Source organism: Heptranchias perlo, chromosome 11 (genome assembly GCF_035084215.1).
Source record: "Heptranchias perlo isolate sHepPer1 chromosome 11, sHepPer1.hap1, whole genome shotgun sequence".
In the NCBI taxonomy this organism is placed as follows: Eukaryota; Metazoa; Chordata; class Chondrichthyes; order Hexanchiformes; family Hexanchidae; genus Heptranchias; species Heptranchias perlo.
In genome coordinates, this window is record NC_090335.1 from 61,185,385 (window position 1) to 61,257,315 (window position 71,931).

At 47.5% G+C, this 71,931-nt stretch overlaps 1 protein-coding gene across 2 annotated transcripts; it reads right to left on the minus strand.

Annotated features, from left to right (window-relative positions):
* Positions 1-1,828: 1,828 nt before the first annotated feature.
* paxbp1 (PAX3 and PAX7 binding protein 1) lies at positions 1,829-51,699 on the minus strand. Of its 2 annotated transcripts, XM_067993190.1 has the most exons (19): positions 51,019-51,699; positions 42,531-42,656; positions 38,718-38,894; positions 37,858-38,073; positions 37,278-37,381; positions 36,028-36,248; positions 33,756-33,942; positions 26,455-26,578; positions 25,242-25,344; positions 24,121-24,236; positions 23,092-23,291; positions 21,760-21,907; positions 15,882-16,003; positions 15,022-15,098; positions 6,504-6,570; positions 5,547-5,693; positions 4,330-4,484; positions 2,281-2,434; positions 1,829-2,179 (listed from the first exon to the last, which is right to left on the minus strand). In XM_067993190.1, the coding sequence occupies exons 1-18, from the start codon at positions 51,608-51,610 to the stop codon at positions 2,317-2,319; spliced, it is 3,000 nt and encodes a 999-aa protein (XP_067849291.1). In that variant the 5' UTR covers positions 51,611-51,699; the 3' UTR covers positions 1,829-2,179; positions 2,281-2,316. The 2 variants fall into 2 exon arrangements, with proteins under 2 accessions (XP_067849291.1, XP_067849290.1); XM_067993189.1 differs by having other exon boundaries at positions 1,829-2,434.
* Positions 51,700-71,931: the final 20,232 nt, after the last annotated feature.

Sequence of the window (71,931 nt, forward strand, 5' to 3'; positions counted from 1 at the left end):
TACAATATTGCTGGTGTTTCCATGGTGCAGATGTCTGGCATTTTCACGTGTTACATACCATTTTAGCAAATAACCAATACCAAGGAAGTAAAGCACATACGATTAAAAAATGTACACGCTCTGCTTTTCATCTTACCAACAAACGTATAAAATTGTTACGTACACATGCATACGCCACGGAAAGTAGTAAAATCACATGCTTAATGACTATTGATTTTCATTTACAAATCAAAAATGCAATTATTTACATCAGGGTTCCCAATTAGCCATATGTAGTTAATGGCTAATGTGTGACAACCCTGTTACAATCTTTAAATGATCTCACCATTGTGCTTTTCATATGCTTCCTGTGAATAATTTATAGAAATGCTTAATATTCTGTATAATATACCTATCTTAAGATCAGTTTTTATTTTAGTCCTCTTGACCAATTTCCTAACCTTTATCTTATTTTTATATTCATGAAAGATACAAGTTGAGTAAAGAAATATGTGAGAGAAGCATAGTGTTGCAACCTTCATATATTACGGCAGCCACTATCAACGCTTAGTTTTTTTTTAGTACAAATGAGAAACAGGTTTCTATGACTTGTTAATAAGTCAAAGAGCTCCAAGAATGTTTTTAAATTTACTATTAATTTGTTGCAGATTACCAGTTTGTAAAATTTTGGATTTTTTTAAAAACAGAAGGAAGTTTTTGCCCATATGTCTGCCTGTTATAATAGTGTACTAGAAAGAATACATAATTTAAATTTGTTCTATCAGTTACCCAAGGTCAGAAAAAAAAATACTTAAAGCATTGAAATTCATCTAAAAACAGGACAATTTTTTTTCCCTTCAATATAGCATTTTCTTTGAGAAATATAGGCCAAGGCCCATTATGCAGTACATTATCATGATTGAAAAGGAGAGACCAGACAAATCAAGTAGTAGGGGTTAGGTAACAAGCTGGGGCTTTAAACATCTATAAATTATAGGAGGAAGGGAAGACCAAGCAGTTCCAGTTTTGTCATCATGGAAAAGGATAAGTTAGAATGAAGGATAAGTGAGTGTGAAGATTCTTTATCAACATAATGAGGATGCAGTGTGTAGGAAGAATGTGTAAGATGCCATATTTAGAGCAATGTGGAAAGTTCAGAGCAATGACCATAGTTGTCGTGATAAAACAGACTAGAAAGATAGTGACAGAGAAGTTTGTAGATTAGAAGTGATAGAAATGAAGTCCATCAGAGCCAGTAAAGTCCAGGTATAAACCTGATGGACAAAAAAATGGATATTAAAATCCTTTCTAGTTCATTTTATCTTTTCTTCATTTTCCAATGCTCAACTACAATGGGAGTCTGATGATACATATAGTTACTACCTTTAATCACTTTGAATTATGAGTTGTAACTTGCATTTTAGCCCTTTTTAAAATCAAGATACTGTACATCTAAAGACATAAAAAACTACTGACAATGGCATTTCTGGGTTTATACTATTTTCTGGGTATACATGGAGGTGAGCTCCCCTAATGTGTGTTCATCTTCTAGGCTTTGGAAATAATGCAGAACTTTCCCTTAAATCAGTGGGTTTAAGTACATGACATGATAAGATTGTATATGGCTGTGGAACAAGTGAGTTGAATGGCCTTTTCTCATTCCATGCTTTAGGTTTTTAATCTCAAAGATGATGTAGTAAAATGAATGTAATGGAAGGAATATTACTTGGTGGGGGGGGGGGGGTTTAGGAGAGAGTACTTTCTATGTAAAGCATTCCCTCAATAAACCTAGAAATTCAGCTTGTGCCAAAGCTGTATCTGCAGACAAAACATCACAATTTCAAAACACTGAATAGCCAGTTTATTTTATTATGTTCTTAAAACCATAAAACAAGTGTCATTCATCTTCTACTAAATTAAACAAACACAACCCAATGAACTTAAATGTTATCAGCAGGTTGGACTTGTATTTTCACAGTTTGTTCCCAGTACTTGCTTTGATGTAATCTTCTCTGGTCATAGTCCACAAATATTTGGACAGCAACAACCAAAATCATGTAAATTCAGTTGCTTCCGATAAGAGAAACCAGTGGATATTCAAAGGTAGAAATCCAGCCAAGATCAATTTTTAAAATTACATTCCCAGTTTGTGTAAAGGATGCTGGCTGAAGGGGGGTGTTGTTCAGGAGTTTAGCTGTACCTTTGAGCACAAGAGATGGAAAATATTAAATAACAAAAGTTATTTGACAACGCCATCAATTTTCTTTTACGAAACATCTGTACATATGTACAAAATCATACAAATGGCAGGAATGTTCATGTTTCTGTCCCACAATCTCACTTCCCATCAAGTAATGCCTTGATGTCCTTCACACCATATTCGTTTGCTACTGTTGTTGCATGGTCCAAAGCATGGATGATGGCCAGAAATTTAATCACTTGCTTGATATTCTCCCTACAAAGTTAAACAGTTTGAAAAAGATAAATTACATTCACAGAATAAAAATAAAACTATACACAATTGCACACCACCCTCAGAACATTCCACTGAGATTATGGGACAAACAAGTAGATGGGATGCTCATTCTATCTCATAAAACCTTTCTTCTGTTGACAATTCAAAATTTGTATTCCAAAACAGACCGCAGTTATTGCAATTATAAATTTAACAAAAAGACAAATTAATTTCATATTAATTTTCTATTTTTCTATTATTTTATACTTCAGCACTTTCCTAAATCCAAACTGTACTGCAATCTGACTTTAGACCTCAGCTTCAGCAGACAGTTAAACATGATTAAGTGAGTGGGCAAAACTGTGGCGGATGGACTTCAATATGGGGAAATGTGAGGTCATCCACTTTCGACCCAAGAAAGATAGATCATAATATTTTCTAAATGGCGAGAAGCCAGGAACTGTGAAGGAGCAGAGAGATACAGGTGTTCAAGCGCAAAAATTACTAAAAGCTGGTGGACAGGTACAAAAAATAATTAAAAAGGCTAATGGAATGCTGGCCTTTATCTCAAGGGGGCTGGAATACAAAGGGGTGGAAGTTAACTTTACAGTTATACAAGGCTCTGGTTAGGCCCCATTTAAAGTACTGCGTTCAGTTCCGGGCATCTCACGTCAGGAAGGATATATTGGCCTTGGAGGGGTTGCAATGCAGATTCACCAGAATGATACCGGGGCTAAAAGGGTTAAATTGTGACAGGTTGCATAGACTAGGCTTGTATTCTCTTGAGTATAGAAGATTAAGGGGTGATCTATTTGAGGTGTTTGAGATGATTAAAGGATTTGATCAGGTAGACAGAAACTATTTCCTCCGGTGGGGGAGTCGAGAATGAGGGGGCATAACCTTAAAATTCGAGCTAGGCCATTCAGAGGTGATGTCAGGCAGTACTTCTTCACACTAAGGGTAGCAGAAATCTGGAACTTTTCCCAAAAAGATGCTGAAGCTAAGTCAATTGAAAATTTCAAAACTGAGATTGATAGATTCTTGTTAGGCAAGGATATTAAGGGTTACGGGAACCCAAGTGGGTAGATGGAGTTAAGACACATCAGCCATGATCTAATTGAATTGCAGAACAGGCTCAAGGGGCTGAATAGCCTATTCCTGTTCCTAAACAAAAGGAGACCTGCAGTCAGTCTGAAAACACACCAGACATACTACATTCATTTTGGGAAGCAGACCACCTAATTCTTAGTTAATGTCAAAATACATTTCTTGCTTTCAATTTCACGCACTACATGAAGTACTTTGTGGTGCAAAGAGGAAATCTTTAAAGCAGAGTTTAAGTCATCAGATTTGAAGAAAAAAAGTACTTGGAACATGAGGCTACAGGGCAAGGTACCAGAGAGCAACAGAACGTGAATCCACATGCAACTGTGCCACATGCTTAATTTGTGAACCCAGCTGTGCTCTGTGGGGAGGTGCTGAGTAGGTTAGATCCTTTCTTGTATAAAAGGGATTAGCTAGAGGGACAGACACCCCCCAACAGAGGCCTTGGATCAGATCATCCACCTTATTGGTGGTGGATGGTACATGGAAAAGGAAGAAAATCAAAATGGGGGAAGGAAGCGTATAAATATCTTTTAAAAAAAGGGCTAATTTATTCCTAGTTACTTTTCCCTTATTCGGGCTTTAATGAGGTCACACTGCACATCACCACTGTCCTAAAGGCAGGGAAGCTGATTTACAGCATCATATAACACAAGTTATCAAATTAAAAACTGGTACCACACCTAGATATAGAACAGACTATCCTTCACAGTAACTGCTTTAGATCCAGCTATTGATGTGGATGGTAAATTAAAACACAGGTTTACCAGGCCCTATGCCATTGTATTTACCTTGCTGTGCGTTTTTCTACATCAGAGCAGCCAAGACTTAGCCTGTAGATAGTATTGGCCAAGTGAACAAGGTAACAGCAGAAATTTTCCATTTGTGGGATACTCTTATCTCCTTTTAGGTTGACAAACCAGTGCTTTGGTAAACAGGTGATCAGCTAAAAGATAAAAGTAGTACCATAAAATTCTGTCTGGTGTCCATCTTTTGTTTTACTTTAAAAGCAATACAATTTTTACAGACTGTTCTGTCCCTAGAACATAATGAGAAATATGTTTTGCATTTTACATTGTATGTTAAGTCATGATGCAAGCTTTAGAATTAAAAGTATAGAGATTGTCATGTTAGGATTTTAATTCCATAAAACAGTATGGTTTAGTTTGATCTGGACAAATATAACACTAAAAATAAAGCACTGCAGGCACAGAAGAGGTTTGCAGTATTACTAGCTTCCCAACATTGAGCAAACTGTCGGCCTTTAGTTAGCGATAGCATTCTTGAATCCGAGTTAGTAGGTTGTGGGTTCAAGTTCCACTCCATAGACTTGAGCACATAAGCTAGGCTGACACTTCAATGCAGTACTTGGAGTGCTGCACTGTTAGAGGTGTCATCTTTCGGACGAGACATTAAACTAAGGCCCCACTTGCCCTCTCAGCTGGATGCAGAAGATCCCATGGCACTATTTGAATAGGAGCAGGGGAGGTTCTACTATTGTACTGGCCAACATTTATCCCTCAATCAAAAAACAGATTATCTGATCATTATCTGTGGGACTTTGCTGTCTGCAAATTGGCTGTTGTACATTACAAGAGTGACTAAACTTTACAGCCAGTGAAGTACTTTTAAAGTGCTTTGGGACGTTCTGATGACGTGTAGGCGCTATTTAAATACAAGTTCTTTCTTTAGCAAACATAAATCAGAAAGGTTATTGTAATACAGTATTTTACACATACTGATGTCAGGAAAAAGAGAAACCAAAACCAGGTATAAAGTTGGAACATCGAACCAACTTTGTAACTGTGACCTCCGACACTTTATAAGGGTCCGTCTGTTGGTGTAAAGCTTATAGTATCACTAGTAACTCTCAGTGAAATAAACCGGCAGAGAAATGCAATACTACACAATGTTTCAATTTACTGTGGGGTTCCAATATTTCATAGTGCCTAGGTCTTAATGGCTTGGGATCCTGGAAACTTTTCACCCTGTTGCTCAGTTTACTTACACTCTGACATTTCTTCAGGCTGTCATCACCAGGGTCCGAGTTCTGCAGAGCCAGAAGGATGTAGCGATTTAACAGACTATCCACAGTTAGCTCCTGCAATGCTCGATTTGAGATTATGCCAGTCCATTGCAAGATGTTATCCAATAACTGAAAAAGTAGTGTAGGATTGAAGCAAACAGTAGCTTTCAGCTGAACTTATTAAGAGGTAGTCAGGATTCTATTTGGTTACCTGCATCTATTGTTAGCCAATATTTTCTATTTAAACATATTATACAAGACAGCATTATTTTCTGCAGCTAATGGAATCTGTTGCCATCACATGGACACATTTTTCTAAATGTCCAAATTCTGCTGCACCAAATGGAATTCAAACTAATCACCTTTAACAATAACAATGAATAAACAGCTATCTAATCCCCTTCACTAACACAATTCTACGTACGGCTGCACTCAGACCATATTAATCTACTGCTCAGTTTATCCTAAAATAATCTTTTGATGTGAAGTAAATTTATTTGTGTGGTATTCCGTGAAAACCTTGCAGGACATAGACTTTTTGCAGAATCACAACAGCGATAGGATTAATGCACTAAATTGTGCAGGTTAGATTGTCAGTCTTCACTTGAAGCAAAGAATTAATACACTTACTCCTTTTAATGTGCAGCACTTTGGTTTCTCACCCTTTTTACACAAAAAAAGTTTAATATAAATCTCAAACATTCCAACTGGTTTAAACAAAAACCTCATCTGAACCCCCACGGATCTACGGTAATCTATCAGTAGATTCATATTAATGTAACTCCTGCTGTACACCTTAGAACCAACCCAAAGAGAAATGCATGCTCTTCTTCCCAAACTGGAGAAGGCCCCCAAAAGTAATAAATTACAAAAAGGGTAACCAGGCATAGTTAAATGAAAGAAAAGTAATATTAAAACTGTCCACTTTTAAGCTCTCACCTTAAGTGCTGACCAAAACTGTCGCTGAAAAAACAGGTAGGGTCCAGAGTTCTTGTTTTCCAGCACACTAGATTAATACATTAAAAAAATTACTGACATCTAAAATATGAAGGGCAAGACATGAAATATGCAATTTTAAATAAATTTAATCTAAGTTTCTTTTGGGGGGCTTGGTGGGGAGGGTGGAACACTTGGGGATGAATTCTATGCTAATCAAGGTGAAGGATAGGAGCACAAGCAAATGGGCTATTTCTTCCACTTTCTGCAACTAGTGCCAACAATCATTGCCAGAAGAGATGTAACAGGCTAAAATCAGGACGAAATTTCTTGACTGATCTAATTCCCTACATTAGAAGGACACCCCTACTGCACTAAGACATTTTCATTTCCCACACCAGTCATCTCTGGAACCATTACACGTTAGCAGAAGATAAGCCATTTGATTCCCCCACAGTTTTCTATCCAGAAAGACCCGCATTAGTTCCTCACAGCCTCCAACTGTTTTTTAAATGATTACTGGGCTTTCACTTCCACTAACCTACTGGAGAAATTTGGGCTTTTCATGAAGTTCATTTCACTGATTCATCAGTCTGTGTCTGAAGAACTCCCTAAAATCAGTGCTAAATTTGCCGTTTACTCGCTTGAACCCATTTTCCTGCTGTAACAGCTTATTATCTCTGAAGTAACATTGCAGATCCAGTTTTTCCATACAGTTACTGCCTTTTATGGCTGAAAAGCCCAAATTTCGCTGGTCTTTTCTCATAGCTCAATACTCAAACTTATCAGTCTGCGGCTACATCGAAACTACAGCACAGAAACAGGCCATTCCGTCTAACTGGTCTATGTCTGCGTTTATGCTCCACACAAGCCTCCTCCCTCCCTACTTCATCTAACCCCATCAGGATACCCTTCTATTCCTTTTTCCTTCATGTGCTTATCTAGTTTCCCCTTAAATGCATCTATGCTATTTGCCTCAACTACTCCTTGTGGTAGCATGTTCCACATTCTTACCACCCTTTGGGCGAAGAAGTTTTTACTGAATTCCCTACTGGATTTATTAGCGACTATTTTATATGTATGACCTCTAGTTTTGGACTCCCCCACAAGTGAAAACATTTTCTCTACGTCTACCCTATCAAATGCTTTCATTATCTTAAAGATCTCTATCAGGTCACCCCCCAGCCGTCTCTTTTTCTAGAGTGAAAAGCCCCAGCCTGATCAGCCTTTCCTGAGAAGGATATCCTCAGAGCTCTGGTATCATCCTAGTGAATCTTTTTTGCACCCTCTCCAATGCATCTATATTCTTTCTATAATATGGAGAGCAGAACTGTGTACAGTGTGGTCTAACCAAGGTTCAATACAAGTTTAACATAACTTCTCTGCTTTTCAATTCTATCCCTCTAGAAATGAACCCCAGTGCTCGATTTGCCTTTTTTATGGCCTTAATAACTTGTGTCGCTATTTTTGGTGATGTGTATTTGTACCCCAAAATCCCTTTGCACCTCTATCCCATTTAGACTTTTATTATCCAAGTAGTATGTGGCCCCTTATTCTTCCTACCAAAATGCACTACCTCACACTTATCCAAATTGAAATTTATTTGCCAATTACACGCCCATTCTGCAAGTTTAATGTCCTCTTGCATTTTGATGCATTCTTCCTTTGTATTAACTACACCCCCCAATTTGGTGGCGTTTGCGTATTTTGAAATTTTTGTATTTGATTCCCGAATCCAAATCCTTAACGTAAATGGTGAATAACAGTGGTCCCAGCACAGATCCCTGTGGAACACCACTTCCCACCTTTCGCCAGTCTGAGTAACTACCTTCAACCCCTATTCTCTGTTTTCTGTTTTGTAGCCAACTTGCTATCCATTCTGCTACTCGTCCCCTGACTCTACATGCTCTGACCTTAGGCTTGAGTCTACAATGTGGTACCTTATCAAAGGCCTTTTGAAAATCCAAATATTGCATCTACTGCATTACCCTGGTCTACTTTCTGTTACTTCTTCAAATAATTCAATAAGGTTGGTCACGCATCACTTTCCCTTCTGAAATCTGTGCTGACTATTCTTCATTATATTTTCATTCTCTAGATGTTTTTCTATTACATCTTTGAGTAAAGATTCCATTATCTTTCCTACCACCGACATTAAGCTAACTGGTCTATAATTCCCTGGACTTGTTCTATCTTCCTTTTTAAATATAGGAATAACATTAGCTGTCCGCCAGTCCTCTAGCACTATTATCTTTTTTAATGAATTTTTATATATATATATATATAATATATATATATATATATGTGATAGAGGCATCATTTCCTCCCTAACTTCTTCTAGTATTTGCGATGCAATCCATCTGGACCTGGGGTTTTATCCTCAAGTTTGATTAGTTTATCAATTATCTCCCCCCTTTCTATCTTAAATGTTTATATGTCTCTTTTGATCTCTTCTTCAAATGTCATGCCCACCTTGTTAGTCTCCCTGATAAATACAGAAGCAAAGTAACTATTCAATATTTCTGCCATTTTGCTATCATTACCTGTGAGTTTATCTTGTGCATCCCTTAGTGGCCCTATCCCTATTCTGATTTTTCTTTTGTTATTTGTGTCTGTGGAATGCTTTACTATTTCTTTTTATAATCCTTGATAATTTAATCTTGTAGTTCCTCTTTGCTTGCCTAATTGTTTATTTTGTCATTTTGTCATCCTCTCTTTTATTGTCTATGTACTTAGAATATGTCTTTTTCTTTAGTTTCAATTTTACCCGTATCTCTTTATTCATCCATGAGGTTTCATTACTGGCTAGTTTGTTCTTGCTTTTTTAGAGGAATATATTTCTCCTGAACTCTCTATCACCGTTTTAAATATTTCCCACTGCAGTTCTAAGTTTTTATTTCCAGTTTACCTTCCCTAGTTCCATTCACATCCCCTCAAAAATAGCATTTTTCCATCTGTTACTTTGGTCTATGTCTTATTTATGTCTTTCTCAATCATTACTTTAAACATCATATTATGATCGCTATTGCCTGGATATTCCCCTAAGCTTACCTCTCTTATCTGCTTTGGCTCATTTCCCATTACTTCCCAGCAGTGATTCCTCTCTTGTTGGGCTTCTTACATACTGGGTGAGTGGCTCTAAATTGCTATTAGGGCTTGAATGTTTCCCTTGTGTTCAGTGACAAGAACTGGACACAGTACTCGAGATGTGGTGTGACCAGAGCACTACACAGTTCCAGCAGGACTTCGTCTGATTTGTATGCTACTGTTTTAGCTATATAGTTCAGCATTTGCTTTGTTTTTTTGATTGCTGCTCTGTAGTGGTTGGACACATTGAGCACTGAGTCTACTAGAACCCTATAGATCCTACCTCCTTGATGTTATGAAGAAAAAGTCTACAGTGTGGTACATCTAGACAGCATTCGACACATTTCTGAATAAAAGGCTAATATTTAAGCTTAAAAAAGTGGGGATTCAGAGTAAAACCTGAGAATTGGTTGAAGGGTTCGAAGCAAGTATTTATTTGAGGAGTTACGTCATCTGTAACTATTTTTAACACCACTCATTGAGTATTTATGTTACCTGTTCTTTTTCCTACATGCAGTACTTTGCACTTGCCATATCAAATTTCATCTGCCACTGATCCTGCATCTTCTGTTCCACTTTTTTTTTTAGTTCTCAAGCTGTCTCCTCAGATTCAACTGCCATTCCAAGTTTGGCATCATGTGAATTTGAGTTTTTGAACTCAAGTTGTTAATGTCAATTAGAAACAGCAGGGTTTCAACACCAAATCCCAGGGTTTCAACAAATCCTAGGTTTTACTCTGAATCCCCACTGCGTTAAGCTTAAATACTAGCCTTTTATGCAGAAATTTGTCAAATGCTGTCAAAATACACCACACTGTAGAGTTTTTCTCCAAAAAGTTAAGATTAGTTCAGTAGGATCTGCTACCTCTGAATCCACATTGGTTACTGTTTACTAGGTTATCACACAGGTAGACCCTCAAGTTAACTCCAATAAAACAAATGTCATTATTTTAGACATAAAAATAATGAGTATGTAGTTGCCAGGGTGCGTTTTGTTGCATGATCAAACTATCAATTTAGAGTAAAATAATGTAGCTTAATGTAAGGCAGCTTATTTCTTTTTAACTCTGCATGAGGTACTTCCAAAACTAATTTTATTTAAGACTCCGCATAACAAGTGACAGAAGATGTTCATCCTATCAGACTGCGCTGGATTTTATCCCAAATCTGAGGTGAAAGGGCAGCGTGAAAATTCATTCATCCAGGAACAAGAGAAACAGCAGATTTGTAGATATCATGTTCCATTTAAGATTATGTGCTAATTTAGATTAATAGAGTTTATTTTAATACATTAGAATCTTACCCATAGATAAGAGTTACATTATCTGGGATATATCACTACAAATAAAATACAGCAAAGTCAGTATGGCTGTATTTTGCTGTCCAGCATGTGTTAATCCTTCATGCATGGAAAAAAATGATTAAATTAGTCCTTTCCAGAAAACTTTGCAAATACATTTTCAAGAAAAGTTCAGCCAGTTCCTGAAGTATTTGGACATGTCAACATTTGTGTAACCTTGGCCACAACCTTCAGTTACTTGATCATGAACCAATATCAGATGGGCAGTGTTATTGTGCAATGCCTCAGTGATCTTCTGCAAACATTTGCCAAGGACTTCAAGTGATGCCTTAGGGGTACTTAGACAACTGTTAGGAAACCTGGCAGGTCATCCCATCTTTAGGAAGCCATTCACAACCAGCAAAATACATTTTGGGTCATTGTTCCCACCAGTGTGGCTGGAAGTGGGATTATGTTGTCCTGCAGAAGGTTGACAATTTTTTCCACAGTACCATTAAGCAAGGTACCTTACGTTTTACATTGACAAAATAACACAAATCACACAAAATAAGGATCATTTCCTTGAATTCATGTACATCAGCAGCTTGCTCTTGGTCATTCTATCCTAGGGTGCTTTAGAAGTTCATGGTCATTAGTCTAGGAACCAATTGTGTAAGTGGTTAAATAAATGAAATCAGTGGCTAAATAAATGAAATCATTCATCTGAAAATGGACATATCACCTAAATATCAAGATCTAACCTTTTATTGATCCATATTTTAGCAATACAACACACTGACTTTTTTAATTCACAGTGGATTTCTTCAAAGTAAGCTTGGAGGTCATTTGTCATTCCTTAGTAAAGCACTTTAAGTACAAATTTATTCTGAAATCATGAAATTCCTTTTATCTTCAAAGTATTAACACCGACACGGGCCACTGAATGGATCGTTGGTACTTTGCTTGTTTCTATTAGGAATGCTAGAATATCTTACCAGTGTGTGAATTACTTTTGTAATGTTAAATAGTAAAATCAAACTGTGTTTCCAAACTCTGCACATTATATCACTAATGCTGTACAGAGAATTGGGAATACAAAAAGGCTAATGCAGAAAACAGGAACCTCACATAGAACATAGACTTTTTTTGGGACAGCATGACTCACATTCTTAAACTTTTTTTTAAAACATGATTGATGAAATGGGCAGACATGTGGCAGATGAAATTTAACGCAGAGAAGTGTGAAGTGATACGTTTTGGTAGGAAGAATAAAGAGACAATATAAACTAAATGGTACAATTTTAAAGGGGGTGCAGGAACAGAGACACCTGAGGGTGCACATACACAAATCTTTGAAGGTGGCAGGACTAGTTGAGAAGGCTGTTAAAGAAGCATGTGGGATTCTTGGCTTTATCAATAGAGGCATAGAGTACAAAAGCACGGAATTTATGCTAAACCTTTATAAAACTCTGGTTAGGCCTCAGTTGGAGTATTGTATTCAATTTTGGGCAACACACTTTAAGAAGGATAGCGAGGCATTAGAGAGGGTGCAGAAGAAATTCATTCATTCAGGAAGAGAAACAGCAGATTTGTAGATATCATGTTCCATTTAAGATTATGTGCTAATTTAGATTAATACAGTTTATTTTAATACATTAGAATTTTACCCATGGATAAGAGTTACATTATCTGGGATATATCACTACAAATAAAATAGAATGGTATCGGGGATGGGGGACTTCAGTTAAGTGGAGTGTGTGGAGAAGCTGGAGTTGTTCTCCTTAGAGCAGAAAAGGTTAAGAAGAGATTTGATAGGCATTCAAAATCATGAATGGTTTTGATAGAGTAAATAAGGAGAAACTGTTTCCAGTGGCAGAAGGGTCGGTAACCAGAGGACACAGATTTAAGGTGATCGGCAAAAGAACCAGAGACATGAGGGGAAAAAAATTTACACAGCAAGTTGTGATCTGGAATGCACTGCCTGAAAGGGTTGTGGAAGCAGATTCAGTGGTAACCTTCAAAAGGGAACTGGATAAATACTTGAAGGGAAAAATGTACAGGGCTATAGAGAAAGAGCAGGGGGTGGGACTAATTGACCCAGCTCTACCAAAGAGCTGGCACAAGCATGATGGGCTGAATGGCCTCCTTCCCTGCCGTATCATTTTATGATTCCATATTCTGGTCTGTTCAATCTACACATTATCTGTAGCTAAACTCCCAAGGTCTCTTTCAATGTTCCTCAGCAGTATGTAATAATGGCCTGGGTATAACTTCTGATTTCCCTCCCTATGGTGAAGTGCCTGCCTTCTATTTGGTGCTTCCTCGTTACTAAGTGGGTGACACCAGCAACTGAGTCATATATGGATTAATCTTATTTATTTTTACAGGAGAGTTTATCCAGCTCACTGCTTAAATTACTTCTGGTGACTGCCTGAACTGTCGGTCGGCAAAACTGGTTTCCAGCTAAGAACTTCATGTGTGGTTTTCCATTACTAACAAGGGAAGTAAAAGTTTGACAGTGATAGCTGAACTCAAACCGCAAATTGAATATATAGTAAAACCATTGATTTTCAAGGATTGTGTGTATAAAAGGTTGATAGAGACAATGGGTCAGACTTTGTATCACAAGGGTTTAACGAGGAGGTGCAAATTACATAAAAAATTGGATGACTATTTTAAACTATATCCATGCAATACAATAATATTTTCATATACACACAAAGCAGAGCATAGCAAATCCCCACACAAAGACAAAAAGGTTCAATGGCAGGGAATCCATATATAGACAGTGTATGGAGAGCAATTAATCCAAAAGTATTGGATTTCACACATTCTACTCCAGCTCACAAAGGGTATACTCCCACACAAATAACTGAGCCAAAAAGGAAAGAAGTGTATAATTAGATTTTGTGTTTTATCAGAACATGTTCCAGTGAACACAGCTTTCATATTATCAAGCTCTCAAACTCCAGAAGGAAGTGGCAACTGAACACCAATCAATGCTAGAACACACCAAGTTCCTGTCTTGCATGTGGTTTCAGTGGAAAGACATTTGAGCTCATAAGTTCTTAAGTTTTTCTTATTGTCTTATGGGAATGTCCCAAGGAAAATGCCATGAGCAAATCATACTAGTGTGGACAAGTCATCGATCTGAAATGTTAACTCTGTTTCTCTCTCCACAGATGCTGCCTGACCTGCTGATTATTTCCAGCATTTTCTGTTTTTATTCACACTAATGTGGAAGTGGACAAGTATAATGAAGAACAGAAAACTACACCCAGACCAAGCAAATACCCCAAGAACTAAGTATTCTTGAATTGGAGAAGTGTAAAAAAGGTAGATTCCTAGATCATCACTGAAGACACTGTCATGCCCCTCACAGCAAATACTGAAGTTGATGAGGTTTATTAACACACAATGTAATGGGCTTGGAAACAAACATGAAACAGGTAAGATTACTCACTGAAGCAACAACCAACAGGGCAAGCAATTTCCTCAGTCAAGCTGCCAGATAACTTGGTGTCACCTAACTGAGTTTGTTCACTGCTATCAATGATGGTATCAATCCAAGTTCAGGGAGAACCCTACGGTAGCAGAGACTTATTGGAAATCCACAGTGCTGTGTACCTCACTAGCTGCACCTTCCAGAGATTTCAAACTTGTTGAAATAAGGTACTGAAAGCAGGAAAATTATGCAGGGAGAATCAAAATTTCAGATTCAAATCATTACACTGTTGGTTCTTTCATCAGAAATTCTGTTACATCCTTGTCTGGGTAAATTAGCAGGGTTTCTATCATTTATACATCACTGCGGTGACATTAAGAAAGCAGCCATGTTGAAGAATTCAGTCCAATTGCTGCAAAACTGAGCCTGGAACAATGTTGGTATTCCCTAAAGTAAATTCAATGTGGGAAATTAGAAGTTCTAAAGGTAGAACTGTATGGGAAATACCCCCATCCCCAAAATCTGATTGGCCTTACTGTAAGAAAGCAGGTCCTGAAATTCTGTATAGCTTAACATAAACAAACACACTAGAAAGACATAACCATGTAATGTTTGTGATTTTGGAATCCAAGAAATAAAAGTTAGAAAAACATAATTAAACAACAAAATTAAATTTTAATAATAATTACATAATTAAATAACAAAACATACCTTTTTGGATAAAGTGGTACAAACACATCTTCGTCCACTGTTTTCCTGATTCTCAAGACGATGGTCTTTAGTAAAGTCTGAGGGAAAATTTAAAGTGTTTTATTCATTTAACAGTTGAAAACCACAGATACTTGTACATGACAGTGTTGTACAGTTTTGAAGACATTTACAAAACAGAAGTAAAAACTAATAATTTTAACAATGTACAAAGGTTTAATATACATTAAATATATATTAAAATTGCCAGCTAGTGGTAGCAATCTAATCTCGCGTCAGAAGGTTGTGGGTTCACGCCCACCCTAGAGATTTGAGCATATAATCCAGGCTTGACACTCCAGTGCAGTACTGAGGGAGTGCTGCACTGTCGGAGGTGCCATCTTTCGGATGAGCCATTAAACAGAGGCCCATTTGGCCTCTTGGGGTGGGCGTAAAAGAGCCCAAAGCACTTTTCAAAGGGGAGTTTTCCTGGTGTCCTGGCCAAAATTTTTCCACAATACACAATAACTGATGTTCACATTGTAATACATTATTAGTTACTAGTCTCAAATGCTAATTAAGCTGTTGCAGACTCCACTCCCCTTCCTATACAAAAACATAATTTCAAATGTTCAGGTGTTTTCTTTTAATGGCTGCTATTGAGTGTAGTGGAGTGATCTTAGGAGGGAGGCACTGCACTGGCAAACACAGGATAAACAAAGGCAAGCTGGGTAACCAGCTTGGGTGTGGTTCTTTGGGATCATTTCTGAAACCCCATTAAAAATGTCTGCTTTTGTTCCTGCCCATATCTAAATTTAAATAGGAATGGAAAGAGAAGGATGAACACAACCAAAATGGAAAAAAAGTTACCAACAAAGGCATACCTGTGTGTATTTATTTTCTCCATTTACAACTGAAGGATATCCTTCAACTAACTTCAGTATTAATTTGACTAGTCGTGATGTCTGAGATGATGACAGAGGATCCCAAACTTTTTCTGCTAGACCTAGGGTAAGGATTAAAAAAAAGTTTTTTCCTGCTTGAGATTTTCTAATTACTCAATTATTTAGTCTTTCAATGGAAATTCTTGAAGATACACATTTAATTTTGTAAAACCTCTCCCCTCACAAAAGACACCTATTTCTGGCACAGGCACGATGGGTCGAATGGTCTCCTCCTGTGCCGTATCATTCTATGATTTCAAACAACCACCTTTGTTGTACAAAATGGAAGCTCAATAATGGCAAAAGATTGAAATAGAAAGAGCTCTTACAGCCTTGAACAGTGCATATTTATAACTCACATGTGCAGATATAACAGTACTCATAAGGGGAACTTACTTGAGTAAGTCAGAATAGTCAGTGTCACAACATTTTTTTTTAATAAGAGAATGAGTAACTGAGGAACAATTTTACTTTACTGTCACCATTCCACTGAGTTAGTTTTGTAGTAGGTTTCTGCACTTGTACAGTGCACCTGTGTATGGCAGTTACTAGTAATGTCAAATCCTGCTTGAGGTATTTACAGTAGAAAAAGAGGATAGCATGCCGGAAATCCCAAGAAAACTAATATTGAATCGAGGACAGGGACTCAATAAAATTAACATAAGTAAAGCAACAGTAATGAAGAAAATAATAGCACTAAAGAGTGACAAATCCCCAGGACCAGATGGTTTCCATCCCAGGGTTTTAAAGGAAGTAGGTGAGCACATTGCAGATGCCCTAACTGCAATATTTCAAAGTTCTCTAGATTCAGTTCTCTAGATTCAGTAACTGTCCCTCTAGATTCGAAAATGGCACATGTCACTCCGCTTTTTAAGAAAGGAGAGGGAAACCAGGGAATTATAGACCAGTTAGCCTAACATCTGTTGTGGGGAAATTGCTGGAGTCTATAATTTAGGATAGGGTGACTGAACATCGAGAATTTTCAGTTAATCAGAGAGAGCCAGCATGGATTTGTGAAAGGTAGGTCGTGCCTGACAAATCTGATTGAATTTTTTGAAGAGGTGACTAAAGTAGTGGACAGGGGAATGTCAATGGATGTTATTTATATGGACTTCCAGAAGGCATTTGATAAGGTCCCACATAAGAGACTGTTAGCTAAGATAGAAGCCCGTGGAATCGAGGGAAAAGTACGGACTTGGTTAGGAAATTGGCTGAGCGAAAGGCGAGAGAGTAGGGATAATGGGTAAGTACACACATTGGCAGGATGTAACTAGTGGAGTCCCGCAGGGATCTGTTTTGGGGCCTCAATTATTCACAATATTTATTAACGACTTAGATGAAGGCATAGAAAGTCTCATATCTAAGTTTGCCGATGACACAAAGATTGGTGGCATTGTAAGCAGTGGAGATGAAAACATAAAATTACAAAGGGATATTGATAGATTAGGTGAATGGGCAAAACTGTGGCAAATGGAATTCAATGTAGACAAATGTGAGGTCATCCACTTTGGATCAAAAAAGGATAGAACAGGGTACTTTCTAAATGATAAAAAATTAAAAACAGTGGATGTCCAAAGGGACTTAGGGGTTCAGGTATATAGATCATTGAAGTGTCATGAACAGGTGCAGAAAATAATCAAGAAGGCCAATGGAATGCTGGCCTTTATATCTAAGAGGACTAGAGTACAAGGGGGCAGAAGTTATGCTGCAGCTATACAAAACCCTGGTTAGACCGCACCTGGAGTACTGTGAGCAGTTCTGAGCACCGCACCTTCGGAAGGACATATTGGCCTTGGAGGGAGTGCAGCGTAGGTTTACTAGAATGATACTCAGACTTCAAGGGTTAAGTTAAGAGGAGAGATTACACAAATTGGGGTTGTATTCTCTAGAGTTTAGAAGGTTATGGGGTGATCTGATCAAAGTTTATAAGATATTAAGGGGAACAGATAGGGTGGATAGAGAGAAACTATTTCCACTGGTTGGGGATTTTGGGAGTAGGGGGCACAGTCTAAAAATTAGAGCCAGACCTTTCAGGAGTGAGATTAGAAAACATTTATACACACAAAGGATGGCAGAAGTTTGGAACTTTTTTCCACAAACGGCAATTGATACTAGCTCAATTGCTAAATTTAAATCTGAGATAGATAGCTTTTTGGCAAAGGTATTAAGGGATGTGGGCCAAAGGCAGGTATATGGAGCTAGATCACATATCAGCCATGATCTTATCACATGTCAGAGCAGGCACGAGGGGCTGAATGGCCTACTCCTGTTCCTATGTTCCTAGAGGGAGTCTTGCAATTAGTACCCCCTCTAAAATCAACCAGTTAAAATTAGGATCAACTTTTATATTCCTTTGCTTACTCCCCCTGTCATTTCTTGATTTTTTTAAAAAAAGGTTACATCCCTGCCACCCAAAATAGTTTGCATTTCCTGGACTCAGCCTAAAAATCAGAAATTTGACCTGCTGCTCTGCTAATACAATATGAAATCTCAATAACATTCTCTGACTGTTTGAAAATTTAGGACCCAAGAGCAGTTTTCAACAAATTAGAAAATTGATTTTACGTGGCCCTATTTTAAATAGAAACTTTACCAGCACAGGCAAAGAGAACATAATAAGAACAAAGAAATAGCAGGAGTAGGCCATATGGCCCCTCGGGCCTGCTTTGCCATTCAATAAGATCATGGCTGATCTTCGACCTCACCGCCACTTTTCTGCGCGATCCCCATATCCCTTGATTCCCTTAGTGTCCAAAAATCTATCGATCTCAGCCTTGAATATACTCAATAACTGAGCATCCACAGCTCTCTGGGGTAGAGAATTCCAAAGATTCACAAACCTCCGGGTTAAGAAATTTCTCATTTCAGTCCTAAATGGCTGACCCCTTATCCTGAGACTATGCCCCCAGTTCTAGACTCTCCAACCAGGAGAAACATCCTCTCAGCATTTACCCAGTCAAGCCCTCTAAGAATCTTATGTTTCAATGAGATCACCTCTCATTCTAAACTCCAGACAGTATAGGCCCATTCTACTCAATCTCTCCTCGTAGGACAACCCTCTCATCCCAGGAATCAATCTAGTAAACCTTTGTTGCACGGCCTCCAGGGCAAGCATATCCTTCCTTAGATAAGGAGGCCAAAACTACACAGTACTCCAGGTGTGGTCTCACCAAAGCATTGTACAATTGTAGCAAGATTTCCTTACTCTTGTACACCAACCTCACATTACTCTTGTATGCCAACCCCCTTCCAATAAAGGCCAATGTACCATTTGCCTGCCTAATTGCTTGCATGTTAACTTTGTGCTTTGTGCAAAAGGACACCCAAAACCCTCTGAACACCAACATTTAATAATCTCACCATTTAAAAAAGTTTCTGTTTTTCTATTCTTCTTACCAAATTGAATAACCTCACATTTCCCCACATTATACTCCATCTGCCACCTTCTTGCTCACTCACTTAACCTGTCCATATTCCTTTGCAGACTCTTTGTGTCCTCCTCACTGTTTACTTTCCCACCTAGCTTTGTATCGTCAACAAACTTGGATGCATTACACTCCCTTCATCTAAGTCATTAATATAGATTGTAAATAGCTAAAGCCCAAGCACTGATTCTTGTGGCATCCCAGTAGTTACTGCCTGCCAATCTGAAAATGACCCATTTATTCCTACACTCTGTTTTCTGTTGGTTAACCAATCCTCTACCCATGCTAATATATTATCCCCAACCCCATGAACCCTTGTCTTATGTAACAAGCTTTTGTGGGGCACCTTATCGAATGCCTTTCGAAAATCCAAACATACTATATCCACTGGTTCCCCTTTATCTACCCTGCTAGTTATATCCTCAAAAAACTCCTGTAGATTGTCAAACACGATTTCCCTTTCATAAAACCATGTTGTCTCTGTCCAATCATACTATGATTTTTAAGTGCCCCATTACCACGTCCTTAATAATGGATTCCAGCATTTTCCCAACTACTGATGTCAGGCTAACTGGCCTGTAGTTCCCTGTTTTCTCTCTCCTTCCTTTCTTGAATAGCGGTATTACATTTGCTACCTTCCAATCCACTGGAACTGTTCTAAAATCTAGGGAATTTTGAAAGATCATAACCAGATCACTATCTCTGCAGCCACCTCTTTTAGAACCCTAGGATGTAGGCCATCAGGTCCAGGGGATTTGACAGCTTTTAGTCCCATTAAGTTTGACTAACACAAAATAGCGCTCTCAATGGTTCAGAAAGCAAATGCACCACATGAGCCTTATGATCTAGGAAGGCTCCCGATTCAATGCTGAATTGGTTGATTTCAGCTTGGGTGGTGGTAGGAGGTGCAATAAATTGGCTTCAATGTTCGCAGGCTAAGGAGGCAGTGGGGAAATTAACCAGCAGTACTGCTCCTGGAGGGGGGTGGGGGGGGCTCTCCACTGGCCAGAAATTCAACTGGACCAGCCACATAAATGCTATGACTACTAGAGCAAGTCAGAGGCTGGGTATTCTGTGGCAAGTGACTCACCTCCTATCCCCCCCCAAAGCCACTCCACCACCGACAAGGCTCAAGTCAGGAGTGTGACAGAATACTTTCCACTTGCCTGGGCGGGTGCAGCTGCAACACTAAGATGATCAACATTATCCAGGACAAAGCAGTCCGTTTGATCGGTACACCATCCACCAGCTGATACATCCATGCTTAGAGCGTGCTGTAAATCCATGGCAGTATCTATTTATTATCCTATTTACACTATTGTAAATAGCTAAGGCCCAAGCACTGATTCTTGTGGCATCCCAGTAGTTACTGCCTGCCAATCTGAAAATGACCCATTTATTCCTATACTGTTTTCTGTTGGTTAACCAACCTAAAGATGCTCTGGAATAAACAGCTTTTAATTGCACACTACCAGACCTGTTTATATACTATAAGAATTTCAGGAAAGCCCAGAATGAAAGTAGTTCATGATTGAATATATCAATGTAAAATCATGACAACACTGCGATTTAGGTTACACTGAAGGCAAACTAACTTGATGCTTTGAACTTTGCCTTATAGAAGTGTTACATTTTTAAGCTACTTTGGATATTGCTCTAGACGTTGATGCTCATATTAAGGAGCACAGCATTATGAAACAGTATGTGTTCATGCTGATATAGCACAAATATAAATTGGTAACAAGTAAACAAGCAACATCTAGATGACAAAGAATTATGCTTCTGCATTTCCCTCCCAACTTTTATTAGTCAAAATTCCAATATAGATACTTAAAGCTCAAATCCCAGTTAAGGTGAATTTTCCAAAATAGCTTGCTAGCCTTGTAAATATTTATCCTGGTTTACTGGAGTGAGGCAGGCAAGATATATTCTACTTATCTAATACAAAATACATTCGCTGTGTTTGTTTAAATGGTACTCTGTAAATGGATTTACACCCATAAAATCAAAAATGATCAGAGAAATTACATTTAAAATATGCATTTTCTAAGGTACATGAAAGCATTCTGCTGAAATAGTTTAAATTGACTAATCCAGATATAGTGAATTATAATAAAATGGTATAATTTCTACACTTGTACACAGCAACATTTTGGTGCAGCCATTCCAAAATACAAATGCATTTCAGTATATTTGTTATTGTATAACACATGTTGTCTATACAAATTCCATTTCATTGTTTTTTTTGTAATTTGACCATAGCAGCTACTTCAGTAACTAATTGGATTTTTATATTACACACACACACACACAGCACTGAACTGAGGAATGTTGGGCTTAAGTGTTAATTGGATGTATTCTGACACAGGTCTGAGGTATTAAACATTAATTACCCGTCAATTTTGGTAAAACCACTTTTTCTACAATTGCAGGTAACAGGTAAGTGTCAACATCATCCATCTGTGGATCTTGCCCCTCTTCACATCCGTAAAACAGCAGAGACTCGAACCAGAGCATACTTTCAAAGTCACGACAATTTGGCTGTTATAAAGACACACAAAATGATTTCTGCAATGTGTATTTTGCTACTACAGTTAATACACAAACTAACAATTTGTAAAATATTGCATTAATGATCTTTTCCCTGTCCAAGAACATTAATGTTGAAATTTGCACCTTAGAGTAAACAAATTTTACCCAGGCCCTGCCTGAAGTAAATATTTTCTATTTTTCACTTTATACCAGAAAACATTACATGAATTTTCAGGATTGCTATAAGATTTGATGGTTAAATGGACTAAAGTTGGTTTTACAAATACAGTGATGCACAAACTTTGCTCCCAAAGTGCATAGTTTAAAAAAAGTTCAGAGGCCAATCAAACTGGATTGAAATGTCACGAGTTATGTCATTGAAAGGACACATTCAGATTCATGTACAGATAGCTAACACAACTACGATAACTTAAAACAACATTACCCAATAATTAGTCATAAAAGAGAGAGAAAAGGTGGGGGAAGCATGTTCTGCTGGTACTCTACCTTTGCTCAAGGCAGGGGGAGGGGTTGAAATCACTCTTGTATCATCTCTTAGCTTTTAGGAAATATTGAAGTCGATTTCTGACCTCATGGGGACCTTTCATTTTGGATTTTCACTCCCTTGTGTAGACAAGACAATCAGCATGTCTTTCAGAACAGCTTTACTGAGTTTAATGGCAATCACTGTTTCAGACTAGTTTTGGAGTAGGGGACATGATCTGAAGCTACCCAAGCCAAAAAGACATTAAGCTTGGTGCTGCTGCAGATTCAATCCCCATAACTTACATCATTAGAAGTACTCACCCCTCATCTTTCCTTCTCCTTTAATGAACAGTACATTTATTTACAAAATATAGAATATTTTTCCAAATTAATAAAATTATCTGTAGCATTTATATTCATTTCCACTCCATTCCCTCCCAGCCACACACTATTTCCTATGTGCAGGCCAACTGTTCTCTGCTAGTGCTACGCTCTAACCATCCACTAGAGGATGCTGAAGAACAGCCCTGGTGACTCACCAAGCAACTTTTTATCCCTCTGGCAGGAAAGTCAAGATTGTGGGGTTGTCATTTGGGGAATTGCATTTACAAAACCTAGACTTACTGCTCCACTGCACAATTTTTTGATAAACCCTGAACACTTTATAGCCACAAGCATATTTTTTTCAAGCAACCTCCAGTTCTCACCTCAAAAGGATTCCATTTGATGAGTTGTAATCGAATAAGTGGATTAAGCAGTTTTGGGAGGCATAGACCAATATATGCATCTTTATAATGAGTGTAATACATTTGTCGCCAAACTTCAAATCGGGTCTTGATGCAATCAAGTGTACAGAAATCATCTAAGACATCTTCAAACACTTTCCTGGATTCATTAACAATTCGATCTACAAAAGATTTTAGCATTTTATGTATTCATACAAAAATTGTTTTTGCATTATTCTCTCACACACAGTCTGCACCGTTTATAGTGGGCGCATGGGTGGTAACGCGATTAGCCCACAAAGTGTTGGACGGTGTGTAGTGTTTTAGAGACACCGAGAAAGAACGGGAACAGAGAAAGAAACAAATGGCTGACTGGATTCTAATTCCATTCCCTGCGGTTATTGTTCACAAAATAAACATGTAAAGGGATCAATAAATGCTTTGTCTGGGATTTAAAACAAGGGTTTTCCAGTGTTCAAAATGGACAGAATGATCCATGGAGGTATTTAAATACAAATATGATAACGAGGTGCAAATAACTTAAAATGAGCTGCCCAAAATAGCCGGCGCACTTAACATGTTATAAATATGCCTTTATAATTGGCTCCTATAGTACTGGCAAATGGTTAGTGCTATTTGCAGCTGCACGTGGTAACGTGGATGGTATATGTGGTGGGCACTGTTTACACGTACATAAACAGCTTGAGTTATCAGTGTCACCATTTTTAGAACAATTTAAGTAACTAATACAAGATAATTACCTTTAATTAGCTGCAAATATTTTGGAGGATGCGTCACATACAAAAGTAGGCTTTCTACATGAATTTATTTAAGATCTACAATCCACACGTCTCTTTCAAGGGTAAATTTCCCCACAATAAAGCTGAATGATGCCAACAGGACTGGATACATTTTGTCAGCATTGTACTAAAGTTTACAGGTTTCAAAGTATCTCCTTCCTTGATTTTGCAACTGAAATAGTCATTTTAGTATATTTTGCAATAGGCATACCGTTTTCTATATTAAAGCTAGTGATGTCTGTGGAAGTTTCTTCGTCATCACTTGAGAGTCCTTCATGGTGTTCAGCCATCTTTCCAGCTTGTTCTCTGGCCAGTCTTCGACGTGCTCTAAATAATAAGAATCCAGAGTTAATGCCTGGCATTTTCATCAGGACTGTTTTTTTCATCAATATCCATTTTTCTTGTCAAACTGTAGAACTGCAGCAAATCTCAATTATATATCCTTCACTTTTATGTTTATTAATTTCCTAAATATTCCCTATTTCTTTGATATGCTCTCAATTACAATAGATTGGACGCAGAATCTTACTGTCATTTTGTAGGTACTTGAAAAATGCCCATGTATTTTCTGCAATATATTATAGCCTTCTGGGAATCTCATTCCATTACTTTCAGCGATCAGTTTAGCTCACAAACACCAAGTATGATTATTAATGGTCTCATTATTCTAAACAGCTGATTCCAGACAGAAAAGCACATCGACATCTGGTAAATAACTTCTAACTCAGTGCAACTCTACTAAAAAAAAATCCAAGGAAAAATAATTCCCCACTTATATTGTTTTTAATACTAACTATACAAGACAATGGATTAGAGGTAACAGCACATCAGTAGATGCAATTAGTTACCTAAATTTATTTTTTTGGCCAATAAGTTTTATAAGTGTATGACAGATGTGTCAAAATATGTTATATGCTTAACAGAAATGCAGTATTTGGACTAAAAAAATTGCTGAAGTAAAGATTTGTACAAGAGTTGGCTGCCTAAATCAAACACCATTATGTATGAGCATTTTTAGATGGGAAAGGCTTAGATAAAGTAAGTATTACAGGGAAAAAAGCAACTCATAAGTTTGTAGATATTTTGGTGCCGGAGAGCATAAAGCTAAAGTACTCCATTACTGAAAAGTACAACTAAAGTCCTCCGTCTTTTAAAAACTGGTGTTCCAAAACTTGCTTCCAAAAAAAAAAGCTGAAATTGCAATTGAGATTGGAACAGCATGATACACGGCACAAAATGATTGGCAGGATCTAGGGATGAATAATGCAGCTGCCTCCATTTAAAGGTCACTTTTAAAATGTAAAAGGGTTGATTTTAAACGTGCAATCATACCTACGAGCCTCTCTCTCTGCAATCCTTCGCTGTTTGGCATTTTCTTGATACAAAGCACGGTCACGACCAAATGAATCCAGACTTGGTGCCATAACTGTTTTGCCTGCAAATATAAAGTTGACAAAATTACCAAAAGCTTTCTTAAAAAAGTATAAATTAACACTAATTAAGTTTAAGTTCAATTTTCATTGACCACAAAATTTAAGCCTATTGGGACCCACACCATTAGGAGTTTGTAAATTGAGTCAGGTTGAGTAAGAAACTAATGCTACTAGCATTGAAGGTAAACTGGTTAAAGGTCAGTGAGGACAAAGAAAGAGTAAAACTATTTTTAAAAAATGCATTGGCTGTTAAATTAAAACAAGAGTTTATTTCCTAGTAGCACACGATTTCACAGGCAATGATGCAATACTTTACCAATTAATGTATACATCGCTTGAGTATTCAAAATTATAAAATGCTATGAAATAAGCATGTAGCTCTTACAAAAGATTTTGTTGAAAGATCAGCTTTGAGACACATGGAAAACTTGAAATATAGAAGAATTTTTTTCCCCAGCTGAACCGCCAACTGGTAGATTTTAATATTTCACACTGAAGTGTGACACAGTACACAAAAAGCTGTATTAAAATCAACACAGGGAAGGATTCTTTGTATCGCAGTGCTTCTGTGCTGAAGGAGAACAGCTGGTAAAAGCAGCTGTTCATGCAAGCCCTAGAAAGCCGTTACGCTCCTCTATGAGTTTCTTTTTGTTCAAATCATAACCTGATAAAACAGGGAATAATTGAAGGGTGAAATGAACCCTCATGGTGCAAAAAATATCAAGCAATACAAATCTTACTCAAAACTATTCTTCTCCAGCTGAATGATTTTTTTAAAGTATACTTAAGAGTTTCTGTTATAAGTACTAGTTATATCTAATCCAAAACTGGAACAAAAGTTATCTATCTTTACGTAATAGATAGAATAGTAACACAAGTATCCAATCAACATTTCCCCATATAATGTGAACACTTTACATCCTCTGAATAAGCTATTTTGCTGCACTTACCCTATCTGTACTAAATAATTTTTAAAAAAACATATCAAACTATCCCCTTGGTAACCTCAAACCAGACTTGTCTGCTGGATTAATATGCATTTTTATTCATCTAATGTATTACAATGAACAAGGCTGTTCAATGAAAAATAAAAACCTTCAAGATGGACTGACTTGAATGGCTTGAATATTCCGATGATTCATCTTTAATATCATCTTGCCGTCTCTGGACAAACCGGGTAGCCCGCTGTTTCAGCAGCTGGTGCATGGCAGATTCAAGGTCATTAACCAGGGGTACCTGAAAAATATAACACACTACGTAATACCTAGGCCCTTCATATTAGGCCCTGGTCTGTGCTTGTTATACCATGGGTACAGTTTTAAATTCCAACTAGTCCCTGCAAATCTTCAACTAAAAGTAGCCAAAGTGATGAAAATCAGCTGCTTTTAATGAAAAAAAATGAAACAAGGTTAAAAAGGATAGTTTCATGTATTTTCTTACTGCATTAATTTCCTCTCTTTCATTCAGTCTGCTACACAATATTTAGTCAAATGTATCTGGAAAGTTAATGGCACAGTGATATATTTTTATGGTACAAACTGGAAACCACACTTTTACAGTAAGTGGGCAAAAATGGTATTTAATGCATTCATTTTTGTCACCAAGATACTTTTCACAAATAACAGCCAGTGTGTATATATATGTATAAAAAAAGTGCAAGTTAAAACAAAAAAAATGTACAAAATAAAGCAAACCTTCCCATCTTGAATTTCTGGCCGCCACGTAATACTCCAGAAGGACCTGTACACAACTCCAGCAGTCATGTACATAATGTAATAGTTAAAACCAACAATGTATTTTCTGTATCATTGTAAAGTATAGCGTTACTAAACAAAAATCATTTAAGCAGTGTTAGCGCTGGTCTGCAATGTACAGGCTGACAACTGAGTGCCATAATGGAAATTTCTTTTTAAAGGTAGAAAGCACTTTAAGAAAAGTGTCTTCCATGTTTGGTCATTAAATGAAATTTTAATATTTTGTTACAAATGATAATTTGGAAAATTAAATAGTTCAGGAGTCAATGTATCCTTCAGAAAATACAAAATGGAACATTAGTCCAAGTGGGTTACGAAAGCCTTTTACATGGAGAAAACATTTTTTTCCTGATTATTTGAAAGTAGACCTCCAAACTTCACTGCAACAATGAAAAGTGATACGCAAGAAACAAGCTTATAAGCTTTTAGTTTCCCTATTTTATAGATTTAAATTGCACAGGGAAGCAATTGTTGCAGTGTAGATTATTCTCCCCATTCAAGGCAACAAGTGCCTCCCATGCATATCCTCTGCAGAGAAAATGCCATGGTTTTCCTTTAATACAAGCATAATCTATTGATAATTTGGTCTTCTCTTCAGAAGGTTTGTTGCCTCTGCTTTTTTTCCATTTTCAATCACTAGTCTTATCCTTATGAATGTTACCAATATAGGTGAAATTTACACAAAACTTAAACCACAGTCTGCCCTAACTTGGGTCAAATGGTTAGTGCGGGGCTAGGTTTATGCTCACAACTGTTCTGACCTAATAAAGCTCTTACCCAAAATGTTAACCCATTTTTTTCTCCTTTCAAATGCTGACAGACCTTCTGTGTATTTCTAGCATTTTCTCTTTATTTCAGATTTCTGCCATTTCCAGTTTTTAAAAAATCTACAAGCTCAAAACTGTTGTCTTCTGCATTCTCAAAGCTGACAGCACAATCTCACAACGCATAAAGATGAACAATTGAAAAATGTTAAAACTGTCATGAATTTTCATCACCCTTTCCATTCCAACACAATATGTAAACGTACTACACCTGTTAAGAGTTCCTGATAACTCTGACCCTTATTTACCTTGTCAATTAGAAAGCGTATTTCCCTTGCAAACTGATTTCCAATTGACAATGAATGCACTACCCAGCTGTTTTAGAGCAAATAGAGCAGATTGTTACAGACCACTGTCAGTAGGTAGTCTACTGGCAGAATGTGGAACAATTGATTGCAGTGAACCTTTTCCTCCACACTGTTCGCCTCATGGTATGATGTCCCATGCTGGATTTTGAGACGCTGCTTTCTCAGTGACAAAAGGAATTATTCCACTCAACTAAGAATCTTTTGATAATCCAACGTTACAATCCTTATTTGATATTACACACCCAAAAGGAAAGTGCAGTATTTCCAAATATATCAATTAGAAGCGAATTTCAAATGTATCGGTATGAACATTTCATATTTTCGAATACTGAGTACACAAAAGACAGTCACGCATTTGAAACGAAGATATCACTGTGTGGCTTCACTACAACATTAAGAATCATGCCATTGCTGACTGCTGCAAAACCACTCCAAATTCATGGCCAGTTATACAACGTGATTTGAGATATGCAGGACACAAGCAATTCATCCTGTATCATATGATCTTAAAGATAATATAAACAGGACATGACAACACACTGATCTGATTGTTACAATTGAAAAAAAACATGTTCCCCAAGGTTCCTTGCTAATATCATATAACAAAATATGTTGTCAGCACTATGAAGCATGGCTCCCTGCCCCTCAGTTGAAGCATGGGCTAATAATAAATAAATCCCATGATTACAGAAAAGTAGTACTGCATTGCTTGTGAACCTCTAGAAAAAATGTAGTATTTTCATCTTTCCAAATAAGACAGCTTTTAAAGCTGACATCGCTACAATATTGCATGTTTGCTAGTTCATAATTTATTTTAGTTTACACAGCAAAAGGACTATATAAACAAAGAAAAATATGGAAAACTAAGTGCACTATTTAGCAGCAAGATGGAGGACTGCAGCATTGTGACGTACACTGCCAGTGAAGGCCTCCAAGAGGAAAAAATGTTACATCTTAGTAATTTTAAAATTTGTTTTACAAAAAAAACAATTGGGGGGGGGGGGGGGGGGATTTTAAAATTTTAAAAACACAGTAACTTTCCTGGAGTCAAGAAAGCAGATAAATTAAGGCCATGTGTAGTTTTGGGGTTGATGAGATATTGGAAATGAAGGCCCTGAGAGCCCCCCAAAATTAATTTTACAAGGATTCATTTTTCTGCCCCCCCCAACCCCAAAGGGGAAATAATTTTGTTGAGGAAGGCAAAAGGTGGCAAGTGAGATGTATTTTATTATCTCATAAAATACAATGAGAATGTAAGCGCACATGCAAAGGTTATCTCACTACATTCAGGATATATTCTTTCTAGTCTCTCAGCAGTCAATGGGTGCACACTACAAATATCCTTCAATCTCTCCAACATGGATGATGGGAAATAACTGAAGTTTTGTCTCACCCATGGAAGATACAGAGTGATTTGTGCAGCGACAAAATGGTGTTGATGACCAAATGATAAACTTTACTGAACTTGAGCAAAAGTGAACTTTTAAAAAAAAAATCACAAAACCTTTAATTTCTTTTCTCTCACCCTCCCTCCCAACCCCTTGATGGGATGATAGCAAATTCCATTTGAACATGCTGTTGAATGAATAAGAATGTTTTGTCAAATTCTATTTTGCAATACTTTTTCAATTTACTGGGTATTCTAACAGGAGTAATTATCTTTGATTTTTGTTATTCCCATAACTTATAACCTGAACATGCCCTGGAAACAACAAACTTGCATTTATTTAGCACGTTCCACAGATGTCCCAAAGCATTTCTCAGCCAATTAATTGCTTTTAAAGTCTAGGCACTTATGTCAGTTGTGAACTGTGAAAATGTGATCAATTACTTTAAACCTGCAGCTATAGTTTATTATACAAACATGAGTACAGTTATAAGTCTTATCTTAAGTAAATGCCTCTTAACTTGTCAGCTAATGCTATAACTATTTTTTCATATAATCTTGTAAGATTGCCTTTTTAGTCTAGCAATGCAGAGCTGCACAGCAGTAGTCAGTGGCCATTATGGAAACAGAAGTCCAAACTTACACACCAAAAACCTGAGCCAACAGGAAATCTCAATTTTTTTACTTTAAATAAATGAGAACACCTCTGAAACCCTGAATTATTTTCCAACCTTGCAACAAATTGCCATTTACGTCACTAGCCCATATTAATGGTTTAACAAGTTTGCTTCCTCCTCCCATAATGAAGAATGGGGTAAACCATGAGCAGTAATTGTTCTATCTTCTAAAACACTTCACATGGATTCAATTTAGTTATTGCACTTCGGTCATAAGTGTCCACTCTTTAGAGTAAACATTAAAGTTAATTGTTGGTTATTTCTTCCAATAGTGCGTCATTTATTTTGACTCGTCACTCAGCATTTATGGCGTAAGTCTTGTCCAGTGGTAAAATAAATCACATCACAGAATGTTTATGCGCAGTAAGCTGAATGTTTCATTTTGTTAATATTCTGGGTTCTCAGAATGGGCACCTGCATTTCTTAGGTTTCAGGGAAAAATTAAGAAAAGGTGGCTAGACTATTATGTGCATTCTCAAAACGTCATCTCAAGGAGATGTGATTTAAAAACACGGGCACCATTTTGAGAACATGAGGAATGTAATAAAATGTGATAAGTATTAGGGACAAACTGGGCAGTGGCTGGTGGGGGGGGGGGTGGAGGGAGGGAGAATAATGGCTGTAATAAGTAGGCATGCTCCAAAGGATCCCCTTCAGCAAATTCACCTCAACGCATCCATTTCAGAATAGCAACTAAAATGAGAAAGCTTAATGGGATTTTAAACAGTTAACTGCACTCCATTAAAGAAAGAACTTATATATATAGCAACTTTCACGTCCTCAGGACCGCCCGGAAGTGCTTCACAGCAAATTAAATATTTTTGAGGTGTAGTAGAATGCTGCAGTCAATTTCTGCACAGCAAGGTCCCACAAACAGCAATGACATAAATGACCAGATAATGTTTTAATGGTGCTGGCTGAGGTTTAAATATTAGCCAATACACTGGAAGAACTCCCTTGCTCTTCTTCAAACAGTGCCATGGCAACTTTTGCATTTACCTGAGGGAGCAGATGGGGCTTTGATTTAACATCGCTGAAAGAAGGTACTTCTGATTAGTGCAATACTGAGGGAGTGCTGCACTAAGGGTCAGCCTAGATTATGAGCTCAAATCTCTGGATTGAAAAAAGATGTGAATTCATCCAGTGAGGTACTTACCCCTACACTAAAGCTTCCATTTAAAATGTACTTTGGGCACAATTCTTAACGTTTTGGATAGACAAATATGAATACAGATTTGAACAATGGCATGCTCTTTCTAATGACATGAAAAGAGCACTGAAAGTGAAATAGAACACCGAGTAACCAGCAAAGAGAGATGCAGGAGGAAATTCTCCAATTGCTGGCTTCTACCAAAACACTAAATTTTCAAACTGTTTTTCTGCATTAGGCAGTTTTGCTTCATGGCATTTTCAGAGAAATTCAAAGGTAAACACACTGTATTCATTTTATTAGTCAATTATTTAAGGTATTTGAAAAGGTTAAGAAAATTGGGCTTGTCCTCTTTCAAAGGGAGACTCCAAGACGACCTAAGTGAGATTCAAGATTGTAAAGAGGATTGACAATGTACATTAGGACAAATGGTACACTCATTTGAACAGGTTACAAAACTTGGGAAATAAAGAGGGAGGAAGGGTGGAACATTACGCAAGGGTGAAAGACTCATAGAATAATTAACCTCTGAACACTACTGAAGGTGGAGTGAATAAGTAGAGATATATGCCTGGGACAGATGGGATTAAGGGATTAAGGGGTACAATGAGAAACTAGTGGGGAGGGATTGACATCAAACACTGATAGGTTTGTTGGCCTAAATGGTCATTTCCTGTTCCTAAACATTGTATTTTATGCACATCTCTAAACATAATGATGGATAATTAGCTGCTTCCAGTTTAAATTTAAGAATTTAGTGGATAGTTTTTAAAGTTACCAGACTTCAGGTTTGAAAACTGACATACAATCTAAAATTGATAAAAGGCCATTTATTTCAAGGAACACCTTCAACAGAAATGCTTGACTAGCGATCTAGAAAGTTCCAGACAAAACTCAAACCATGGAAGTTACAAACAGGATATGCTTTGAGTCTGAAGTTAAAACAAAGCTTAACCTGTCACCCTGACCTCAGTTTTTACCTCATAGTGTGCATATAGCTTAACAGTGCCAGGTACGATAGAAACTTTTTAGAGTGGGTAAGAAGGAGAGGTGATAATTAAACTCTGGTTGTTTTATTGCTAATCCATTTGCATGACACCATCACAGTTCTTTTCCTCCAACAAATGTATTGAGAGTTCTCACCACACTACTGACAATAAAGATTTTATATTAGCTTATCTAACAAGTGGCAAATTTTCCACCTCAGAAGGTATTTTTGCCATCTCATGATCTGGAACTCTAACTGGCTAAGAATTCAAAGATAAGTAATGACTTGATTTAATACAAAAAAAGTCCCACTCATGCAAAGTTCATGAAGGTTTCTGTTTTCAAGCAAATTGACAATAAATTCATTGCATTAACAGAATCCTGTACATTAGACAAGCCACTTTATAGAAGGTGACCTATAACCCAAGACATCCAACAAACTAATTTAGTAAAACTGACAGCTTGCAAGTAAGAGTTAAGTTTCAGTTTAATTCATCTAAATTCCTTTCAAGGTTTGATGTGGAAGATTCTCAACTTACCCTGAAAGCACAGGAACTCTAGAATGCCAAACAACATTGTGACTAGCACTGAGTGCTAGATAAAGGTTATTAAAAAAGTAAAATATGAGATGGCCTACAGCTCTACAAAATGTGTTGAAGCAGAAGAGTTAAGAATGGCTAGAGACAAAAGGTGACTGTAATGATAAGTATGCCATAAAGGAGGTGACAGACGTATTAAACAGGAACCTCTTTGATGGCATCATTGGTCTAAGCCATTTCACTTCACCAATTATGTGGAATATGAAGTCTACAGAGGAACCCTTCAACCACTATTTTCTCAGGAAGTAGAAAATAATTTTTAAAAAAACAAATAAAAGGATAAGTACTTACATTCTAAGTAATCACCTGGATGTTACATTAGGCTTTAACAAATGCAAAATTTTGTCTGCTTTTCCAGAATTAGGTATACATCTATGGTGGTTGCCCACTTCCACAAAACACAGGATAACTAGTTAAATGGGGATTTCAACAGTTTTTTCTCATGTAGGGAATTACTCTTGCTTTAAAATATTCAACTACAGAAAACAGCTTCCTAGCCATTTTTCTATGACACGTTTATATTGAATGGTACAGTAGTCATAATATTTGAAAGGAATTTGGTGGACGGTGGCTGGAACGTCAATTACCCAAAGCAAGAGGTTGCCGATCACTTTACTACATCACTAGAGTGGCATCTGTGGTGAGGACCCTCAATACATAGCACGTAAATGTTTCTTTTTTTGTTTACTTACAAGCAGGAAGTCCATAAACAATTACTTCAACTTACCTTTTCGTTGAAACACTCAAGCAAGTCTCGGACATACCCTCGCATTTCTTGAAAGAATCTATACCGTCCACTATCATCTGTGATGCCTTCGAGTCTTTCTATTGTTTTAGAGGAGTTTTCCAGATCTTGGTGAAGTTTATCAAGCCGTTGCTGATTTGTTTTGTGCACTTCTTTCATTGAATCCAACCTAACAACAACAGCAATCCATGAAAGTTATTTTGAACATTGACTTTAAAGACTAAATAGGAATATTGCAATTACCAGTCAAAATTAAAATATCAAATCTACTATCTACCCAAATTTTATTACATATCTTCTGTGATATAGCATTATTGTGAATTATCTAATGTCTAGATTTAGAAAGAAACAATCCCAAACATCTGTATATTGTTGAACTTTGACTCAGTAGTGTCAAAGTACAAATATACTCCACCTTCAAAACACTCCTCAGGGGCCAAGTGCTTTGCGCATTATACCAAGGTGCTACACAATAAGCAAAATCTAAGGCTGCAGTATAACTGTGCTACTAATTTGAGACTTCTAGCTGCAAAATCCAATTTGTAGCCAGCAAAACCAGAGCTATAATGCAGACTGCCTCCTGTTGTGAACTGTACTCGGAGCATCAGGACAGAACTCTGCGCATGTATGCTTACATACGTGGAGAGCTCCAACCTCAGTTGGTAAATTTTGAATGTTTGAGAGTGAAGGCGAGTATATCAGCACTCTTAACATAAAAAGAAACCTCTAGTTTAGTTTATAAAGAGCACAGGAGGTCCAATGGATCACCTAAGCACTTTTAAAATCTGGCTCAATACCATACTCTATGTGGTGCCAAGCCCAAGGAGAGCTAGAGACAGCTTCCATGAAGAAATCACATTGTAGCAATGCAGAAGTCACTTTGCAGTGATGCAAAAGTAGCAGTATAACTCACCCTAAGATGACAATCATACTTTTCCGTTGATTTTTAAATGAAAACTAATCATAGATCTAAACACATTTTAGGCATGATCTATCTCCCCCTTGCTTTCTATACCATTCTATTCTTTTTGATTCAGTAGCAGAAACCAACCCAAAACAAGTTCAGGATCAACCTGATAGCAAAGAAATAAAACAAAGCCAAGAGTAGTAGTCTTAAGCAAGTGGAAGAGAATTATCAAACTACAGCAAAGACTGAAATGATTGCAGAGTGGAACAAAGTCTGCTGTTAGGCTGGACAGGCGAGCAACCACCCTAGTATTAATTTGTTTTACTGATGTCAATCATGAAAACAGTTACATGGCAATAGATCAGATTGGTCCTTTCGAAAACTCTCAGAAACTAGATGACCCTATAGTGTTTTTCAAGAATACACATTTCATTGCTCATTTAACACAAAATTTAGAGAGTTTTTGAAACAAAATTAAGCCGGACAACCCGCTGGGTCAATATGGCCATCTAAAACAAAGCTACATCTATTTTTAATGGTTCTAAGTTGCTCAGACAAGTAGTTTCTATTTTTAGATTGCATCCACCTCTTTCTGTGTACCCCTCCCCCAATGCTGATCCCACCTTCCTCGAACATTTCAGATTAGAGTCTGATCTTAAGAGTTCCATTATACTTGTACTGTCTCTTTTACAGATTTCAGCCTCGTGACATTCTGCACTAGTACCTATACACAAATCCTCTATCCTCATACCCAGCAACATTGATTGTAAGATGTGCAGCTGCATTGAGTTAAGATGTTTACATACAAGTTACCTCTTTATTTTAGAAAGCTTAAGATATCCCCTTTCTTGGAACTTATGGATAGATGTGAATAGACTTTTTGATTCAAGTCAACGGAATAAAATAGCAGCTGCAGTCTTTGAAATGAACTTAAACTCACTGTACTAAAAGTTTCAATTGATTCAACACAATTAGTCAGGTAAACTTTCAATTCACAATAGAAACGTATAAAATATTTTCAGTCAATTAAATCTTGCCTTATGTCACACTTGCACAAGACTCTCTAAGATCCAACTCTTTAAAAGTTATTGGGAACAGTTTCAGAAGTGCAAATATGATATTGCATTCTTAAAACACAAAGACTGTAGTCATACAGTCATAACCGATGTCGTGTTCCAAGACGACATCGAGTACTGGCTGATGTCTTCTTATGTAGAATGTGTGCTGCTTAGTGAATGTCCCACGACACAATTCTGTCACTTCTTCAGCAGGCTGCTTTGTGCCTGAAGGATAGAAAGCTACAGCACAGGTCTCAGAAGCCTGTTTGAGAGAGCTGGTCTGCCCTACCTGTCTTTAAGGCGTTTCTTTACCAAATCAATAGTAACAGGAGGCATCTCATTAATGGAAGGTTTGAAAGCAATAGCATTATCTGTCTTGATAGGTTTGGACTCTGTTGCTCCATAGGCGCTATATGTATAAGGAAGGCTGTAGGAAGAACCATATGGTATAGCCTGGTAGCTGTTCTGGTAGTAAATGCTAGCTGGGTCTGTAAGATGGCTGCTTTGCACCTATATATAAAAAAAGATACAGGTATGAGCACATTTTCTGAATTCTAAAATGTTTTTTCTTAGCTTACAGTAAGTGGCTAATCTCCTGAAGAGACAAGACAAATAATTAGAACCTTGCTCTAAATGCATACACACAAATTAAAAACACACAGTTGAGCAAATACCCAAATTAGAATCGAACGTCACAATACTTTTAACCCAAGCTCTTTATAGTAGTAACAAAAGGATATTAATTGTTGCAACTTCTACCTCTTCAACATACTTCATATACATATAATTTAAAACAAATCTATATATAGAGCACATCCCCTTTACCAAGAGCTTTGTAATTTTTTTGCACATAAAACCTATATGTCTGAATTTGCATTGATAACATAACTTGTGCAAAAAAATCTATAGTATGTCTTTGGGAACTACGAAAGTTTCAGGATTTAAAAAAATATTTTGCACTAAGTGCATCTCCCACAGCATTTACAGCTCCCCTTGACCCATCTTTTGTTTCTTTACTTAACCCATTCCTTGCCTAGTACCATCATTCCTTTTGTTATTTAATCACTCCTGCCCTCTATCCTATCAGAGACCTTCCCTTTTGTTCTTTCCTTTCCCCCATCTCCTTTCCCTAGCTCTGTACTTGCTTAAAAACGGCTTAATCTTCAACTTCTTTCATTTCTGACGAAAGGTCATTGACCTGAAACGTTAACTCTGTTTCTTTCTCCACAGATGCTGCCTGACTTGTTGAGTATTTCCAGCATTTTCTGTTTTTATTTCAGATTTCCAGCATCTGCAGTATTATGATTTAAAGATTATTGTAGGATGCAGGGCTATCAGATTGTCAACACTGTTGCAATATTTTGGTGGTGACTGGAGCAATGACAAAAATGTCATTAATGTTCATACAGTTCTATAAAGATTTTCACAAAACTATTTAAAAAACAAAAAGTGAACTTAAATCAAAATTTCACATTTGAATTATTAATAGCATACTTGTCAGCATAAATAAACAATGGACTAAATATATCAAAGACTTACCTGAGGGACACTAATTCCTTTTCTGATCTGCTCCTGTTCCCACATCTTTAACTCTTCATCCTGATCTGTTGTGTCCAGTGCATCGTCATCACTTCCTTCAATCCCTGTTCACGTACAGAAACAAGAGTAAAATATTACAAGTTGGAAAAACTCTCTCTGAATTCCTACCGTTTGAGTTGATAACTCTACCCATATTAAAAGTTTAGTGTTTGTACTACTGTAATATATGCAATACTGTAGTGAGCCTGCAGTATTGCTAATTGGTAAATGTTAATAATGACATCACAAACCAATTAGATCTGCTCAAAAAACACAAAGTAGCCATATTGGATACCTTGTGTTATTTGCTGAAGTAAAGTAAATTTGGAAGTTCACTTAAAAAAAGAATTAAAGTATGGAAGCACATTGTGGCTCCTGTTGAATTCCTGACACTTTTTAAAAACCCATGGTGAGGAAAGTAAAACAGGATATGAAACAGATGAAAAGAATTCTTTTAATTCCAAAAAAAGTGTTTTTTATATTAATAATCAAAATATAATGGTCCTTTAGCGTACTATAGTTACCCAGAGCAAGTACTGACCTATTTCTTCTGCAATCTTTTGTCTTTGCGTTTTTTCCTTTACCGAGAAAACAATCCTTCGTTTCTCATCGTCATCATCACTAGCGTCATTCTCATCCTCACGTACAAGTCGGTTTGTACATGTCTCAATTTCTACAGCTGGACAATCCCCAAGCTCACGAGCCATCTGCCTCCTCTTGCGAGCAGCATGGATAAAAGCAGCATCTGGAATTTCTCCTATAAAATCACATCAGTCAGCTGCATTAATGCAAGTTTAAAATTGCATATTTCCTCCAAATTAACACATCTGGCTTCTAGTTGCATCCCTGAAAAGAAATACACTGCACATATTCAGACAAAAACAGACTGACTTAAATTCAGTACCATAAATGTCTTCATAACAAGCTTCTCTGAAAACTTTTTAACATTCTTTAATAAGAATACAATTTCAGCTACAATAAATGTATGAAGCTTTTGATTTTACTCAGAAAATACTGTTAATATAGAAATGGTATCTGGTTTCCAATATCCTTTTAATCTTAACTTATAATATTCTATATATGGTAGAAAGTTACAAAAGTAATTTAAAGGACTAATTATAGAACAATAAAAGACTGTTTCAATTTTAATTCTGATAAAGGCTAGCAATCACAGGTTTCGTGGTGCAATATAGTAAGGACTGGAATGAAGTGATTTTTTTATTGCTTAGTTGCTTTCGGAAACTGACTTTTTACTGTCGCCAGGACATTTTATTGTAAATTTCAGTACAATGGCAACAAAACGCATTACATGCGGTGTGTAGAAACTTGTGAAATTTGTCATTGGATGTCAAAGTGAAACTCTTCCACAGAAATTTTACATGCTTTGTATGTATTTCACACCTGGTCGAAGTGTATTCAATGTAGATAGTGTGTTAGCAAAGGCTCCCACAGCTTTTGCTTTGCCTTCTTCATCATGCTCCTCATCACTGTCTACCTCCATCTCCTCCTCTCCTTTCTCACTTTGGCCATCATCTTGGACAGGTTCTTTCACCAAAGTAGGTTTCTCTGCTGTGACATCTGCCAAAAAAGATAATACAGCTGCAGCAAGCCACATAATTGAAAAAGCATTTAAAGAAAACGTGTCAATTTAAAGAGAAACTTATATTTCCAGAAATAGGAAATTAACCAAAGTCAAACAGTAACATTTAGCATATTTTGACATGGCTAACAGGATTTCTACTGCTCATAATATAACTTAAAACAAGATGATGCTATCAAGTTGCTAGGATGTTGCAAGTCACAAGGATCAACTTTATATTTGTTTTAACGAGCTGAATGGTTGTTTTTACTGCAGCTCCTGGTTGAGACTAATGAGTTCAGCTGGGGGTTGCCTCCTAGTTTCAGTAGTCAGAGCAAAACCAAACTTTAAAAGCTTTCAAGTACAATTAGGAAATAATATTGCCTCGTCCTATATTAAGAAAAACTTAGCTGCATCAGTGGCCACAATCTACAAACAGCGTACAGATGAAGAGGTTAATCCAGGTTTGTTTTGTTATTACAACACATATTCAAATTTATTTTATGTATTGTGAAGATAAAATTATATACATTCAATCTTCACTGCAAATATATGCAAAAACTATATTAGAAGCTGAATTATTCTTCACACCAACATTTCTAAGAGATGGAATGTAGCAATTGCTTGTTAAATGATCTTATCTCTGAAGCAATAACTCCTTTAACATTCAATTTTGTGTTATATTATGTATTATTTGAGCTCAGCATCAATGACCAATCCCGTAAATGGCCCCTGCGTCCCCTATAAGGTAAATGTAGTGATTGAACAGAACTTTTGCCACTATATTCAGGTTTACTAGAATATATCATATTCTGTCACATGATTTCCACATCTTTGGTAGATGATAAATATACACTTTTCAGGCTACAAACCAACAAATTTATTTAACATTAAACGGGTAAACGAACAATACTCAGTACAAACAGCATAATTACAGTAATTTACAAACTACACTATCCTCCTCGAAATGCCAAAACAACAAAGGTGCTTCCCCTGTACTCTCTCAACTTAAAATCAATCCTCAAAACACGGCCACTCCCTTCTTATATAGCGATACGTCATCAAGGATCACTGATCTAGCTCTGCCTTGCTTCAGATTGACTGCTGACTAACAAAGTCAGACATTTACAGTACATAGCACATTGAAAATAGGAGCAGGAGTAGGCCATTCGGCCCTTCAATCCTGCTCCGCCATTCAATATGATCCTCTATCTCAATACCATATTCCCACTCTCTCCTCTTACCCCTTGATGCCTTTTGTGTCTAGAAATCTACCTAGCTCCTTCTTAAATATATTCAGTGACTTGGCATCCACAGCCTTCTGTGGTGGAGAATTCCACAGGTTCAGCACCCTCTGAGTAAAGAAATTTCTCATCTAAGTCCTAAATGTCCTACCCCATATCCTGAGACCGTGACCCCTCGTTCTGGATCCCCCAGCCAGGGGAAACATCCTCCCTGCATCCAGTCTGTCTAGCCCTGTCAGAATTTTATATGTTTAAATGAGATCCCCTCTCATTCTTCTAAACTCGAATGAATACAGGCCGAGTCGACCCAATCTCTCCTCATAAGACAGTCCTGCCATCCCAGGAATCAGTCTGGTGAACCTTTGCTGCACTCCCTCTATGGCAAGTAGGTAAGGAGACCAAAACTGCACACAATACTCTAGGTGTGGTCTCACCAAAGCCCTGTATAACTGCAGTAAGACATCCTTGCAAAGATTCAACCATCTTTGAAGACATACTGAAACAAAAAACATTGACAACTGTATCTCTCATAATTACATCAGGTAAACTACCTGTTAACAGTTGTCAATTAACTACGGTGCTTGTCCAGACAAGTACATCTGCCACATACAGTAAAGTTTAAAGACATTCTCTCAGTGTCTCGGTCTGTATCTGATCAAAAATGTCAAAACTGACTAAACTGAATGGCTTGATTCATTGATCCATTTCAAATACTTTGAATGATTTTCTTAGGATGCCATCAAAGTATAACGGCAACAATGAAACTATACAAACCAAGGTTATCTGAACTATATAGATCTCTGCCTTGTGCTGATGTGTGAAAATTACCCAGAATGTAATGTGTATTGCATTCAACTTTCAGGAACAGCAAGCAGTGAATGGATCTCAACCGTACATGTGCAATGTTCAGGCTAGAAAGAATCTGAAAATCTAATAGACTTCATTTTTGTCATACACTTATCTAGTTCTCACTCAAACTGGGATCTGAAACTACTGCGATATACTAACTCTTTAAAATATTACAGTGCTGCTCCTATTCTCAACCCCATTCCATAGTTCCCAGCTAAGGAATCAATAACAGAAAAGTAGATGCATTTCTTTTTGGCAGATTGGACCCATTTCTTTTTGGAGAGAATCTTTTTGTTCACCAAGGTGAAGGATGCCACCCATGCAACAAAATATCCTTTTTCTTTTGCACTTACCTTGAGCATCAAGCACTCCTTGATCAAGTATAGGGTAAAGCTCCCTCCACAATGTCCGAAGTATATGCATACTTCTGAGTCTGAGCGAGACTAACAATTTTGTGCAAAATTATGGGAAGTTTTGTAATGCGGATTCATACAACAACAACAACTTGCATTTACATAGCACCTTTAACGTAGTAAAATGGCCCAAGGCGCTTCATAAAAGCGTTATCAGACAGAGTTTGACACCGAGACACATATGGAGATATTAGAACAGGTGACCAAAAGCTTGGTCAAAGAGGTAGGTTTTAAGGAGTATCTTAAAAGGAGGGGAGAGTGTTAGATATGTGGAGAGGTTTAGGGAGGAACTTCCAGAGCTTAGGGCTTAGACAACTGAAGGCACAGCTGCTAGTGGGCAAAGGAAATCAGGAATACACAACAGGCCAGAATTGGAGGAACGCAGATTTCTCGGAGGGTCGTAGGGCTGGAGCAGGTTAGAGATAGGGAGGGGCGAGGCCTTGCAGGGATTTGAACACAAGGATGAGAATTCTAAATTCAAGGCATTGCTGGACCAGGAACTAATTAGGGGTTATGGGGAGCAGGCAGGAAATTGGACATGAAGCTGAGTTCGGATCGGTCAATGCCCTGTGGGTGGCGGAGAGGGCCCAGGGGCTATGTGGCCGGGTCCTGCTCCGACTTCTTGTGTTCTTTAGATTTGTGGTTGGGATCAGATCAGCCATGATCTTATTGAATGGCGGAGCAGGCTCGAGGGGCCGATTGGCCTACTCCTGCTCCAATTTCTTATGTTCTTATGTTCTAATGTAGGTCAGCGAGCACAGCAGTGAAGGTTGAACGAAACTTGGTGCGAGTTAGGATACAGGCAGCATTGTTTTGGATGAACTGAAGTTTACGGAGGGTGGACGATGGGAGGCTGGCCACAAGAGCATTGGAATAGTCATTAGAAACTATGGGCTGAAAGTGCACAAACTTATTCCACTCAGAACTCTTTTTTTTCCAACTGGCAGACACTGGATTTAATCTCAGATCCTAGAAGTAAAATTCTATAATTCAAGGCCTGCAGCAGCAATGAAAGTAGTATATACGAAATATGAAGTTAGTTCGCTGGCAACAATACAGTCACACTATTCTTTTTCAGCAGTAGCAAGAGAAATATTAAGCTGTGAACCTCTGCAATGTTAATACTTACTTGAAATCTGAGGATTCCCATCACTTTTTGCCATGGATTTTTCAAGATCCTCCTTGTACTCTTTCTTGAGTTTATTGACAATCTTTTTGCTGTAATTTGATTTCTTCACTTTAAAAACCTCTTCTTCTGTAGAAGGGAAAAAATAGGTAAGCCTGGACTTAAACAGCAGGCAGTGTGGAATTTACAGACATGAATTCTCCAACCAATAGAAAACATTTTATTTGAAAGTCCAACTTAATGGCTCTCTTTTTAAAAAAAAGAGCAGCATCATTTCAGTCATCTGGTCAACTGAATGGAAAATAAATTCTGTTCAGCATGAAACAACCCATTTATTTCAATAGATATAAAACCAGGATTTTTATATATGCTGTCTTGGTCACAATAATGTTATTATATTCAAAAATATTTGACCACATTATATATTTCAAACATAGGTCTATATTTTAGAGATCTATTAGCCGTCCTCCCATGGCACTGCTCCTGGTAAGTCAGGCAATATGCTATTTTAAAGGACTATATGTACCATGTAATGCAGAATGCAGTTTTCTGCTGCAAACGTGAAGTCCTGTCCCTTTAAAGCCAGAAAGTCTAACTTTTGTTAAGTAAACACAGTGAGATCAGAGTTTAATTGCTATTCACAATGCTGACTTTTCTCCCCTTTTAAAATAAAAAGTGTGATTGGTAAGCTTACTCAGACATTACACACAATCTGCTTCCTGTGTCAAATGTTTGCTGTTATTATACTTTTTTTTTTGAAGTGTGGCAATTATCCTGCTGCTGAAGTGTGTGTGTATCTCTAAGGATACAAGGCCTAATAGATTTAAACACTAGGTATGTTGAGATTAGTTGCTATCCAGGCTCACTTTGTTTGAGAGAAAGTCAATTAATAGCCTCCAGATATTATAGCTTCAATACTATTCAACTCACTGTATTCGTTATAGCCACAATCCTACATTTTCCTGCAACTCAATTATTTGTCTGCGGTTAACGTGAATGACTATTTGAATAAAATAAGCCAATCAGAATTATCTGTAATAATTTTCCTACCCTTCTATCTTGAAACAGCACTAATCTCACACACTTCTTTTTGACCAGATAGTTACCCTCCCTTCTACTGTTAGCGATTCCTTTATCATAAAAGCTGCTGTTTTGTGACATCTGTCTCCAGCCAAGTATCTGTGAGGTCAGTCGTGCCTATAATATCAAGAACTTGCAAAAGTTCCTGGACCCAACATGTCTTTATGCTCCTCATCTAAAAATGTTATAATTATAATAAAAACATTACATTAAGTATGCTTTTTTGTCACACTTCTACTGCCATCCCTTTTATATACCAATGTCTAGCAACGGATTGGTTTAAACCTCATATTTGTAAGTTTCATATTTATAAAACAGCAACATCAGTAACTATAAGCAATTCGGGAAATCTACCCAAAAAAGCAGAAACTGAACAAGAACATTAAAAAAAGTGCTTTTGCTGCCATTATTTCCTCAATAAATTTTTTAATGTCAAAACTAAGGTTTGTAAAGACAAAAATTGCGTATTTCACAACACAGCAATAAAAATATTTTGTGTGTCGGAGTACCTTCATTAATGTTTTTAATCTTTCGAAAGCATCGGTTGCAATTGATCTCCTATCCAGAGCTATTAACCTGTCAGTTGGAGGTAACAGCTACACTTATGCCTGCAATTCCCAGGATGACAACTCTTTTATATAGTCAGTTCTCAATACTTCTGCCATAATTTCTCCCTTTTCACCTGTTCATACAGATATGGCCTAATTCCTTCTTTAATTCTTATTACCTCAAAAAATACCCAAACTATCAAATCAATCCCTTTTCCCTTGCAAATGAAACCTTACAGATTGATAAACATTATGTGGATATGGGAACTGCCTAGGTTTCTCCTTAAAATGATGCTACAAAATGCAAAAGGAATCCCCAAGAGACTGATAATTCATCTCATATATTGACCTCAAATACATAACATGTCGCCAAGAATACTGAATGGCAGCTGTGCGGGATACGAGTGGGATTGATTCAGTAAACAACTAGAAAGCAAACTGTTTCAGCTACTGTGAAGCCATTGAGCTAAAGGCTTAAACTAGGTCAGTAACAAACTGCAAAAATTCAGTAATTTGGTGTGTAATGGGCCAAATATCCTAAATTGAAAATGGCAGCAACCATCCAGTGGGAAGGGATGGGGTTGCATGAAAATTTATTTTACAACACATGGTGTGATGGATAAAGAAATAAATTGTCCTCCTTTCCATCACACAATTAAATGGTTATATATGATTACAAGAGATATCACTAACAGCAAAGCTCTGTAAAGGTGCAAGAGGACCCAAATGATCATGTTTGATAAAAAATATGTTGAGTTTTAATGACTGTGAGAACCGTTTAAGCTTCATTCGTTATTAGCGTTCGAACCCCTCAAGTGAGTTACAGATCAAATTATTTTGCAACAATGTGCATTGCGAAACTGACATATGCACAATGTTAATATCAAAAGGAACTACAACTTACATAGTTGAATTGCTATTGCACTAATCCACCTCTGCATATCAAAATTTTCAGAGCACTAACAGCACAAAAGTGTGTACAAGTACCCAGAATGGTGCAAACCTCTTGCCAGAACTCAAAAGATCATTTTTTCCAGCAATGGTCATTTTTAACTGGCTAGTTAAAAAGGCTTGTTTTTCTGCAAGCGAAAGTCCAAAATAAAGAGATCGACATGGTCTTGTTAAAGCCAACCTTTGAATGTAAAAAGAGCTCAGTTATTTTCTAACCTTGGCAACTGAATACATTGGAAAATGTAACAGTCGTGCTCTCTATTGTCTGAAAATGCTTCACAGGCTATTTTAATGCCTCCAGGCTGACCTTTAGTACATTGAAAGTTTCAAAGTTGGAGTTTCTTCAAAAAAAAATGGGTATGCATTAAATATCACTTTTTAAAAACTATAACTGATTTGGACACTTGCACCATTTTACATTGGAACATGGTTGCAAAGCTCAGCTGCTGTACATGCTATGTGTAAACACATTCTTCAAGAGGGAATGTGCATGACACATAAGTTACATAAAGCTTCTCCTGAACATGTGGTGAGTGGCCAGTTGTGGGAGTGTATTACAAGACTACGGAATACTCAAGACATTTTGAGCTTTGATAGTTTGTTGTAGCATTGAACAAACTCAGCAATCTTTTATAGCAACATTACACAATTTTCAAGCTTTCTGATTCTCATTTGTATCTTTTGTTCCCAATTTTTCTGTACCTTTGCCAACAACTACTTATGGCTGTTGAGTTTTGCTGGGTAGCTTCATATCATTACTAGACATTAGTGGGGAGCAAAGGGAGGATTTACTAGAAATAAAATGGTTTTCTGTCACGAAATGGAAAGAGCATTCTATTGAGCTAAGTATTGACTAGATTCTAATAATCCTATGCAAATTTTAAGAAACACTAGGAATGTGCATGATACCCTAAATTACAACAGTGAGACTCAAGCAATTTACAAATGCCATTTGAACTCGGAGAGTGTTATGGTATTGAACATGCTCTCAGGCAACAGTTCTTAAGTATACAGAGGTTTCTATTTCTAAGCTTTCCCATTCAAATTCATTGTAACAGTGGGAAGAATAAGCATGCCACATATTACTTGGATAATAAGAGTCTAAATGGGGTAGAGGAGCAAAGGGATCTCGGGATACAGATACACAAATCACTAAAAGTAGCAATGCAGGTTAATAAGGCCATAAAAAAAAGCAAACCAAGCACTGGGGTTCATTTCCAGGGGGATAGAATTGAAAAGCAGAGAAGTTATGTTAAACTTGTATAGAACTTTGGTTTGACCACACTTGGGGTACAGTGCACAGTTCTGGTCTCCATATTATAAAAACGATATAGAGGCATTGGAGAGGGTGCAAAAAAAGATTCACAAGGATGATACCAGAACTGAGAGGATATACTTATCAGGAAAGACTAAACAGGCTGAGGCTCTTTTCTCTAGAAGAGCAGGCTGAGGGGGTGTCCCGATAGAGGTCTTTATGATAATGAAAGGGTTTGGTAGGGTAGTTGTAGAGAAAATGTTTCCACTTGTGGGGGAGTCCAAAACTAGAGGTCATCAATAGAAGATAGTCAGTAATAAATCTAAGAGAATTCAGGAGAAACTTCTTTACCCAAAGAATGGTAAGAATGTGGAACACGGTGAAACAAGGAGTAGTTGAGGCAAATAGCATAGGGGCATTTAACGGGAAGTTAGATAAGCACACAAAGGGGAAAGGAATAGAAGGGTACACTGATAGGGGTAGATGAAGTAGGCTCGTGTGGAGCATAAACGCTGGTATAGACCAGTTGGGCCGAATGGCCTATTTCTGTGCTGTAGACTCAATGTAACAGCAATTTTCTTCCTTATCTCAGGTTAATTGAGTAACTAAACTATACTAGGTCTGGAGCAAGATTACAATAACTGCCAGAAAATGTTTAACTAAAATAATACACTTTTAAACTTGTTTATAATAGAATATATAACAGTAGGGAGTGCATCAATAGGCTATAACCCACTTGAAAGGTTTGAAGGCCATTATAAATAGTGAGAAAAACACTTCAGTGGCTCAGTCATTCAAACTTTGGGAATGCATTTTAGCTTGATCACTTAGGTCAGAGGCATACGCTGTTTTAGAAGGAAAGGTGTATCTTAGCTTTATCTACTTCAATGAAAATTGTCCCAAGTATCTCAAGTCTCTCCTCATAACTGCAGTTTCCCATCCCTGGTATCATCCTGGTGAATCTACCTCGTATGCTCTCTATGGCTTTAATGTCCTTTCTATAATGAGGTATCCAAACTCCAGTACTCCAACGGTGGCCTAACCAGTGCTTTGCATAATTTCAATACTTATTTACTCTTGCACTCTATGGCCATATTTATACAGACAAAATTCTACTGGCATTTTTTATGGCTTTAAGTACCTGCACACTCACTTTAAGGGAATTACATAGAATTTACAACACAGAAACGTTCAGCCTTTTGTCTTCATTGCATGTACGGTAATCTGATGGAGCAGATAGCCCAACCATTATAGAACATACCCGATTTTTATTCCATTGATTTCAAAGGCATGAAAATTGGACTGGTTCGCTAAAGCGATCTTTACATAGAATTTATAGCACAGAAACTGGCCATTCAGCCTAACTGGTCTGTGCTAGTGTTTATGCTCCTCCCACAATACTTCATCTAACCCTATCTGCATATCCTTCTATTCCTTTCTCCTTCATATACTTATCTAGCTTCCCCTTAAAGGCATCAATACTATTCGCCTCAACTACTCCATGTGGTAGCAAGTTCCACATTCTAACCACTCTTTGGGTAAAGAAGTTTCTTCTGAATTCTTTTTTGGATTTATTAGTGACTATCTTATATGTGTGGCCCTTAGTTTTGGACTCCCCCACAAGCAGAAACATCTCTACATCTACCCTATCAAACCCCTTCATAATTTTAAAGGCTATTAGGTCACCCCACAACTTTCTCTTTTCTACAGAAAAGAGTCCCAGCCTATAAATTTAACCTCCCCCCACTCCAGGTTTCTGTTTATCTACTGTCTTTTGGATAAAACATTAAACTGAAGCCCCGTCTGCCCTCTCACGTGAACGTAAAAGATCCCATGGTACTATTTTGAAGAAGAGCAGCGGTGTTCTCCATTGCCAATATTTATCCCTTAACCAACATCACTAAAACAGATTGTCTAGTCATTATCACATTGCTGTTGGTGGGACCTTGATGTGTGCAAATTGGCTGCCGCATTTCCTACGTTTCAGCAATGACTACACTTCAAAAGTAATTCATTGGCTGTAAAGGGCTTTGGAACATCCTGAGGATGTGAAAGGCACTATACAAATGCAAGTCTTTCTTTTTTTTTGTCTTTTAATTGAGTGTATACTCTCATTCTTTGTTTTTCCCCCCCAAAATATATTACCTCACACTATCCACATGATCACTTGTCCACTCATTCCATTAACTTATCCACATAGAATCATAGAATGGATGCAGCCCAGGAGGTCATTTGACCCATCGAGCCCATGCCAGCTCTTTGTAAGAGCAATCCAGTTAATCCCATTCCCCCACAGCTCTGCAAATGTTTTCCCTTCAAGTATTTATCCAGTTCCTTCTTGAAAGCCATGATTGAATCTGCTTCCTCCACCTTCTCAGGTGGCGCATTCCAGATCATAACTACTCGCTGCGTAAAAAAGTTTTTCCTCACGTCGCCTTTGGTTCTTTTGCCAATCACCTTAAATCTGTGTCCTCTGGTTCTCGACCTTTCCACCAATGGGAACAGTTTCTCTTTATTTACTTTATCTAAACCTTTCATGATTTTGAACACTTCTAACATAAGAATTAGGAGCACGAGTAGGCCATATGGCCCCTCGAGCCTGCTCCGCCATTCAATGAGATCATGGCTGATCTTCGACCTCAACTCTACTTTCCAGCCTGATCCCCAGATCCTTTGATTCCACTACTGTACAAAAATCTATCTATCTCAACCTTGAATATACTCAAGAACTCAGCATCCACAGCCCTCTGGAGTAGAGAATTCCAAAGATTCACAAACCTCAGTGAAGAAATTCCTCCTCATCTCAATCTTAAATGGCCGACCCTTTATCCTGCGACTATGGCCTGACTCTCATTTTAAGGTTATGTCCCCTTCTCCTAGACTCCTCCACCAGCAGAAAAAGTTTCTCTCTATCTATCCTATCAATTCCTTTCAAAATCCATAAACCTCAATCAAATCACCGCTTAACCTTCTAAATTCCAGGGAATTCTAGTCTAGTTTATGTAATCTCTCCTCATAATCTAACCCTTGGAGCCCTGGTAACATTCTGCTGAATCTGCACTGCACTCTTTCCATAGCCAATACATCCTTTCTAAGGTACGCTGCCCAGAACTATACACAGTACTTCACATGGTCTAACCAGGGCTTTGTATAGCTGTAGCAAAACATCCTCTCCTTTATATTCTTGCCCTCTAGTTATAAAGGCTAACATTCCATTAGACTTTTTTGATTATTTTTTGTACCTGACCACTACAATTTACTGATCTGTGTACATGAACCCCTTAAACTCTTTGGACCTCCAATGTTCCTAGCTTTTCACCATTTCAAAAATACTCAGATCCTTTTTGGTCCAAAATGGATGATCTCTCAGTTAACTGCATTGAAATCCACCTGCCACAGTTTTGCCCACTCACTTAATCTATCAACGTCTCTTTGTAATTTTATGCTCCCATCTATACTACTTACTATGTCACCAATCTTTGTGCCATCGCCAAACTTGGATACATGGCTCTCTATTCTGTTACCTACGTCATTAATACGGATAGTTGAGGCCCCAGCACAGATCCTTGGGACACCATTGGTCACTTCCTTCCAATTTGAATACATACCCATTATCGTTACTCAGTGTCTTCTATCACCTAACCAATCTCCTCACTGTTTGCCAAATCTCATACTTTTGTGCCATCAGCAAATTTTGTGATTTACATATATAAAAAACTAAAATGGATACAATAACGATCCCTGGGATACACCATTTTCAACCATTCTCTATTCCCAGCAACACTCATTTACCTAACTCATTGTTTCCTGTCCGTCAACCGACTTTCTATCCATGTTGTTACATTTCTTCATATACCGTATGTTTGAATTTTTCTAACAAGCCTCTTCTGAGACAGCTTATCCAGCACCATCTGAAAACCCATATACCTTAACTACTGCATTTCCTTTATCTTTCTAATCAGTCATTTCTTCAAAAAAAATTACATTTGTCAAACGTGACTTGCCTTCCACAAATCAATGTGTCCTGTCCTTGATTAACCCATGGATTTCTAAATACTTAATTTGATCTCGAATTATGGATTGTAAGAGTTTGCAACAACAGACATTAAATGCACTATGGTTACCCAGTTTATCTTTCTCGCACTTCTTAAACAAGTTATATTAGCCACTTTCCAATCTCACAACACAAAATTACGTCGGTCATCGACCGAAAGCATTAACTGTTTCTCTCTCTCTCCACGGATGCTGCCTGACCTGCTGAGTGTTTCCAGCATTTTCTGTTTTTATTACAAAATTAAAAAAATTGTAGCCATAACCCCTGCTATCGCCTCTCCGACTTCAACAGTCTAGGGTGCATATTTATATCGCATATAGATCTTAATTGTTTGTTCCTCACTTCTCATACAGATTGCACGGAATGCTCAATAATTTAGTTTGCTCAAAAAAAGGGACAGATTCGTGAAATTTCATCCACAAAATCCCAGTCCTGTTGAATAAAATGGAATAAGACTGGATAAATAATATTCAAATTAACACTGCACATTAACTACTCAGATATCTATAACAGCATATCATTATAAATATTCATCACAAATGCCTCCAGCCTCCTCCCGCGCTGCGCATTAACCCGAGCCCTGGGCCTGCGGCTTCTCCTCACCTTCCACCTCATCCTGGAAGCTGAGCAGCGCGACCCTGGGCGCTTCCTTCTCGCGGTTCCGTTTCTTGTCTCTGGGAGCGGGTTTGGCGGGACCGAGGCCGAGCGTGGGTTTGGCGGGACCCAGGCCGGGCGCGGGTTTGGCGGGACCCAGGCCGGGCGCGGGTTTGGCGGGACCCAGGCCGGGCGCGGGTTTGGCGGGACCCAGGCCGGGCGCGGGTTTGGCGGGACCCAGGCCGGGCGCGGGTTTGCCAAAACCGAGGCCCAGCGCGGGTTTGGGAGGACCTAGGCCCAGCGCGGGTTTGATGGGACCGAGGCCCGGCGTGGGTTTGACGGGACCCAGGCCCAGCGCGGGTTTGACGGGACCCAGGCCGGGCGCGGAGACAGCGGGCCCCGGCGTTGGCTGCAGGCCAGCGCCCGGCTCGCTGTAACCCAGAGGCGGTGGCGGCTCAGCGCTTTTCTCGTGGCTGTTGTTGGTGAGCACGGCCTCGGCCGCGGGGTCCGGCAGCGCTGGCTCCTGGTTCGCCCCGTCTTCCCGCTCCTCCTCCTCAGAATCGTTCCGCCGCCTGAAGTTCCTCCGCGATTTTTTGAACATCGTCTCCCAGGGTCGAGGCCTCCGAACAGGCAGCGCAACAGCTTCGAGTGGCGGCAGTTCCTCTCGGTGTGAACCGACCCCGTCACAGCGCCCCCTAGAGTCAGCGCCGAGCCCGTCACAGCGCCCCCTAGAGTCAGCGCCGAGCCCGTCACAGCGCCCCCTAGAGTCAGCGCCGACCCCGTCACAGCGCCCCCAAGAGTCAGAGCCGACCCCGTCACAGTGCCCCCGAGAGTCAGCGCCGTGCCCGTCACAGCGCCCCCTAGAGTCAGCGCCGACCCCGTCACAGCGCCCCCTAGAGTCAGCGCCGAGCCCGTCACAGCGCCCCCAAGAATCAGCGCCGACCCCGTCACAGCGCCCCCTAGAGTCAGAGCCGACCCCGTCACAGTGCCCCCGAGAGTCAGCGCCGTGCCCGTCACAGCGCCCCCAAGAGTCAGCGCCGAACCCGTCACAGCGCCCCCTAGAGTCAGCGCCGAGCCCCTCACAGCGCCCCCCCAGAGTCAGCGCCGAGCCGGTCACAGCGCCCCCTAGAGTCAGCGCCGAGCCGGTCACAGCGCCCCCTAGAGTCAGCGCCGCGCCCGTCACAGCGCCCCCTAGAGTCAGCGCCGAGCCCGTCACAGCGCCCCCTAGAGACAGCGCCGAGCCCGTCACAGCGCCCCCTAGAGTCAGCGCCGAGCCCGTCACAGCGCCCCCTAGAGTCAGCGCCGACCCCGTCACAGCGCCCCCAAGAGTCAGCGCCGAGCCCGTCACAGTGCCCCCGAGAGTCAGCGCCGTGCCCGTCACAGCGCCCCCTAGAGTCAGCGCCGACCCCGTCACAGCGCCCCCTAGAGTCAGCGCCGAGCCCGTCACAGCGCCCCCAAGAATCAGCGCCGACCCCGTCACAGCGCCCCCTAGAGTCAGAGCCGACCCCGTCACAGTGCCCCCGAGAGTCAGCGCCGTGCCCGTCACAGCGCCCCCTAGAGTCAGCGCCGAACCCGTCACAGCGCCCCCTAGAGTCAGCGCCGAGCCCCTCACAGCGCCCCCCCAGAGTCAGCGCCGAGCCGGTCACAGCGCCCCCTAGAGTCAGCGCCGAGCCGGTCACAGCGCCCCCTAGAGTCAGCGCCGCGCCCGTCACAGCGCCCCCTAGAGTCAGCGCCGAGCCCGTCACAGCGCCCCCTAGAGTCAGCGCCGACCCCGTCACAGCGCCCCCTAGAGTCAGCGCCGACCCCGTCACAGCGCCCCCTAGAGTCAGCGCCGAGCCCGTCACAGCACCCCCGAGAGTCAGCGCCGTGCCCGTCACAGCGCCCCCTAGAGACAGCGCCGTACCCGTCACAGCGCCCCCTAGAGTCAGCGCCGAGCCCGTCACAGCGCCCCCGAGAGTCAGCGCAGACCCCGTCACAGCGCCCCCTAGAGTCAGCGCCGAGCCCGTCACAGCGCCCCCTAGAGTCAGCGCCGAGCCCGTCACAGCGCCCCCTAGAGTCAGCGCCGACCCCGTCACAACGCCCCCAAGAATCAGCGCCGACCCCGTCACAGCGCCCCCTAGAGTCAGCGCCGACCCCGTCACAGCGCCCCCGAGAGTCAGCGCCGAGCCCATTACAGCGCCTCCTAGAGTCAGCACCGAGCCCGTCACAGCGCCCCCTAGAGTCAGCGCCGAGCCCGTCACAGCGCCCCCTAGAGTCAGCGCCGTGCCCGTCACAGCGCCCGCTGGAGTCAGCGCCATGCCCGTCACAGCGCCCCCTGGAGTCAGCGCAAAGCCCGTCACAGCGCCCCCTAGAGTCAGCGCCGACCCCGCCACAGCGCCCCCTAGAGTCAGCGCCGAGCCCGTCACAGCGCCCCCTGGAGTCAGCGCCGAGCCCGTCACAGCGCCCCCTAGAGTCAGCGCCGACCCCGTCACAGCGTCCCCTCGAGTCAGCGCCGACCCCGTCACAACTCCACCAAGAATCAGCGCCGACCCCGTCACAGCGCCCCCTCGAGTCAGCGCCGACCCCGTCACAGTGCCCCCGAGAGTCAGCGCCGAGCCCATCACAGCGCCCCCTAGAGTCAGCGCCGAGCCCGTCACAGCGCCCCCTAGAGTCAGCGCCGCGCCCCTCACAGCGCCCCCTAGAGTCAGCGCCGAGCCCTTCACAGCGCCCCCTCGAGTCAGCGCTGTGCCCGTCACAGCGCCCCCTAGAGTCAGCGCCGAGCCCGACACAGCGCCCCCGAGAGTCAGCGCCGACGCCGTCACAGCGCCCCCTAGAGTCAGCGCCAACCCCGTCACAGCGCCCCCTAGAGTCAGCGCCGAGCCCGTTCCAGCGACCCCTGGAGTCAGCGCCGAGCCCGTCACAGCGCCCCCTAGAGTCAGCGCCGACCCCGTCACAGCGCCCCCGGGAGTCAGCGCCGACCCCGTCACAGCGCCCCGAGAGTCAGCGCCGAGCCCGTCACAGCGCCCCCTAGAGTCAGCACCGACCCCGTCACAGGGCCCCCGAGAGTCAGCGCTGAGCCCATCACAGCGCCCCCTCGAGTCAGCGCCGACCCCGTCACAGCGCCCCCGAGAGTCAGCGCCGTGCCCGTCACAGCGCCCCGTAGAGTCAGCGCCGTGCCCGTCACAGCGCCCCCTAGAGTCAGCGCCGAGCCCGTCACAGCGCCCCCTAGAGTCAGCGCCGACCCCGTCACAGCGACCCCTGGAGTCAGCGCCGAGCCCGTTCCAGCGACCCCTGGAGTCAGCGCCGACCCCGTCACAGCGCCCCCGGGAGTCAGCGCCGACCCCGTCACAGCGCCCCCGAGAGTCAGCGCCGAGCCCGTCACAGCGCCCCCTAGAGTCAGCACCGACCCCTTCACAGCGCCCCCTCGAGTCAGCGCCGAGCCCGTCACAGCGCCCCCTAGAGTCAGTGCCGAGCCCGTCACAGCGCCCCCTAGAGTCAGCGCCGACCCCGTCACAGCGCCCCCGAGAGTCAGCGCCGTGCCCGTCACAGCGCCCCCTAGAGTCAGCGCCGGGCCCGTCACAGCGCCCGCTAGAGTCAGCGCCGAGCCCGTCACAGCGCCCCCTAGAGTCAGCGCCGAGCCCGTCACAGCGCCCCCTAGAGTCAGCGCCGAGCCCGTCGCAGCGCACCCGAGAGTCAGCGCGGTGCCCGTCACAGCGCCCCCTGGAGTCAGCGCCGAGCCCGTCACAGCGCCCCCTAGAGTCAGCGCCGAGCCCGTCACAGCGCCCCCTAGAGTCAGCGCCGACCCCGTCACAGCGCTCCCGAGAGTCAGCGCCGTGCCCGTCACAGCGCCCCGTAGAGTCAGCGCCGTGCCCGTCACAGCGCCCCCTAGAGTCAGCGCCGAGCCCGTCACAGCGCCCCCGGGAGTCAGCGCCGAACCCGTCACAGCGCCCCCTAGAGTCAGCGCCGAGCCCGTTCCAGCGACCCCTAGAGTCAGCACCGACCCCGTCACAGGGCCCCCGAGAGTCAGCGCTGAGCCCATCACAGCGCCCCCTCGAGTCAGCGCCGAGCCCGTCACAGCGCCCCCTAGAGTCAGCGCCGAGCCCGTCACAGCGCCCCCTAGAGTCAGCGCCGACCCCGTCACAGCGCCCCCGAGAGTCAGCGCCGTGCCCGTCACAGCGCCCCCTAGATTCAGCGCCGTGCCCGTCACAGCGCCCGCTAGAGTCAGCGCCGAGCCCGTCACAGCGCCCCCTAGAGTCAGCGCCGAGCCCGTCACAGCGCCCCCTAGAGTCAGCGCCGAGCCCGTCACAGCGCCCCCGAGAGTCAGCGCCGTGCCCGTCACAGCGCCCCCTGGAGTCAGCGCCGAGCCCGTCACAGCGCCCCCTAGAGTCAGCGCCGAGCCCGTCACAGCGCCCCCTCGAGTCAGCGCCGAGCCCGTCATAGCGCCCCCTGGAGTCAGCGCCGAGCCCGTCACAGCGCCCCCTGGAGTCAGCGCCGAGCACGTCACAGCGCCCCTAGAGTCAGCGCCGACCCCGTCACAGCGCCCCCAAGAGTCAGCGCCGACCCCGTCACAGCGCCCCCTAGAGTCAGCGCCGAGCCCGTCACAGCGACCCCTCGAGTCAGCGCCGACCCCGTCACAGCGCCCCCGAGAGTCAGCGCCGACCCCGTCACAGCGCCCCCTAGAGTCAGCGACGAGCCCGTCACAGCGCCCCCGAGAGTCAGCGCCGACCCCGTCACAGAGCCCCCGAGAGTCAGCGCCGAGCCCTTCACAGCGCCCCCGAGAGTCAGCGTCGAGCCCGTCACAGCGCCCCCTAGAGTCAGCGCCGAGCCCGTCACAGCGCCCCCTCGAGTCAGAGCCGAGCCCTTCACAGCGCCCCCTAGAGTCAGCGCCGTGCCCGTCACAGCGCCCCCTAGAGTCAGCGCCGAGCCCGTCACAGCGCCCCCTAGAGTCAGCTCCGAGCCCGTCACAGCGCACCCAAGAGTCAGCGCCGAGCCCGTCACAGCGCCCCCTAGAGTCAGCGCCGAGCCCGTCACAGCGCCCCCTAGAGTCAGCGCCGAGCCCGTCACAGCGCCCCCTAGAGTCAGCGCCGACCCGGTCACAGCGCTCCTGAGAGTCAGCGCCATGCCCGTCACAGCGCCCCCCAGAGTCAGCGCCGTGCCCGTCACAGCGCCCCCTAGAGTCAGCGCCGAGCCCGTCACAGCGCCCCCTGGAGTCAGCGCCGACCCCGTCACAGCAACCCCTAGAGTCAGCGCCGAGCCCGTCACAGCGCCCCCTGGAATCAGCGCCGAGCCCGTCACAGCGCCCCCTAGATTCAGCGCCGACCCCGTCACAGCGCCCCCGAGATTCAGCGCCGACCCCGTCACAGTGCCCCCTGGAGTCAGCGCCGAGCCCGTCACAGCGCCCCCGAGAGTCAGCGCCGACTCCGTCACAGCGCCCCCTAGAGTCAGCGCCGAGCCCGTCACAGCGCCCCCTGGAGTCAGCGATGAGCCCGTCACAGCGCCCCCAAGAATCAGCGCCGACCCCGTCACAGCGCCCCCTAGAGTCAGCGCAGACCCCGTCACAGCACCCCCTAGAGTCAGCGCCGAGCCCGTCACAGCGCCCCCTAGAGTCAGCGCCGAGCCCGTCACAGCGCCCTCTAGAGTCAGCGCCGACCCCGTCACAGCGCCCCCTAGAGTCAGCTCCGACCCCGTCACAGCGCCCCCTAGAGTCAGCGCCGACCCCGTCACAGCGCCCCCGAGAGTCAGCGCCGAGCCCATTACAGCGCCTCCTAGAGTCAGCGCCGAGCCCGTCACAGCGCCCCCTAGAGACAGCGCCGAGCCCGTCACAGCGCCCCCTAGAGTCAGCGCCGTGCCCGTCACAGCGCCCCCTGGATTCAGCGCCGAGCCCGTCACAGCGCCCCCTGGAGTCAGCGCCGACCCCGTCACAGCGCCCCCAAGAGTCAGCGCCGAGCCCGTCACAGCGCCCCCTCGAGTCAGCGCCGACCCCGTCACAGCGACCCCTAGAGTCAGCGCCGAGCCCGTCACAGCGCCCCCTGGAATCAGCGCCGAGCCCGTCACAGCGCCCCCTAGAGTCAGCGCCGACCCCGTCACAGCGCCCCCGAGATTCAGCGCCGACCCCGTCACAGTGCCCCCTAGATTCAGCGCCGAGCCCGTCACAGCGCCCCCGAGAGTCAGCGCCGACTCCGTCACAGCGCCCCCTAGAGTCAGCGCCGAGCCCGTCACAGCGCCCCCTGGAGTCAGCGATGAGCCCGTCACAGCGCCCCCAAGAATCAGCGCCGACCCCGTCACAGCGCCCCCTAGAGTCAGCGCAGACCCCGTCACAGCGCCCCCTAGAGTCAGCGCCGAGCCCGTCACAGCGCCCCCTAGAGTCAGCGCCGACCCCGTCACAGCGCCCCCTAGAGTCAGCGCCGAGCCCGTCACAGCGCCCCCAAGAGTCAGCGCCGAGCCCGTCACAGCGCCCCCTGGAGTCAGCGCCGACCCCGTCACAGCGCCCCCTCGAGTCAGCGCCGAGCCCGTCACAGCGCCCCCTAGAGTCAGCGCCGACCCCGTCACAACTCCACCAAGAATCAGCGCCGACCCCGTCACAGCGCCCCCTAGAGTCAGCGCCGACCCCGTCACAGTGCCCCCGAGAGTCAGCGCCGAGCCCATCACAGCGCCCCCTAGAGTCAGCGCCGAGCCCTTCACAGCGCCACCCAGAGTCAGCGCCGAGCCCCTCACAGCGCCCCCTAGAGTCAGCGCCGAGCCCTTCACAGCGCCCCCTCGAGTCAGCGCCGTGCCCGTCACAGCGCCCCCTAGAGTCAGCGCCGAGCCCGTCACAGCGCCCCCGAGAGTCAGCGCCGACGCCGTCACAGCGCCCCATGGAGTCAGCGCCGACCCCGTCACAGCGCCCCCTAGAGTCAGCGCCGTTCCCGTCACAGCGCCCCCTAGAGTCAGCGCCGACCCCGTCACAACGCCCCCGAGAGTCAGCGCCGTGCCCGTCACAGCGCCCCGTAGAGTCAGCGCCGTGCCCGTCACAGCGCCCCCTAGAGTCAGCGCCCAGCCCGTCACAGCGCCCCCTAGAGTCAGCGCCGACCCCGTCACAGCGCCCCCTAGAGTCAGCGCCGAGCCCGTTCCAGCGACCCCTGAAGTCAGCGCCGAGCCCGTCACAGCGCCCCCTAGAGTCAGCGCCGACCCCGTCACAGCGCCCCCGGGAGTCAGCGCCGACCCCCTCACAGCGCCCCCTAGAGTCAGCGCCGAGCCCGTCACAGCGCCCCCTAGAGTCAGCGCCGACCCCGTCACAGGGCCCCCGAGAGTCAGCGCTGAGCCCATCACAGCGCCCCCTAGAGTCAGCGCCGAGCCCGTCACTGCGGCCCCTAGAGTCAGTGCCGAGCCCGTCACAGCGCCCCCTAGAGTCAGCGCCGACCCCGTCACAGCGCCCCCGAGAGTCAGCGCCGTGCCCGTCACTGCGCCCCCTAGAGTCAGCGCCGTGCCCGTCACAGCGCCCGCTAGAATCAGCGCCGAGCCCGTCACAGCGCCCCCTAGAGTCAGCGCCGTGCCCGTCACAGCGCCCCCGTGAGTCAGCGCCGAGCCCGTCACAGCGCCCCCGTGAGTCAGCGCCGAGCCCGTCACAGCGCCCCCTGGAGTCAGCGCCGAGCCCGTCACAGCGCCCGCTAGAGTCAGCGCCGAGCCCGTCACAGCGCCCCCTAGAGTCAGCGCCGAGCCCGTCATAGCGCCCCCTAGAGTCAGCGCCGAGCCTGTCACAGCGCCCCCTGGAGTCAGCGCCGAGCACGTCACAGCGCCCCCAAGAGTCAGCGCCGACCCCGTCACAGCGCCCCCAAGAGTCAGCGCCGACCCCGTCACAGCGACCCCTCGAGTCAGCGCCGAGCCCGTCACAGCGACCCCTCGAGTCAGCGCCGACCCCGTCACAGTGCCCCCTAGAGTCAGCGCCGACCCCGTCACAGCGCCCCCTAGAGTCAGCGCCGTGCCCGTCACAGCGCCCCCTAGAGTCAGCGCCGAGCCCGTCACAGCGCCCCCTAGAGTCAGCGCCGAGCCCGTCACAGCGCCCCCTGGAGTCAGCGCCGAGCCCGTCACAGCGCCCCCTAGAGTCAGCACCGACCCCGTCACAGCGCACCCCAGAATCAGTGCCGACTCCGTCACAGCGCCCCCTAGAGTCAGCGCCGACGCCGTCACAGCGCCCCCTAGAGTCAGCGCCGACCCCGTCACAGCGCCCCTTCGAGTCAGCGCCGACTCCGTCACAGCGCCCCCTGGAGTCAGCGCTGAGCCCGTCACAGCGCCCCCTGGAGTCAGCGGTGAGTCCGTCACAGCGCCCCCAAGAGTCAGCGCCGAGCCCGTCACAGCGCCCCCTAGAGTCAGCGCCGAGCCCGACACAGCGCCCCCTAGAGTCAGCGCCGAGCCCGTCATAGCGCCCCCTGGAGTCAGCGCCGAGCCCGTCACAGCGCCCCCTGGAGTCAGCGCCGAGCCCGTCACAGCGCCCCCTGGAGTCAGCGGTGAGTCCGTCACAGCGCCCCCAAGAGTCAGCGCCGAGCCCGTCACAGCGCCCCCTAGAGTCAGCGCCGAGCCCGTCACAGCGCCCCCTGGAGTCAGCGCCGAGCACGTCACAGCGCCCCTAGAGTCAGCGCCGACCCCGTCACAGCGCCCCCAAGAGTCAGCGCCGACCCCGTCACAGCGCCCCCTAGAGTCAGCGCCGAGCCCGTCACAGCGACCCCTCGAGTCAGCGCCGACCCCGTCACAGCGCCCCCGAGAGTCAGCGCCGACCCCGTCACAGCGCCCCCTAGAGTCAGCGACGAGCCCGTCACAGCGCCCCCTAGAATCAGCGCCGACCCCGTCACAGAGCCCCCGAGAGTCAGCGCCGAGCCCTTCACAGCGCCCCCGAGAGTCAGCGTCGAGCCCGTCACAGCGCCCCCAAGAGTTAGCGCCGAGCCCGTCACAGCGCCCCCTAGAGTCAGAGCCGAGCCCTTCACAGCGCCCCCTAGAGTCAGCGCCGTGCCCGTCACAGCGCCCCCTAGAGTCAGCGCCGAGCCTGTCACAGCGCCCCCTAGAGTCAGCGCCGAGCCCGTCACAGCGCACCCAAGAGTCAGCGCCGAGCCCGTCACAGCGCCCCCTAGAGTCAGCGCCGAGCCCGTCACAGCGCCCCCCGAGAGTCAGCGCCGAGCCCGTCACAGCGCCCCCTAGAGTCAGCGCCGACCCGGTCACAGCGCTCCCGAGAGTCAGCGCCATGCCCGTCACAGCGCCCCCGAGAGTCAGCGCCGTGCCCGTCACAGCGCCCCCTAGAGTCAGCGCCGAGCCCGTCACAGCGCCCCCTGGAATCAGCGCCGACCCCGTCACAGCACACCCTAGAGTCAGCGCCGAGCCCGTCACAGCGCCCCCTGGAGTCAGCGCCGAGCCCGTCACAGCGCCCCCTAGAGTCAGCGCCGACCCCGTCACAGCGCCCCCGAGATTGAGCGCCGACCCTGTCACAGTGCCCCCTGGAGTCAGCGCCGAGCCCGTCACAGCGCCCCCGAGAGTCAGCGCCGACTCCGTCACAGCGCCCCCTAGAGTCAGCGCCGAGCCCGTCACAGCGCCCCCTGGAGTCAGCGATGAGCCCGTCACAGCGCCCCCAAGAATCAGCGCCGACCCCGTCACAGCGCCCCCTAGAGTCAGCGCAGACCCCGTCACAGCGCCCCCTAGAGTCAGCGCCGAGCCCGTCACAGCGCCCCCTAGAGTCAGCGCCGAGCCCGTCACAGCGCCCCCTAGAGTCAGCGCCGACCCCGTCACAGCGCCCCCTAGAGTCAGCTCCGACCCCGTCACAGCGCCCCCTAGAGTCAGCGCCGACCCCGTCACAGCGCCCCTGAGAGTCAGCGCCGAGCCCATTACAGCGCCTCCTAGAGTCAGCGCCGAGCCCGTCACAGCGCCCCTTAGAGTCAGCGCCGAGCCCGTCACAGCGCCCCCTGGAGACAGCGCCGAGCCCGTCACAGCGCCCCCAAGAGTCAGCGCCGTGCCCGTCACAGCGCCCCCTGGATTCAGCGCCGAGCCCATCACAGCGCCCCCTGGAGTCAGCGCCGAACCCGTCACAGCGCCCCCGGGATTCAGCGCCGACACCGTCACAGCGTCCCCTAGAGTCAGCGCCGACCCCGTCACAGCGCCCCCTAGAGTCAGCGCCGAGCCCGTCACAGCGCCCCCTAGAGTCAGCGCCGAGCCCGTCACAGCGCCCCCTAGAGTCAGCGCCGACCCCGTCACAGCGCCCCCTAGAGTCAGCGCCGACCCCGTCACAGCGCCCCCCAGAGTCAGCGCCGAGCCCCTCACAGCGCCCCCTAGAGTCAGCGCCGAGCCCTTCACAGCGCCCCCTCGAGTCAGCGCCGTGCCCGTCACAGCGCCCCCTAGAGTCAGCGCCGAGCCCGTCACAGCGCCCCCGAGAGTCAGTGCCGACGCCGTCACAGCGCCCCCTAGAGTCAGCGCCGACCCCGTCACAGCGCCCCCTAGAGTCAGCGCCGAGCCCGTCACAGCGCCCCCTAGAGTCAGCGCCGACCCCGTCACAGCGCCCCCGAGAGTCAGCGCCGTTCCCGTCACAGCGCCCCGTAGAGTCAGCGCCGTGCCCGTCACAGCGCCCCCTAGAGTCAGCGCCGAGCCCGTCACAGCGCCCCCTAGAGTCAGCGCCGACCCCGTCACAGCGCCCCCTAGAGTCAGCGCCGAGCCCGTTCCAGCGACCCCTGGAGTCAGCGCCGAGCCCGTCACAGCGCCCCCTAGAGTCAGCGCCGACCCCGTCACAGCGCCCCCGGGAGTCAGCGCCGACCCCGTCACAGCGCCCCCTAGAGTCAGCGCCGAGCCCGTCACAGCGCCCCCTAGAGTCAGCGCCGTGCCCGTCACAGCGCCCGCTAGAGTCAGCGCCGAGCCCGTCACAGCGCCCCCTAGAGTCAGCGCCGAGCCCGTCACAGCGCCCCCTAGAGTCAGCGCCGAGCCTGTCACAGCGCCCCCGTGAGTCAGCGCCGTGCCCGTCACAGCGCCCCCTGGAGTCAGCGCCGAGCCCGTCACAGCGCCCCCGAGAGTCAGCACCGAGCCCGTCACAGCGCCCCCTAGAGTCAGCGCCGAGCCCGTCATAGCGCCCCCTAGAGTCAGCGCCGAGCCTGTCACAGCGCCCCCTGGAGTCAGCGCCGAGCACGTCACAGCGCCCCCAAGAGTCAGCGCCGACCCCGTCACAGCGCCCCCAAGAGTCAGCGCCGACCCCGTCACAGCGCCCCCTAGAGTCAGCGCCGAGCCCGTCACAGCGACCCCTCGAGTCAGCGCCGACCCCGTCACAGTGCCCCCTAGAGTCAGCGCCGAGCCCGTCACAGCGCCCCCTGGAGTCAGCGCCGAGCCCGTCACACCGCCCCCTAGAGTCAGCACCGACCCCGTCACAGCGCACCCTCGAATCAGTGCCGACTCCGTCACAGCGCCCCCTAGAGTCAGCGCCGACCCCGTCACAGCGCCCCCTCGAGTCAGCGCCGACTCCGTCACAGCGCCCCTTAGAGTCAGCGCTGAGCCCGTCACAGCGCCCCCTGGAGTCAGCAGTGAGTCCGTCACAGCGCCCCCTGGAGTCAGCGCCGAGCCCGTCACAGCGCCCCCTAGAGTCAGCGCCGAGGCCGACACAGCGCCCCCTAGAGTCAGCGCCGAGCCCGTCACAGCGCCCCCTAGAGTCAGCGCCGTGCCCGTCACAGCGCCCCCTAGAGTCAGCGCCGAGCCCGTCACAGCGCTCCCTGGAGTCAGCGCCGAGCCCGTCACAGCGCCCCCAAGAGTCAGCGCCGACCCGCTCACAGCGCTCCCGAGAGTCAGCGCCGTGCCCGTCACAGCGCCCCCTAGAGTCAGCGCCGTGCCCGTCACAGCGCCCCCTAGAGTCAGCGCCGAGCCCGTCACAGCGCCCCCTAGAGTCAGCGCCGAGCCCGTCACAGCGCCCCCTGGAGTCAGCGCCGAGCCCGTCACAGCGCCCCCTAGAGTCAGCGCCGACCCCTTCACAGCGCCCCCTAGAGTCAGCGCCGAGCCCGTCACAGCGCCCCCCAGAGTCAGCGCCGAGCCCGTCACAGCGCCCCCTAGAGTCAGCGCCGACCCGGTCACAGCGCCCCCGAGAGTCAGCGCCGTGCCCGTCACAGCGCCCCCTAGAGTCAGCGCCGTGCCCGTCACAGCGCCCCCTAGAGTCAGCGCCGAGCCCGTCACAGCGCCCCCTAGAGTCAGCGCCGAGCCCGTCACAGCGCCCCCTAGAGTCAGCGCCGACCCCGTCACAGCGCCCCCTAGAGTCAGCGCCGAGCCCGTCACAGCGCCCCCTAGAGTCAGCGCCGAGCCCGTCACAGCGCCCCCTAGAGTCAGCGCCGACCCGGTCACAGCGCCCCCGAGAGTCAGCGCCGTGCCCGTCACAGCGCCCCCTAGAGTCAGCGCCGTGCCTGTCACAGCGCCCCCTAGAGTCAGCGCCGACCCCTTCACAGCGCCCCCTGGAGTCAGCGCCGAGCCCGTCACAGCGCCCCCTGGAGTCAGCGCCGATCCCGTCACAGCGCCCTCTAGAGTCAGCGCCGAACCCTTCACAGCGCCCCCGAGAGTCAGCGCCGACCCCGTCACAGTGCCCCCTAGAGTCAGCGCCGATCCCGTCACAGCGCCCCCAAGAGTCAGCGCCGACTCCGTCACAGCGCCCCCTAGAGTCAGCGCCGAGCCCGTCACAGCGCCCCCTGGAGTCAGCGATGAGCCCGTCACAGCGCCCCCCAGCGTCAGCGCCGAGCCACAAACAGCGCCCCCTGGAGTCAGCGATGAGCCCGTCACAGCGCCCCCTAGAGTCAGCGCCGAGCCCCAAACAGCGCCCCCTAGAGTCAGCACCGACCCCGTCACAGCGCACCCTAGAATCAGCGCCGACTCCGTCACAGCGCCCCCTAGAGTCAGCGCCGAGCCCGTCACAGCGCACCCTTGAGTCAGCGCCGACTCCGTCACAGCGCCCCCTAGAGTCAGCGCCGAGCCCGTCACAGCGCCCCCTAGAGTCAGCGCCGAGCCCGTCACAGCGCACCCAAGAGTCAGCGCCGACTCCGTCACAGCGGCCCCTGGAGTCAGCGCTGAGCCCATCACAGCGCCCCCTGGAGTCAGCGGTGAGTCCGTCACAGCGCCCCCAAGAGTCAGCGCCGAACCCGTCACAGCGCCCCCTAGAGTCAGCGCCGAGCCCGTCACAGCGCCCCCCGGAGTCAGCGCCGAGCCCGTCACAGCGCCCCCTAGAGTCAGCGCCGTGCCCGTCACAGCGCCCCCTGGAGTCAGCGCCGAGCCCGTCACAGCGCCCCCTGGAGTCAGCGCCGACCCCGTCACAGCGCCCCCTAGAGTCAGCGCCGAGCCCGTCACAGCGCCCCCTAGAGTCAGCGCCGAGCCCGTCACAGCGCCTCCTAGAGTCAGCGCCGACCCTGTCACAGCGCCCCCTTTAGTCATCGCCGAGCCCGTCACAGCGCCCCCTCGAGTCAGCGCCGACCCCGTCACAGCGCCCCCTACAGTCAGCCCCGACCCCGTCACAGAGCCCCCGAGATTCAGCGCCGAGCCCATCACAGCGCCCCCGAGAGTCAGCGTCGAGCCCGTCACAGCGCCCCCGAGAGTCAGAGCCGAGCCCTTCACAGCGCTCCCTAGAGTCAGCGCCGTGCCCGTCACAGCGCCCCCTAGAGTCAGCGCCGACCCCGTCCCAGCGTCCCCTAGAGTCAGCGCCGAGCCCGTCACAGCGCCCCTTGGAGTCAGCGCCGACCCCGTCACAGCGCCCCCGGGATTCAGCGCCGAACCCGTCACAGCGCCCCCAAGAGTCAGCGCCGAGCCCGTCACAGCGCCACCGAGATTCAGCGCCGACCCCGTCACAGCGCCCCCAAGAGTCAGCGCCGACCCCGTCACAGCGCCCCCAAGAGTAAGCGCCGAGCCCGTCACAGCGCCCCCTGGAGTCAGCGCCGAGCCCGTCACAGCGCCCCCTAGAGTCAGCGCCGAGCCTGTCACAGCGCCCCCTAGAGTCAGCGCCGAACCCTTCACAGCGCCCCCGAGAGTCAGCGCCGACCCCGTCACAGTGCCCCCTAGAGTCAGCGCCCATCCCGTCACAGCGCCCCCAAGAGTCAGCGCCGACTCCGTCACAGCGCCCCCTAGAGTCAGCGCCGAGCCTGTCACAGCGTCCCCTGGAGTCAGCGATGAGCCCGTCACAGCGCCCCCCAGCGTCAGCTCCGAGCCCCAAACAGCGCCCCCTAGAGTCAGCGCCGAGCCCCAAACAGCGCCCCCTAGAGTCAGCACCGACCCCGTCACAGCGCACCCTAGAATCAGCGCCGACTCCGTCACAGCGCCCCCTAGAGTCAGCGCCGACTCCGTCACAGTGCCCCTGAGAGTCAGCGCCGACTCCGTCACAGCGGCCCCTGGAGTCAGCGCCGAGCCCGTCACAGCGCCCCCTGGAGTCAGCGGTGAGTCCGTCACAGCGCCCCCAAGAGTCAGCGCCGAGCCCGTCACAGCGCCCCCTAGAGTCAGCGCCGAGCCCGTCACAGCGCGCCCCGGAGTCATCGCCGAGCCCGTCACAGCGCCCCCTAGAGTCAGCGCCGTGCCCGTCACAGCGCCCCCTGGAGTCAGCGCCGAGCCCGTCACAGCGCCCCCTGGAGTCAGCGCCGACCCCGTCACAGCGCCCCCTTGAGTCAGCGCCGAGCCCGTCACAGCGCCCCCTAGAGTCAGCGCCGAGCCCGTCATAGCACCCCCTAGAGTCAGCGCCGACCCCGTCACAGCGCCCACTGGAGTCAGCGCCGAGCCCGTCACAGCGCCCCCTAGAGTCAGCGCCAACCCCGTCACAGCGCCCCCTAGAGTCAGCGCCGACCCCGTCACAGAGCCCCCGAGAGTCAGCGCCGACCCCGTCACAGCGTCCCCTAGAGTCAGCGCCGACCCCGTCACAGCGCCCCCTAGAGTCAACGCCGACCCCGTCACAGCGCCCCCGAGATTCAGCGCCGACCCCGTCACAGCGCCCCCAAGAGTCAGCGCCGACCCCGTCACAGCGCCCCCGAGATTCAGCGCCGACCCCGTCACAGCGCCCCCTGGAGTCAGCGCCGACCCCGTCACAGCGCCCCCTGGAGTAAGCGCCGAGCCCGTCACAGCGCCCCCTAGAGTCAGCGCCCAGCCTGTCACAGCGCCCCCTAGAGTCAGCGCCGACCCCGTCACAGCGCCCCCTCGAGTCAGCGCCGAGCCCGTCACAGCGCCCCCAAGAGTCAGCGCCGACTCCGTCACAGCGCCCCCTAGAGTCAGCGCCGAGCCCGTCACAGCGCCCCCTGGAGTCAGCGATGAGCCCGTCACAGCGCCCCCCAGCGTCAGCGCCGAGCCCCAAACAGCGCCCCCTGGAGTCAGCGATGAGCCCGTCACAGCGCCCCCTAGAGTCAGCGCCGAGCCCCAAACAGCGCCCCCTAGAGTCAGCGCCGAGCCCGTCACAGCGCCCCCGAGAATCAGCGCCGTGCCCCTCACAGCGCCCCCTAGAGTCAGCGCCGACCCCGTCACAGCGCCCCCAAGAGTCAGCGCCGTGCCCGTCACAGCGCCCCCTAGAGTCAGCGCCGAGCCCGTCACAGCGCCCCCTGGAGTCAGCGGCGACCCCGTCACAGCGCCCCCTAGAGTCAGCGCCGAGCCCGTCACAGCGCCCCCTAGAGTCAGCGCCGAGCCCGTCACAGCGCCCCCTAGAGTCAGCGCCGACCCCGTCACAGCGCCCCCTAGAGTCAGCGCCGAGCCCGTCACAGCGCCCCCTAGAGTCAGCGCTGACCCCGTCACAACGCCCCCTGGAGTCAGCGCCGACCCCGTCACAGCGCCCCCGGGATTCAGCGCCGATCCCGTCACAGCGCCCCCAAGAGTCAGCGCCGAGCCCGTCACAGCGCCACCGAGATTCAGCGCCGACCCCGTCACAGCGCCCCCAAGAGTCAGCGCCGACCCCGTCACAGCGCCCCCGAGATTCAGCGCCGACCCCGTCACAGCGCCCCCTGGAGTCAGCGCCGAGCCCGTCACAGCGCCCCCTGGAGTCAGCGCCGACCCCGTCACAGCGCCCCCGAGAGTCAGCGCCGAGCCCGTCACAGCGCCCCCAAGAATCAGCGCCGACTCCGTCACAGCGCCCCCTAGAGTCAGCGCCGAGCCCGTCACAGCGCCCCCTGGAGTCAGCGATGAGCCCGTCACAGCGCCCCCCAGCGTCAGCGCCGATCCCCGTCACAGCGCCCCCTAGAGTCAGCGCCGAACCCGTCACAGCGCCCCGTAGAGTCAGCGCCGAGCCCCAAACAGCGCCCCCTAGAGTCAGCGCCGAGCCCATCACAGCGCCCCCTAGAATCAGCGCCGAGCCCGTCACAGCGCCCCCTAGAGTCAGCGCCGACCCCGTCACAGAGCCCCCGAGAGTCAGCGCGGACCCCGTCACAGCGTCCCCTAGAGTCAGCGCCCAGCCCGTCACAGCGCCCCCTGGAGTCAGCGCCGACCCCGTCACAGCGCCCCCTAGAGTCAGCGCCGACCCCGTCACAGCGCCCCCGAGATTCAGCGCCGACCCCGTCACAGCGCCCCCAAGAGTCAGCGCCGAGCCCGTCACAGCACCACCGAGATTCAGCGCCGACCCCGTCACAGCGCCCCCAAGAGTTAGCGCCGACCCCGTCACAGCGCCCCCGAGATTCAGCGCCGACCCCGTCACAGCGCCCCCTGGCGTCAGCGCCGAGCCCGTAAAGCGCCCCCTGGAGTCAGCGCCGACCCCGTCACAGCGCCCCCTGGAGTCAGCGCCGAGCCCGTCACAGCGCCCCCTAGAGTCAGCGCCCAGCCTGTCACAGCGCCCCCGAGAGTCAGCGCCGACCCCGTGACAGCGCCCCCTAGAGTCAGCGCCGAGCCCGTCACAGCGCCCCCAAGAGTCAGCGCCGACTCCGTCACAGCGCCCCCTGGAGTCAGCGCCGAGCCCGTCACAGCGCCCCCTGGAGTCAGCGATGAGCCCGTCACAGCGCCCCCCAGCGTCAGCGCCGAGCCCCAAACAGCGCCCCCTGGAGTCAGCGATGAGCCCGTCACAGCGCCCCCTAGAGTCAGCGCCGAGCCCCAAACAGCGCCCCCTAGAGTCAGCGCCGAGCCCGTCACAGCGCCCCCTAGAATCAGCGCCGTGCCCCTCACAGCGCCCCCTAGAGTCAGCGCCGACCCCGTCACAGCGCCCCCAAGAGTCAGCGCCGTGCCCGTCACAGCGCCCCCTAGATTCAGCGCCGAGCCCGTCAAAGCGCCCCCTGGAGTCAGCGGCGACCCCGTCACAGCGCCCCCTAGAGTCAGCGCCGAGCCCGTCACAGCGCCCCCTAGAGTCAGCGCCGAGCCCGTCACAGCGCCCCCAAGAGTCAGCGCCGACCCCGTCACAGCGCCCCCTAGAGTCAGCGCCGAGCCCGTCACAGCGCCCACGAGAGTCAGCGCTGACCCCGTCACAACGCACCCAAGAATCAGCGCCGACCCCGTCACAGCGCCCCCTACAGTCAGCGCCGACCCCGTCACAGAGCCCCCGAGAGTCAGCGCCGACCCCGTCACAGCGTCCCCTAGAGTCAGCGCCTAACCCGTCACAGCGCCCCCTGGAGTCAGCGCCGACCCCGTCACAGCGCCCCCTAGAGTCAGCGCCGACCCCGTCACAGCGCCCCCTAGATTCAGCGCCGACCCCGTCACAGCGCCCCCAAGAGTCAGCGCCGAGCCCGTCACAGCGCCACCGAGAGTCAGCGCCGACCCCGTCACAGCGCCCCCGAGATTCAGCGCCGACCCCGTCACAGCGCCCCCTGGAGTCAGTGCCGAGCCCGTCACAGCGCCCCCTGGAGTCAGCGCCGACCCCGTCACAGCGCCCCCGGGAGTCAGCGCCGAGCCCGTCACAGCGCCCCCTAGAGTCAGCGCCCAGCCTGTCACAGCGCCCCCTAGAGTCAGCGCCGACCCCGTCACAGCGCCCCCGAGAGTCAGCGCCGAGCCCGTCACAGCGCCCCCGAGAGTCAGCGCCGACTCCGTCACAGCGCCCCCTAGAGTCAGCGCCGAGCCCGTCACAGCGCCCCCTGGAGTCAGCGATGAGCCCGTCACAGCGCCCCCCAGCGTCAGCGCCGATCCCCGTCACAGCGCCCCCTAGAGTCAGCGCCGAACCCGTCACAGCGCCCCGTAGAGTCAGCGCCGAGCCCCAAACAGCGCCCCCTAGAGTCAGCGCCGAGCCCATCACAGCGCCCCCTAGAATCAGCGCCGAGCCCGTCACAGCGCCCCCTAGAGTCAGCGTCGAGTCCGTCACAGCGCCCCGAAGAGTCAGCGCCGTGCCCGTCACAGCGCCCCCTCGAGTCAGCGCCGAGCCCGTCACAGCGCCCCCTGGAGTCAGCGGCGACCCCGTCACAGCGCCCCCTAGAGTCAGCGCCGAGCCCGTCACAGCGCCCCCTAGAGTCAGCGCCGACCCCGTCACAGCGCCCCCTAGAGTCAGCGCCGACCCCGTCACAGCGCCCCCTAGAGTCAGCGCCGAGCCCGTCACAGCGCCCCCGAGAGTCAGCGCTGACCCCGTCACAACGCCCCCAAGAATCAGCGCCGACCCCGTCACAGCGCCCCCTAGAGTCAGCGCCGACCCCGTCACAGCGCCCCCGAGAGTCAGCGCCGAGCCCATCACAGCGCCCCCGAGAGTCAGCGCCGAGCCCGTCACAGCGCCCCCTAGAGTCAGCGACGAGCCCGTCACAGCGCCCCCTAGAGTCAGCGCCGAGCCCTTCACAGCGCCCCCTAGAGTCAGCGCCGTGCCCGTCACAGCGCCCCCTAGAGTCAGCGCCGAGCCCGTCACAGCGACCCCTGGATTCAGCGCCGAGCCCGTCACAGCGCCCCCTAGAGTCAGCGCCGAACCCTTCACAGCGCCCCCTAGAGTCAGCGCCGAGCCCGTCACAGCGCCCCCTAGAGTCAGCGCCGAGCCCGTCACAGCGCCCCCAAGAGTCAGCGCCGACCCCGTCACAGCGCCCCCTAGAGTCAGCGCCGAGCCCGTCACAGCGCCCACGAGAGTCAGCGCTGACCCCGTCACAACGCACCCAAGAATCAGCGCCGACCCCGTCACAGCGCCCCCTAGAGTCAGCGCCGACCCCGTCACAGCGCCCCCTACAGTCAGCGCCGACCCCGTCACAGAGCCCCCGAGAGTCAGCGCCGACCCCGTCACAGCGTCCCCTAGAGTCAGCGCCTAACCCGTCACAGCGCCCCCTGGAGTCAGCGCCGACCCCGTCACAGCGCCCCCTAGAGTCAGCGCCGACCCCGTCACAGCGCCCCCGAGATTCAGCGCCGACCCCGTCACAGCGCCCCCAAGAGTCAGCGCCGAGCCCGTCACAGCGCCACCGAGAGTCAGCGCCGACCCCGTCACAGCGCCCCCGAGAATCAGCGCCGACCCCGTCACAGCGCCCCCGAGAATCAGCGCCGTGCCCCTCACAGCGCCCCCTAGAGTCAGCGCCGACCCCGTCACAGCGCCCCCCAGCGTCAGCGCCGAGCCCCAAACAGCGCCCCCTGGAGTCAGCGATGAGCCCGTCACAGCGCCCCCTAGAGTCAGCGCCGAGCCCCAAACAGCGCCCCCTAGAGTCAGCGCCGAGCCCGTCACAGCGCCCCCGAGAATCAGCGCCGTGCCCCTCACAGCGCCCCCTAGAGTCAGCGCCGACCCCGTCACAGCGCCCCCAAGAGTCAGCGCCGTGCCCGTCACAGCGCCCCCTAGAGTCAGCGCCGAGCCCGTCACAGCGCCCCCTGGAGTCAGCGGCGACCCCGTCACAGCGCCCCCTAGAGTCAGCGCCGAGCCCGTCACAGCGCCCCCTAGAGTCAGCGCCGAGCCCGTCACAGCGCCCCCTAGAGTCAGCGCCGACCCCGTCACAGCGCCCCCTAGAGTCAGCGCCGAGCCCGTCACAGCGCCCCCTAGAGTCAGCGCTGACCCCGTCACAACGCCCCCTGGAGTCAGCGCCGACCCCGTCACAGCGCCCCCGAGAGTCAGCGCCGACCCCGTCACAGCGCCCCCGGGATTCAGCGCCGATCCCGTCACAGCGCCCCCAAGAGTCAGCGCCGAGCCCGTCACAGCGCCACCGAGATTCAGCGCCGACCCCGTCACAGCGCCCCCAAGAGTCAGCGCCGACCCCGTCACAGCGCCCCCGAGATTCAGCGCCGACCCCGTCACAGCGCCCCCTGGAGTCAGCGCCGAGCCCGTCACAGCGCCCCCTGGAGTCAGCGCCGACCCCGTCACAGCGCCCCCGAGAGTCAGCGCCGAGCCCGTCACAGCGCCCCCAAGAATCAGCGCCGACTCCGTCACAGCGCCCCCTAGAGTCAGCGCCGAGCCCGTCACAGCGCCCCCTGGAGTCAGCGATGAGCCCGTCACAGCGCCCCCCAGCGTCAGCGCCGATCCCCGTCACAGCGCCCCCTAGAGTCAGCGCCGAACCCGTCACAGCGCCCCGTAGAGTCAGCGCCGAGCCCCAAACAGCGCCCCCTAGAGTCAGCGCCGAGCCCATCACAGCGCCCCCTAGAATCAGCGCCGAGCCCGTCACAGCGCCCCCTAGAGTCAGCGCCGACCCCGTCACAGAGCCCCCGAGAGTCAGCGCGGACCCCGTCACAGCGTCCCCTAGAGTCAGCGCCCAGCCCGTCACAGCGCCCCCTGGAGTCAGCGCCGACCCCGTCACAGCGCCCCCTAGAGTCAGCGCCGACCCCGTCACAGCGCCCCCGAGATTCAGCGCCGACCCCGTCACAGCGCCCCCAAGAGTCAGCGCCGAGCCCGTCACAGCACCACCGAGATTCAGCGCCGACCCCGTCACAGCGCCCCCAAGAGTTAGCGCCGACCCCGTCACAGCGCCCCCGAGATTCAGCGCCGACCCCGTCACAGCGCCCCCTGGCGTCAGCGCCGAGCCCGTAAAGCGCCCCCTGGAGTCAGCGCCGACCCCGTCACAGCGCCCCCTGGAGTCAGCGCCGAGCCCGTCACAGCGCCCCCTAGAGTCAGCGCCCAGCCTGTCACAGCGCCCCCTAGAGTCAGCGCCGACCCCGTGACAGCGC

What these genes read in the sequence shown, in the direction of transcription:
- paxbp1 (XM_067993190.1), bottom strand. Translation starts at nt 51,610, where the DNA reads ATGTTCAAAAAATCGCGGAGGAACTTCAGGCGGCGGAACGATTCTGAG. An exon ending in TCAAATGGAATCCTTTTGAG is followed by an intron (nt 21,908 to 23,091) that starts GTGAGAACTGGA and finishes TCTTTATAACAG; the next exon opens with CCAAATTGTCGTGACTTTGA. An exon ending in GAGAAAATAAATACACACAG is followed by an intron (nt 15,099 to 15,881) that starts GTATGCCTTTGT and finishes ATTTTCCCTCAG; the next exon opens with ACTTTACTAAAGACCATCGT.